The sequence below is a fragment of the Solanum pennellii genome, chromosome 1 (genome assembly GCF_001406875.1).
Source record: "Solanum pennellii chromosome 1, SPENNV200".
In the NCBI taxonomy this organism is placed as follows: Eukaryota; Viridiplantae; Streptophyta; class Magnoliopsida; order Solanales; family Solanaceae; genus Solanum; species Solanum pennellii.
Window position 1 is genome coordinate 105,636,574 of NC_028637.1, and position 71,018 is coordinate 105,707,591.

At 32.4% G+C, this 71,018-nt stretch overlaps 8 protein-coding genes and 1 pseudogene across 22 annotated transcripts in view; 5 read left to right on the forward strand and 4 right to left on the reverse strand.

Moving 5' to 3' along the window:
- Positions 1-1,044: 1,044 nt before the first annotated feature.
- LOC107008430 (zinc finger protein 4-like) lies at positions 1,045-2,886 on the reverse strand. The gene has a single exon (XM_015207465.2). The coding sequence runs from the start codon at positions 1,951-1,953 to the stop codon at positions 1,303-1,305; it is 651 nt and encodes a 216-aa protein (XP_015062951.1). The 5' UTR covers positions 1,954-2,886; the 3' UTR covers positions 1,045-1,302.
- A 4,533-nt stretch (positions 2,887-7,419) lies between these two features.
- LOC107007112 lies at positions 7,420-11,340 on the reverse strand. 4 transcript variants are annotated; one of them, XR_001455013.2, is made up of 4 exons: positions 11,081-11,340; positions 10,244-10,404; positions 9,943-10,010; positions 7,420-7,752 (listed from the first exon to the last, which is right to left on the reverse strand). XR_001455013.2 is itself a non-coding variant. In XM_015205744.2 (4 exons), the coding sequence occupies exons 1-3, from the start codon at positions 11,227-11,229 to the stop codon at positions 9,988-9,990; spliced, it is 291 nt and encodes a 96-aa protein (XP_015061230.1). In that variant the 5' UTR covers positions 11,230-11,339; the 3' UTR covers positions 7,420-7,752; positions 9,943-9,987. The 4 variants fall into 4 exon arrangements, 3 of the variants coding, with proteins under 3 accessions (XP_015061230.1, XP_015061152.1, XP_015061311.1); XM_015205744.2 differs by having other exon boundaries at positions 10,286-10,404; positions 11,081-11,339; XM_015205666.2 differs by lacking the exon at positions 9,943-10,010 and having other exon boundaries at positions 11,081-11,339.
- A 1,929-nt stretch (positions 11,341-13,269) lies between these two features.
- LOC107014867 lies at positions 13,270-15,154 on the reverse strand. Its single transcript, XM_015215013.2, has one exon. The coding sequence runs from the start codon at positions 15,071-15,073 to the stop codon at positions 13,463-13,465; it is 1,611 nt and encodes a 536-aa protein (XP_015070499.1). The 5' UTR covers positions 15,074-15,154; the 3' UTR covers positions 13,270-13,462.
- A 5,062-nt stretch (positions 15,155-20,216) lies between these two features.
- Positions 20,217-20,948, forward strand: LOC107027533 (LYR motif-containing protein At3g19508). The gene is made up of 2 exons (XM_015228680.2): positions 20,217-20,533; positions 20,647-20,948. Exons 1-2 carry the CDS (start codon positions 20,324-20,326, stop codon positions 20,698-20,700), a joined length of 264 nt encoding a protein of 87 aa, XP_015084166.1. The 5' UTR covers positions 20,217-20,323; the 3' UTR covers positions 20,701-20,948.
- A 5,434-nt stretch (positions 20,949-26,382) lies between these two features.
- On the forward strand, positions 26,383-27,768 carry LOC107030436 (transcription factor bHLH113). The gene is made up of 5 exons (XM_015231717.2): positions 26,383-26,732; positions 26,805-26,918; positions 27,005-27,070; positions 27,146-27,268; positions 27,461-27,768. Exons 1-5 carry the CDS (start codon positions 26,466-26,468, stop codon positions 27,626-27,628), a joined length of 738 nt encoding a protein of 245 aa, XP_015087203.1. The 5' UTR covers positions 26,383-26,465; the 3' UTR covers positions 27,629-27,768.
- Positions 27,769-37,142: 9,374 nt separating this feature from the next.
- Positions 37,143-54,907, forward strand: LOC107003420 (DNA repair protein REV1). 12 transcript variants are annotated; one of them, XR_003579866.1, is made up of 26 exons: positions 37,143-37,397; positions 37,578-37,722; positions 38,052-38,167; positions 38,267-38,343; positions 38,442-38,941; positions 40,072-40,215; positions 40,401-40,533; positions 40,619-40,707; positions 40,810-40,860; positions 40,937-41,140; positions 41,898-42,017; positions 42,793-42,885; positions 43,365-43,424; positions 43,504-43,590; positions 43,723-43,806; positions 43,895-43,967; positions 45,659-45,727; positions 45,831-45,929; positions 46,430-46,660; positions 46,782-46,843; positions 46,966-47,564; positions 48,993-49,053; positions 51,030-51,327; positions 54,028-54,149; positions 54,260-54,361; positions 54,446-54,907. XR_003579866.1 is itself a non-coding variant. In XM_015201757.2 (23 exons), the coding sequence occupies exons 1-23, from the start codon at positions 37,207-37,209 to the stop codon at positions 51,084-51,086; spliced, it is 3,345 nt and encodes a 1,114-aa protein (XP_015057243.1). In that variant the 5' UTR covers positions 37,143-37,206; the 3' UTR covers positions 51,087-52,334. The 12 variants fall into 12 exon arrangements, 1 of the variants encoding a protein (XP_015057243.1); XR_003579868.1 differs by having other exon boundaries at positions 54,450-54,907; XR_003579862.1 differs by having other exon boundaries at positions 54,464-54,907.
- Positions 54,908-58,904: 3,997 nt separating this feature from the next.
- LOC107031488 lies at positions 58,905-60,211 on the forward strand (annotated as a pseudogene).
- Positions 60,212-61,923: 1,712 nt separating this feature from the next.
- LOC107007919 lies at positions 61,924-69,640 on the forward strand. The gene is made up of 3 exons (XM_015206767.2): positions 61,924-62,106; positions 68,753-68,898; positions 68,979-69,640. The coding sequence occupies exons 1-3, from the start codon at positions 61,924-61,926 to the stop codon at positions 69,367-69,369; spliced, it is 720 nt and encodes a 239-aa protein (XP_015062253.1). The 3' UTR covers positions 69,370-69,640.
- A 9-nt stretch (positions 69,641-69,649) lies between these two features.
- The window catches only part of LOC107007918 (methylthioribose kinase), a 4,472-nt gene continuing 3,103 nt past the window's right edge, over positions 69,650-71,018 (reverse strand). Inside the window, exons 5-6 of the mRNA XM_015206765.2 lie at positions 70,564-70,778; positions 69,650-70,150 (exon numbers count right to left, since the gene is read on the reverse strand). Coding sequence (XP_015062251.1) covers positions 69,976-70,150; positions 70,564-70,778 — 390 coding nt within the window. The 3' untranslated portion in view covers positions 69,650-69,975. The remainder of the gene's footprint in view (positions 70,151-70,563; positions 70,779-71,018) is intronic.

Consider the following 71,018-nt stretch of genomic DNA (forward strand, 5'->3'; position numbering starts at 1 on the left):
CTTCCTCAAAGTTTTTGAGAAGCTCAAAACTTTAAAATTGCCAAATTGAGAAGTCAAAGTTCTCTTTGCTACTGACTGAAATATTATAACTTCAACTGGTCATGTGGGTTCCTAAGTGTGTAAGTGAAGTTACAATTGATTGAAAATTTGGTCTTACAATGAGATATTATCTTATGTTTCTATCTCTTATGCATTAGACAATCTGAAAGTTGAGAGTTGAGGACTTGTAGGTCAGCTATTTCTGTAGAATCTGATGGCAGTAGGGTACATCTCTGAACAGTTAGATTGATTGCCGACATGCTTTCATACCAACCTTATGAAGCACTTTGTAGAGAATGGTTTGCTGACTCTGGTGCTGAATAAAGTAGGCCTAGACTTTGTGATTTTGGAAGGGGAAGTATAAAATGTTAATTTAGACTTGTGTTTCATGTGTGTGCAGGAGAAGTTCAACAAAATTCTAGAGTGGTGCTATTGGTGGGTTTCTGTTTTGCTGTTTCGTGTAGCACTTTAAGTGTTATTGCTGACCATAAGTAGTTTTGAGTTCTGTTCTGTGGCATGTGATAGTGGAAAGAGGTCTAACTTACATTTGACATGTTGAAAGCAATAGAGGTGAAGGCCCATCCATTTCTTTTGCCAGTGTACTGTGTGACAACTTTTTCCTGAACACTATCCACCACCATCTAAAATAACAAGAAAGTAGAGAAGGGAAGGGGAGAGACTAGATATCCATTTCCTTCTCTTAGATGTTGCTAACCAGGAAATGGAATTACATCTGATCAAATATTTTACTCAGTATGAGGACTTCCATAGCTTCCATCTGCACTTCGTTCCACGCACTCGCTCCCTCCTCTCTCTCTTTGTTTTGCCAGTGAATCTCTTTAAATTCATCAATAGACCAAGATAGAAAATTGATGTTTCCTCTAAAGTTCTAATTGGAATTTGTCTAATTTCTTGAGCTTAAACATACTGCTCTAGTTTTCCGAGCTTAATACCAAAAAGTTATAAATGCATATTCATAACCTTCTGCCACTATTTGGGAGAGAGTAAGACGTTAAAAAGTTGTTCTTAGTGCAGTAGGAATAAAAAGAAACTGAAAAGTACATATTACATCTTAGGTAACATTCATCTGATAAGTTTAAGCTGGAAATCTTGAAATTTAGGAGCGCTACTTCTCTAGGATCTTTCACTCTAAACAGGTCTCGCAGATCATACAGTCAGTTCATGTACTGATGATGAACCAAGCTGAAGCTGTTACATGAGAGGATAGAAAACAGTTCAATTTGCAATAGATGAGTAGAATAATTACAGCTTGAGATTCAGATCAATCTTATTTGTATTTGAAGCCTGGTCTTCTGATTGTTGTGGATTTAGTCGAAAACTTCCTGGCCATCTCAAGTCAAATCCTTCATCCACCGGATTGGGATGAGATGTCATTTGAAAGCCTGTACTAGCATCGCTGAACCTTGCCACAGTTGTACTTACATCTCTACCTGTTCTATGCACAAGTGAGTGAGGAACCATGCCAAGAGATCTGAACATGGGATTGTTGATAGGCAAAGCCATCATTGTCATCATCCTCTGGGACTGGTACTGTCTCACTGCCCCTCTTTCTCTCTTGTGAGCATTCTGGTGGCCTCCCAGAGCCTGTGAACTGTAGAACTTCCTCATGCAGAAGTTACATGAAAAAACCTTGCCAGGAGTAGGTCTTGTCTGTGACTCAGATTCTTTAGATGTTGAAGGTGAGTTTCTTCCTAAGCTCAAACTCAACCACTCACCTTGATCAAATATTGAAGTTCCCCGGCTGCCATCCTCTGCACTTCTCATTCTGCTGGCTGTTGAAATTATGCAGAAGTCTTTTTTACTTCCCTCCCCCACAATTTTGCTGAAGATACTGACCAAATGGACTCTTAAAGTACTAGAGATCAGAGAGGCAAGGAATAAAATTGAGATCATGCAGGAGGTGAAGGTGAGATTAGGTATTGAAATTTATCATATCTCTTTTCACTGTCCCCACCTAGTGAGGCTTGGTGTTCCAGGGGACAATGCTTACGTCATGTTTCACTGCAGTCCCTGTCAAGCCCGCGATTCCCCCACTTCTTCTTTGTTTTCTCTTTTATCTAATCAAACAATTCTGCCTTTAACAATTTCTTGTTGGAGTTAATTGAGGTTGAGAATCATGTGATTCAATTTATGGTCTAATCATAATACTACAGTTTCTTTTGCCTGCCGTGCAGCTGCCTTTAATGTAGAATTTGTCATATAGAATGTATTATATTATGCTTGTATTCAGTATGATAAGAATTTAGAGATCACATGACTGAAGTTTATGGGTTTGAGATTAGTTTAATAGGCATAGATTTTGCATCTAGCAGCTTGTTATTGAAGCTTGTCCCACTTCAAAGAATTCATTGTTTGTTAGAGCTGGATATTTGTTCGATAGCTCCAAGAATCAATCTCCTGCTCTGATTCTCTCTGTCATTTTTCCTGTTGTTATTGCTAGTGATGGGTAAAAATTTTTTGTAGCTTGCGGAAACTTTTCATATTAAGTAGGTGTGGAAGTATTGTAAAGATGGAACCCACCAGCAGTGACTTGTTTCCTTTGTGAAAGAATGAGTGAATGAGAAGCTTTAGGAAGCAGAATGTAGATGTTGGAGTGAGTGGTGGTAGTGTCATACTAAATTGAGTGTGCCTTGTTTCAATGTCTGATGGAGTGGTAGGGTCCAAAGATTTGTCAATAATAGTGATTAAAATAGTAAAGAGATGAGATAGCATCTTTTCCAACTTTGTTTAGTATTTTCTTCTAAACATGAGGATCTATGTGGGTGTCTTCATGTTGGGGTTTCTTTTCTGACAGATAGTGGGCATTGTATATGAACAGCAGAAAAGTCCAGTTCACCATGAGATATAGATACCCCCCCCCCCCTCCTATTTCTCTCAATAATTAAAAAAATAATTGAGTAAAAAATATTTGTTCTGTTGAGAAACAAAAATCCTCTGCAACTAAATTTGTTGGGAGGTAATAAGTATCCAGTGGAATGGTCGACGTTAACACAAGGTTGACCTGGCTACTACTGTTATCTGAAAAAGAAGTTAGTGCAGCTGAAGCTAGAACGATCATTTAGTTACTGTCAATTGATGTTTTTTTCTTTTATGGAGCACCGAATGTTTGGTTGAGGTTCATTTAATGAAGTGTTATACTGTCACATATGTTGAAGGCAATAATCAGTCAACATACATGAACACTATCTGTTTTTAGACATTTTTAACAAGTGTTTTGGATTTTCATGCTGATTAGTTTTTGTTCCGTCATTAGTTCACTTCTAGAAAATGAAATACTACTTTTACATCACAAATGCCCCATGAAGTATAGTGGGTTGCACTATTACACTTGTTACATATCTCTCTTTCTTTATAGATATGTTATGTATTGGGGTTTGTCCACCCTTTTTTTATTTTTAGAATAATATGATATTCGTGTCGGGCACATAGATGAGAATAGATCACTTAGCATTTATTGTTGAACCTTTGTAATCCATATTTTTTTTTACTTATGATGTTGATTGTTAGGTCACACTATTGGATGTTGGTACTTCACCTTTCTTTCTCTGGATCAGAGCTTCTGAAAATTATCTGTACATCATTAGCAAAAAAGGTAGGTCATTGGTAACTGAGTGGTCCTTAGACCTAGTACTATGAAAAAACTTATTTGACCTAGTTTAATCTGTTACATGTACACCAAAGTGGTGCAATCCAACTTTACAAGCTTACATGTGGTCCAAAGTACCAGTTAGGTTTATTCCTTGATTTAGGTACAAAAGAAAGCAATAGGTCTGCTGCCCTAATTTGAAGAATCAATGAGACAAGGCATATTGAAGAGGATAACGATGATGATGAGACTAGTCAATCTATATGTCCTTTCCTATATCTCAAAGAACCTTTTCTCTGAACTATGGTTTCTCAAAAAGAACTAGATGAACCCTCCAACTAAAAAAAAAGTTCTTGGATTATGACACTTCTTTCTAGTGGAGGCCCTATTTAAAATGAGGAGAATTTTTAGTAATGGAGCTTGGCCAATTGGGAGCCAAAATGGTGCCTTTTTAAGTGGCAAAAGGATGTAGGCGGTGTTGTTGATTATTGGACGGACGGAGAGAATGAGATAATGAAAACGATAGATGTTCGTCTTGATTGGTTGAATGTACCTATGTAACTTGGAGATCTTTTATTATACTTTTCTTTTTTGATTTTTCACTTGATGTTCGGTATCTGTATTGGACCTCGATTAATCAGATTCATGCATTATAAGATCCATTTCTTGGGGTGACGGCTTCCAATATAATATTTTTCCGTATTCAAAGCTCGAATATTAGGGCTTTGAAACGATGGGGGAGTTAATCATTTCATCACAATCTATGTCGGAGAGAATCTTTTTGTTATTCATTAAAGTTGAGCAAGTGCAAGGTCAACTATGGTAAAGATCAATGAAGTACTTAATGACTTGCATGAGACTAGCTAGCATACTTTAGAGAAAGAGGGTATCATATCATGGGTAAGCTCATAGGGGCATCATGAGGACCACCTTTAGGGAAAATGCCAAAATACTTTTTTGTTCACTTAATTTTTTATTTTAGGAAGGACATCTTTTTCGACCATTCTTTGTCATGAGGGGTTACAAAAACACTAAAATAGATCTGAGGAAATAGTTTTTTTCCATTGAGCGCAAGTAATAATTAGCTTGTTGGGCACAAATTATATTTTAGTATTTGCAAATATGGGTAATTTATTTCTATTTGCTGGACTTTAGTAATGGACTGGTTTGAATACTTTAGTACTTGCGGCTTAACATTTTTTTGTTTGATTTAAATAATAATTAAAAAAAGCTAAGTCAAGTGTCTTTGAATGGTGAGTATTCACTCAGTCACATATGAGTTGATTGTTTTTGTTTTTATAGGCATATTAAGAAATTATAAATAAGAAGATAATATTTCTAATTCATTTCTTAAAAGTTTCTTCTGAATTTTAAAAATAAATGTGAACACTTTAAAAAAATTAATTACAAAAGTAATGTAGGAAAATTTTAATCAATGATTTTTTGATTTAGTTATACTCCCTTTGTCTCTATTAAGTTGTCCACATTAGAAAACACACACATATTAAGATAACAATAATTAACATAGTGAAATTACAATCTTACCCTTATTAAATATGATTTCAAAAAGAATGCATTAAAACTTAGAAATTTTGAAGAAGTTTAAATGACGGTATAAGAGGAAAAAAATTTATCCTTTTTTGATTTGTCAAAATGAACAAGTAAATAGGGACATCTAAAGAAGAAATATGGACAAGTAAATAGGGACATTTAAAAAATTTGTCCTTTTTTGATTTGTCAAAATGAACAAGTAAATAGGGACATCTAAAGAAGAAATATGGACAAGTAAATAAGGACAGAGGAATTATGTAATAACTATTTTGAGTAAAATATTTAACTAATATTGATTAAAAAGAGAGTCATGGGATTAATTTTTGTCCAGAAGATTGAAATTTGTGGAATTATGTATTTGGCGGAATTTTAGCGGTCACATCAGATTCGCTGAATAAAATATCAAGATGAATTTGAAGATGTCGGAAAGCCTTTTATTCCGTCTTTTCGAAAAAAGTAAAAGAAAGAACTGAAAGATTTGCCGTCCTTTGTTGGTCTATTTATGTTGCAACTTGCAAGTATTTATCAATATTATCCGCTTTCCTCGTTCATTATAATAAAAATAATTTTTTGTTTATATTTATTTGCTTTGGTAAAAAAAACACAGAATATTTTCATTATAGCGCAAGTGCAACGTTCATCATGGATAAGTTAAAACGGAAAAAGGTTTAAATATTCTTGAAGTATTGGAAATTGTACAAAATTATCCTCTATCTACTTATTGGCTCCAAAATGTTGTTATCATCTACCTATTGACTTCAAAGTACCCTTCTCATCCACCTTTGAGTTCAAAATTAACTGCTTATCTAATGGTTTTAAATTTAAACTGTTTAAATATTTTTTTTAAATATTTGACGCTCAACTATGGATTATAATTTAATTTATTAATATTATTCATAAACCAACCCACTATCCACTTATTAACAATTAAATCTCACCCAATTAATAAATCAATTATAATATTAAAATCGCCCTAAACACTATTAAAATATGACGAAATTATTCGAGTCCGAATTGAAGCCACAATTTAATTTAGGTTGAGCTGCATATTTAGGAGGACACTTTCAATAGGATTCTCTTTCAAGGTTGAATTTGAAATTTACGATTAAAGATAAAGAAGTCGTGCATCTCGAATTAATTCATGCCTTTTTTAAATATAATTGTATAAATATTTATGATTTGTTTTAAATATTTAAACTTTAATATATTATTTTTATAAAAAAAAATACCAAAACAAAATTAAGAAGAAGTGATAATTAAGATGAACATAGTCAGACTTTTATGTTTATCGGTAATTTTATTTAGACACTTGAGTTATAATATGTTTTGATTGAGGACTTGAATGTATGATAATGTACTTCAATAGATATTTTCGCTTCAAATTTTTAGAAACACTCACTGGCAATAATTTTACTATTGTTGCATTAACGGGGCGGGTTTATTAATTGGGCGGGATCTAATTAGTATTGAGTGGGTAGTGAATTTATTTATAAATTATATTAGTAAGTTAAATTATAATAAATATTTAAGTACCATGTATTTTAAAAAATATTTAAATAATTAGAAATTAAAATCGTTAAATAAGTGATCGATTTTGAACTCAAAGGTGGATGACAGGGGTATTTTGGAACCGGGTAAGAAGGATATTTTGGAGCCAGTAGATGAATGGAGGATAATTTTATACCATTTCCAATACATAAAATAGACCCTTTTCCAAAGTTAAAATGAACGAAAGAATATCTATATGTATTTTGTTTTTAAAATTTGGTCCTATCTGAAACGTTCCAAAATAGGTAGATGGGTAAGACATGTTTTTTCACTCCATAATTCGAACTTAATACCTTCAATCAAAGATTAAAAAAAATAAAAAAAATATTCAATCGTCTGTGGTATATATTCATTATTAGGGTTTACGTACTTTAAGGAGTAGTTCAGGAATAGACATGTTGGTATTAAACAAGTAAAATATAGTACTACTTCCACATTGTTCAGTATTAATTTTCACAAAGTTAAAGACGGTCCATAATTAATCAATAACAAAGTACCCAGAATCATAGACCACCTCTTTCATTTTACAGGTTACCACTTTTTACACTTAATAAACACTACTTACAGCTCAGAACAGTTTGACAAAATTAGACGCCTTCGTTTAGCAAGACCGCACTGACAATAAAAATGGCCACAGTAAGGCAGGCTTGCTACTTAAGTATGTGCACAATAGACAGCATAACACCTGTTCAATTTAAATCAACCATACTGGTAAAATTCGACTCTAACATCATACTAGATTGCGGAAGAAAGGAAGTTTAATAAGCATCTTAAATGGCTTACATAAGACGGGCCAAGCATATAAATGAACACTTAACTGAAATAAATTTAATCTCTATGATACTGTCGGAAACAGATTTTCTAGTTTATCTTTATAATGTGAAAAAACCAAGATTACAGTTATTATTTTCTGCATCCAAAACAGATTGTCAGAGATGCATCAACCCGCCAATACTACCATAAACCTCAAGCAACTTTGTGCTGTTCCATTAATTGTGTTCAAGTACCTGTTAGATACAAATCATGTGGTATCTGTGTTAGTCAATGCAAGTTATAGAACTATTAAAGCAACTTTAATAGTGCCAGACTGCCAGGTTTCAAAGGCAACTAACGCAATTTAGGTTCACCATCAAAAACACATGGAAACGTGCTGGTACTCTTTGACAAAGAAATCTTGTTGAATGAAGCACACCACATGGCACTCAAAACTATAAAGCGAGGTAACTATGTATCTGTAAATCTGGATCAGAAGTATATTACATTATACTGCTGCACTCTGAGTGTATTTGAGTGATTCTAGCACTAAATTAAACTAAATTTCTACCAGGCAAATGACCAGAAGGAGAAGGCTAATTAGAGAGAAGATGATTGAATTTGGTCTGCAGTCCACACAATGACAGGGAAAATGTGGACTGCGGGCTCAATAGATGATGATGTTTCAGAATTACATGGAGGTCTGCTTGTTTAGGTTTTCTACAACAGAGTTCCCACTTATCTAAAAACAGAGAATGAAGAGAATTTCTTAAGTCCTAAAATTTTAATTTAGGTCCCACAAATTAATTCCTTCTCCAGTTCCACCAAATAGAGTTTTATTATTTCTGTTTTTCTCTCGTCGAGTTGTTAATTCTATAAATATTATGAAGTCAAATGAATTCCTGTGATCCATGGTTTTCGCTTCTAAATTATAACTTGTTCTATTCAGGTTCATTGAAGTAATGTAAGTGTCTTTGTATTACACTCGAAGTGAACCGATATCCAATCCCAAGTTTACAAGTTTTAGGGCCATCCTTAGGATCTGCACGCTTAAGATTCTAACTGATTAAAAATATATTACATCTTTTGGCTTACCTTAAAATCCCTCTTAAACCAAATAAGATAATTTCACAGGATGGGATTAGGTAGGCTAACAAAGCTTCATCTTCATGTAATCATGTCTATGTACACACTTTTCACCACAACAACATCAATTGAGGAGAGACTTTTCACCATTTGTTGTACCTGTACATTGGTGCCTCCTGTTGTATATAAGTGTTTGGTAGCAATAAGCAAGAAACATCAGGAATTTCCAAATCTTACTATTTGGTGCTTTAAAGCTCATATAAGGTATCTATTAGAGATTATTAGTAAAATACAAGAGTCTTGACCATCTGTTTTTTTTTTAAACCCCTATTGTGAACCATCTCACAACCTGCCAACCAATACCCCGGCATCTCCCTCACCTAAATGTTCAGTTACATTTTATTGGCTAAACATATGGCTGATTTTACTTGTTTGTCTGTAACAAATAAATGGCTAGACCATAGTGTTGCACCCGATCTTCCTATATTGCATCTTGTCTTATTGAATTTGAACCCACACATCCCCGTGTGGCCGCTAAAGAAACTTCTCAAAGATAGGAAATTTATTACGTGATAAAGATCATCTTCCAACTTGTCAATCTATAAGAGAGTAGTCCCCCCAGCAGTGAATTATTGTCCCTCTCAACATATCTGAGTGTTGTTTTGAATCTTAATTCCCTTTAGACTGCTTCCATGATACTAATGTCTGTCAGATTGTTATGCCAATTGATTACGAATTAGATTAGCTCTTGATAAATCCACTACGCTATGTCACTGGTCCATGGAAAACATTTGCACTGAAGTTTCCCATTCACAGATCACCTCTTGAACAATACTACAGCAACATACAATTTGACTGAACTACTTACAGATCTATAGATTGTAAAAAGAAGAAAATGTCTTAAACTATGAGGTAGCTATCCAAAACTACAAAATGAATAGGAATATTCTGGAAAGAACTTCCAATTTACTCTGGTGTAGTAATACTAGAGCAGAAAGACAAAAATTGGCTAGAACCTATTAGTGCCTTAAACACGAATCATTACGCTAGGCTTAAATTGACGAAACAGCTTTGATCATACAGATTAAATTTTACCATGTAGAAAACAGGTATGAGAAGGTTTAGAATAAGAAGGAAGAGTAAAACAAAGAGAACTGCAAGACGAATAAACATATGAATAGTTCCCACAAATCAAATGACTGTCTATTTCATATAACACCACTCAAACTCTGAAGACCTATGATTTTTCCCACTCAATGCGCATTTATATTCATCAACAATGCAGGATTGCTAACTTAAGATGTATTATATTATCAATCAAATACCATAAAAAAGAAGGTGGAATATAAGAAACCTACAATGCTGCAAAATGTCCCACTGGAGGTTTGGAAGTGCTGCTGACATCACCCATCTTTTCCATTCCTCCCTATAAATCCCCAATTCCTTTTTATCAACCAACATCAACAAATAAAAACAATATTTAACTAGAACACCCCTCAAGTTCACCAATGAAAAAGCAAACAACATTCTCTCTATGCACAAAAAGCATGCTGAAAAGAGCAATTCCAGATGCAGAAGACAATCATGTAAACAAAGTCTAAAACTTCTTTCCGAACAAAATCATCTTATTCTTCTATCCTAAAACGGAACAAGACTCACAAAGAAACTACTAGCGATCCTGACAAGAACGTTGGAAGGTACCATGATACAGCTCGCAGCAAGCCCGCACGTTAACTGTCAAGTGAGAAGTCAATCGAGTTCCAGCCACCACATTATGCAGAGGCAAAAATGACTGAGTACACCCCAAAGCTCCCAATGTCCTAACAGATATAATAATAAAAAGTTGTGAGGAAACAAATGTGAGAAATTCTTTTTTTGATTGGGAAAAGCAATACTCAATATTGATTCTTAAAAAAACGCCTCAATCATAAACTAGCTGCAGTGGTCATCAGTGTGAACCTCCCACATCCATTCTGCTATATTTCAGCTATCTAATTCTAGTTTAACTTCACATTTAATAACAACAATAGATATGCCTCAATCACAAAGTAGCTGCAGGGGATCAGTACGGATCTTCCACATCCAGTATACTATATTTCGGCCATATAATTCTAGTTTAGTTTCATCGTTCAATAACAGTAATTAACAAGCCTCAATCACAAACTAGCTGTAGTGGATCAGTACGAATCTTCCACGCTCATTATACTGTAATTCACCCATCTAATTTTAGTTTTATCTCACAATTCAATGACAAAAATTAATACGCCTCAATCACAAACTAGCTGCAGTGGATAAGTACAAATATTCCACGTTCATTCCACTGTAATTCGCCCATCTAATTTTAGTTTTATCTCACCATTCAATAACAACAATCAATACGCCTCAGTCCCAAACTAGTTGGAGTCTGCTAGTTAAATTTTATACATTTAGTCCTCTCTATTGATATACATTCCGTTCCAATACGCAATCAGTTTGAAAAAAGGTTAGATAGAAGACCTGGGACTGGTGAATGAGAAGCGGCGCGCGTTGGAACGAGGGGCGGAGATCGGAGGAGAGCGAACGCGGTTAACGGTCGGAGATGAACGGGAAGTGGAGGCTCTAGCGACGGAAGTGAGTGATCTGGTGACGGAACCACGCCAAGCCATAGCTGCTGAATTCTGTTGATTTCTTCCAAACACAGCAAATTGTTGGGTTTAGATTAGGGTTTAGGGTTATGCTATGGTGCTGCGCTTGACCAGGAAAATGAACGTGTAGTCGCCCAAATGAAACCAGGGAGTACTATTAATTATTTAATTTGCATAACTAGTCCCCGTTTTTCCATATGGTGAATATTTGTTTTCCAAACTAAAATCATGTTTGGTACTTTTTACGTTTGGATTTTAAATCTACATCTTTAATTCTCTGTCTTGGAGTATTTTTGGTACGTCAAACGTCTCACTTCGAAACTTGTCTCAAAAGCACCTTTGAAAACATTTGATGCAATAATTCTATAAAAACATGAATTCAAATTTTGTTCTATTAGAGTTCAAAAATATATTAATATCACGTGTTGATAGCGAAAATCGATTCGCTTCAGTAAAGCTTTAGGAAAAATTACAAAATGTATGAACGTCATGTTGTAATGACCAAAACCAAACAGCTCTGGCTCAAGTTTTAATTTATGTATTTAAGAGAAAATGTTTGAAGTTGTAAACATAACTGGTAACACGAGTAAAACTTACCGCAACGGATATTTACATCAATTCAATATATGCATACCATGTGTTTAAATTTATAATTTATTTAACTTAATCTTAATTAATTAACATGTGTTTACTGCATTAAATCACATAATAATGAAAATTGCATTAATGAGGTGTAAACACCCGAAAGTTTTTTTTTGACTAAAATCATCCGTCAACTATGACCTAAATCAAAAGTACATCCTTGTAATATGAAAGTGAAAAAAAATAATTTACTTATTTAAAAAGTTGCAAGATTTATCCTTCTGTCTATTCTTTTTAAGAAACTCAAGTCATCAACAAAAAACGTGTCAAGTCGAATGAATATGACACACGATTAAGCTAGTCAAGTAAGGTGTTTTTTTTATTTTTAGAAATTGAGGATTTAAATATTCAGACAAAATAAATTCAAATGCTAAATATTCTTTGTAAAAAAATTGTTCAAATACAACTCCATTTTCAAAAAAAAATATAAAAAGAAGTAATTATTATTCAGTTTTCACAATAAAATGCCTACATAATTTCACTAAATTACCACTATTTTTATATATTGTATAAAATGTGAATTGCATTGTCTATATAGTATATACGTACTATATTTTTTTTATTAAAGAGAATCTCTAAATAGTTGCAGATAATATTTTTAAAATGATATTTTTTTTGCACAATCTTTCAAACCATTAGATCCTACTATATAAATATTTCAAATATGTTGCAAGTCAATCTACTTGATTTTGAAAAAAAAAGAACATATAAACTAACACCACACAAAATTTATATTATGAGAATAAAATATTCATTTTTTATCCATATCCTTATTCTTTTTAGGTAACATTGATCTTCTCGATGTAGCTAAGACATGAGCAAATTAAAAAATATGTATATTTTTTATTTGTTCAATTAGTTTCTCAACAAAAATAGACCGAAGGATGATTTTTGTTATTTTGTGGATAGTATAAGGACTTTTTTGCTCACTTAGAGAATCGAAGGATGTACATCATATTTGAGTCATAGTTGAAAGATAATTTTAGCCACGGAAAAGGCTCAAAAATACCCCTGAACTATTCGAAATAGCTCATATATACCCTTAAACTTTATTTTGACTCGAAACTACCCTTCCCGTCATACTATTGGGTCAAAAATATCCTTCTTATTAACGGAAGTTGTTAAATGCCACGTGGATACCACATTGCATGTCAATAGGATTCCACTGCCACGTAGACTAAATACAAAGGTAAAAAATACCCTTAAACTATTCAAAATAGCTCATATATACCCTTAAACTATATTTCGGCTCAAAACTACCATTCTCGTCAAACTATTGGATTAAAAGTACCCTTCTTATTAACAGAAGTTGTTAAATGTCATGTGGATGTCACTCATACTATGACTATTAATTGGACAAGCGTTATTTTCAATAAACACATACCCAAAAATAAAAAAATAGAAGTTGCACACCCTTCATCAAAATAGGATAGCTTTATTTCTCATAAACATACATAATATACACAAGCTTATACAACATATTAGTATTACAAGAAATAGAGTTTTAAGTCACTTACATATATTATTACTACTCCCAAAAATATACATAATATACAAAAGCTTAAACAATATATTAGTATTACATGGAGTAGGTACTTATATATTACTATTCCTAAAATATTTTCCCAGGAATCAAAGGCAAATCTATCTCATCACACCATTCCACGAGCCTAGTCTCATAATATGAACTTTTAACATTATTTGGCCAATAACTTAACCATACTTGACCCCCTACTCTCCATTTCAACACACTTCCTTCCATTTCTTTGCTCAATCTCCATCCTACTTCTTCACCACATTCATCCCCAGCAAATACCAAACCACCCTTCTTACTAAATGCCCTATTCCCTCCAAAATATCTTCCTCTAAAATTGTTCATAAGTTGATTATTCTTATCATCCCCATTAACCGGCTTCCACGTGGCGATTTCACACCCTGACACGTGATCGTATAATATTGATTCGTATACAGCTGCGTTCCCTTCCGCTTCTAGGTCCCACCTCCAATTTTTCATCTTTGATTTTGTCGCCATTTTTGCCCTTGTCTTCACTTGTGATTGTTTTGAGTTTCCGAAATTGCCCTTTAAGACTTTTTGCATTTCGAATTCGCGTTCGACGTTGTTAGTGGACCGGCCCAAACTTAACCCGCCAACATAATTAGCACCGATTTCTGGCCCAACCCAAACTCGAATCCTAGATGGAAAATGCTTCTCTAGCAAATAAGAATCTTCTTCATCCTCATTTTTGTTAAAGCCCAATCTTGCTACACCAAGACGTATGTTATCCAAACGGGCCCTCACTTGGATAAACCCATCGTAGAATCCAACTGTATATTCGAACTGTATCACAGCCTCAAGCTGTTGATGGGCCAGTGTATATTTAAGTGCAATCTCTTTCGATTCAATTACAGGAAATTGAAATTTGTCAATATTCATGCGCGTGGGTTTCATTGCCTTCACAGGCGCGTATCCTTTTAACATCCATAACCCGTGAGCCTCCGTGGCATATGAAAATCCTAAATAATGAGATGCTAACGGCGTTAACGACTTTAATCCTACGCCGCCAACTTCTCTTAAAATCAACCATTTTGCTAACATGTACCCAAACGTGCGCATGAAACAAAGCTCCACGTCAGTCCCTACTGTTATGAAGAAAGTTCGCAGGACAGGCGCGTGCTTGCACGAGAAGGCTTCGAGGTTCGGAGCTAGCAGCGAGTGGAAGTATAGAGACCCCACCGCCGGAGGCGCGTCGAAGGTAAACATCCAGAAAAGTCGCGTGAGGAAGATGAGATTGAAGAAGCTTGAGAATGATTCTGGTGAGTGGGAATCTAGGATCCATAAAACCGGGTCGGGTTGAAGCTTCTGGAAGTGGGAACGTGAGCAAGCGCTATCATGCGCAGTTGGTGAACGTGAAATGATTTCTTGAAGAAGTTGTAGAACAAGTGGCAAGAATGGCTTGTCCGAAGAAAGAGGACACGTGTCAGAAACCCAGATGGTCACCTCTTCTTGAGAGGTGTCATGAAAACCCAACAAACATATAGAGAAAACCAATGAAGAATTTGTCTCTGTGTTATTAGGGTTAAGTTTTTTCTCAGCTTTGAATTGAATTGATTGATTGGAATTGGTTATGGAAGTAGCAAGATTGTAAATGAGAAAGGAATCATCATTCTCAATACTCCATTTTTCTGTGTCAACAAGTTCACATATCCATGACCAAACATCCATAATTTGTGTTTGATTTTGTTATGTCTTAATTTTTTTTTTTGGAAGTATAAGATTATAGTGTGGGAGCTAAGTGAAAGTATTTATAAAGTGAATGAGTGAATAGAGAGTGGCCAACATGGAGGTAATTTTGTCTGAAAGAAATAGTGGCTATAATGTATTGCATTAAATGTTCCATATATGTTTAAAAGATTTTTTATGGTAAATATTTTTCTATTTTGATTTGTATTTGGAGAGAAGTGAATTATTGAGGAAACATACAAATATTGTTTTTTCTTAGGGTACTATTAGTTAATTGGGATAGAGACTTATGTGGTGTAAATAGGAGGGACGTCGAAGTCATGCATGCAAATATGCCAAATTTCTATGAGAATTTAGTGAGTGTGTGGAGAGTTAGCAACCTTTCATGTTTCAATGACAAAATGGAGACATGGGTTTCGACGAGGGCAACACAAATTTAATAACTACATCCTTTTAATATTGTATAAGACGATAATGATATATAAGTCAATATCATGAATTGGGGAGTTCATCGTGAGGCAGAAGAGTATTTATCTAAATCTTCTTCATAAAAAAAAAAAATTATACTGTATATACTTATAATATTATTTTTTTAAAAAAATTATGTACATTTATTGATTAGCTAGCGCTACATTAAAAATAATCTTTAATACAATTAATCAATGATAAACAATTTAATTGCTGTTAGAGGTGATTAACACAAAGTTTCATCATTATTTTTATTAATATGTATATATATTTGTTGTTGCTAAAAACTGTTTTTGTAATAGTGATTTTGAACCTTCTAAATATAAAAATATAAATTGATTTAGTCATTTAGGAATATCAATTATATATTTTTTTCAAGCACTTTAAATGAAAATTTGAAATCCTCCGCCTATCACAAATATACATGCAACTGGCTTTAACGGCATACAACATTCCACGCTCAATTCCTAAAAAAACGAAATTGAGACCCTGCTGATGGACTCTCGTGAATTAGACGTGTTAGTATTTAATTTTTAGGTATCAATGTCATTAATAAACGGTAGATTTTCACGGCTTAATTGTTTAGAACGATCTCTTTTTCTATTTTAATTAGTAAGAAAACGTGTCTTCCATTTTAATTAATAAGAAAATAAGAACTTTAAAAAATTAAAACGAAATAGAGGGAGCCATATCCTAATAGTAGGCGTAGCTAACCAAATTAGAGTGAGCTAGCTGCTAAGGATGGGCATGGTATGGTATAATATGGAAAGACTATATTATAGCAAATTTTGAATATCATGATTTTGACATTATGGTATTTGACGTGGTATATGATATATATTTTAATTTTTTTAGTATTTTGTACAATATTTGATATTTCGATATAACATATCAAAATATAAAATATCATACCGAAGTATATATATATATATATTAACAAAAAACAAATATGCAACTTAGTATTAGTATAAATTAAATGTTTAAAAATTAAAATTATGACTACTCTATTTTGATTAAAATGTATTTTAACTTATAATTGATTAACAAAAGGAGGTGTTTGTAATACTTTATTTTGCATATATATTACTACATGTATAATGTGTTGTTTTTTTTTAATGGGAAAAAGGACAATATATCATTTTGAGCTATCATAAATGGTATAGAAATATCCTCCATCGTACTTTTGGATATTGACGCTCCCGCTATCCAAAATCTAGTGCATATATGTCTTTCACTCTAAGTAGAGACTAATGAATATCGGATAGGTGGATAAGATTGCACGTGTATGTCCGTTAGTACAGAGGGTATAAATGCTTTACTTTTTACGGCAGGGGCACCAATGTCTCAAAAGTAAGATTGAGGATTGTCACGCCCCTTTTTTTCCTCTCAATATTTTTTTTTTTTGATTTTTTATTTGTTTGAAAGAAAAAGAGTTTTTCAAATTAAAGCGACGTTTTGAAAAGGGATAATTATTATTTAGAGTCGCCACTTGGAATTGAGTTTTGGTGTTCCAAGTCACCTTATTTAAATCCCTAATCAAAAGGAAATTTGACTCTATTTTTATTGGTCTGCGAACTAAAAATTCGGGCAAGGAATTCTGTTGACCGAGGGGAAGGTGTTAGGCACCCCTCGAGTCCCGTGGTTCTAGCACGGTCGCTTCATTAACTTTGATATGACTAGACTTAATTTTGAATATTATATTATTCAACTTAATAATAAAATGTTTTTTTTTACTTTATTCTCTCATTTATTTTAAACCTTTTAAAAATCGTTTTATTTATTTTAATATATTACAAATTATTTTATTACTTTTGGTGTGTGTCCATTAATTCAAAATTTGAAACACTCATATTTATTTATATATTTATTATTTATTTATTTATTTATTTATTTTGCTTTTACATTTTTTTAATATTTTTTCATGTTATTATGGGGATGAATTTATTTAGGCATCTTATAGTTAAAAAAATTTAGAGTTCAAGTTAATTTAGGATTTTTATTATTTTTTCAATTTAAAAATAGAAAGATGAAATTTTATGAGATTTGAAATTAGTTTTAAAATCACAAAAATTCTAAATAGATTAGGACTATATTTATTTTTTAAGAAAGGTTTTAACTTTTTTTTTTAATGCATGTAACAATTTTTAACATTTTGTCTCTTTTTTTTTAAAAATAAAAATTAATTATTATTTTTAGATCAATTTTTTTTGTTTACGTTTGTTATCTTTTTCTTTTATTTATATATAATTTTTTTTACGTTCCTTACTAAAAAAAATAAATTTTGTGCTACATCCTTTTTTTTTTATCCTTTATTTTTTTTTTACTTTTTCTTCTTTTTATGTTTTTAACTCTTTTTTTTTACGTTTTTTCTGTTTTTTTTTCTTCATTTTTCACGTTTTTTTTCTCTTTTTTTTGCACGCATATTTTTTTTGTATATTTTTAAATTTTATATATTTGTTCTTTTTTTGTTCTTTGAAAATCCGTTTCTCTCTTCTTTTTTTATTTTATTATTATTTTATTTTATCATTATTTTTATTATATTATTATTTTATAGTTTTTGTGTTTTTTTCCAAATTATTTTGTACTAATTTTGTTACTCTTTTATTCATTTCTTTAAAAATTGTGTTTTTTTTTACATTCTATTAATTTTATATTCGTTTTTTTTTCATTTTTAAATTTTCCTTTTTTTTTTAATTTTATATCTTTTTTTTACGTTCTTTCTTCCATCTTTTTTTTAATTTCCACTTTTGTTTTATATTTTTTTTCTTTCTGCTTCTCTCTTTTTTTTTTTCTTTCTTTTTTTATTTTTTCATTTTTCACGTTTTCTTTTTTTTTTTCTCTGTTTTTTTTTAAAAATCTGTTATTTTTTCTTTTTTTTGTTGTTGTTTTATGCTTTCTTGTTTTTTTTATTTTTTATTTTTTTATTCTTGTGTTCTCTTTATACAATTTCTCAAATTTTACTTCTTTTTTTTTATAATGATGTATAGTAATTATCACTATTTTATCATGAATCTCTATATGAAATTTACAATTCTACTTAGATAACAAAAAGAAATTACTAATTATTTATATATCCTAATCTAAAAAGATTATAAATTTATTTATTATTGAAAAACTAGGCTCAAGAAAAACATTAACTATTTAATTACAAAATCAATTAAATTGCATCTAAAAGTTTAGACAATAATAATAATAATACAAAAATGTATGATACATATTTTATTTCATATTATTTTTTAGCAAGAAACATTTTTGATTCCGTTTTCCTGAACATTCATAAATTCTAAAAAGATTATAAAAAAATTAAAAAAATCACAACATGCATCACATATTGATACTATTCAAAAAAAAAAAATTCATATTATTGTTATAAGCATCAAACTTTCATACAACATTCTATTTAATTAATTCGAGAATTTAGAATTACTTCGATGCGGAAATGGATACCACAAAAACAACTGCTACGATCTACTGATTTCCAAAGTTAATAATTGTTAATTAACTTTAAAGAGCCACCGGACCGAAACCGCGAACAAAACCTCAGATTATAAGATAAAACTCACTTTTTCACCCTTTTTGTTTGCTCTCTATCTTTGTCTGTATTTCTCTCTTTTCCTCTCTATTTTTTTTCAACTGAACGTGTTCTTTATAATATTTTTGGCTGAGAGTAAGGTGCTAATTAAAAGGAACGTAATAGAGTGAGATTAGGATTTAATTAAAATATTGTTGAGGGAATTATGGTTGAGAAATAATTAAATAATTATCCTACTAAATAACAATAATAGGAAAAATAGTTTTTGGGAGTTTGAGGTTAATTAAGATAAAGGGAAGGAAATTTGAATATTTAGGATTCTTTTTTTTTACCATTATTTTTTAAACTAATTAAAAGTTGAAGATTTAAAACAAATATCATAAATTCATAATTTTTTATTATTAAAGTAATTTACACAATTTATTTATTTTAAATATAATTTTTTTAAAAATTGGTGTTAAATCTTTATATTTTGATAAAAAATTAGGTGTTTTTTAATCGTCAAAATCATAATAATCTATCACACAAATATATATTAGTCAAAATTAAACAAATTATAATTTAATTATACCGTAAAAAACAAAAATCAAATTTTAATATTCAAATTAATTTGATATAATAATAATATGATATTATAAAAATCTAATACCATGATATCAAAAATTTCCAATAGCATACCATGCCCACCGAAAAATACATTAGGCTCAGTACCCTGTTGGGTTTTTGGCTCTCGTTCATGAGACTCTGCACAGTATAAGTTGTCACTGCTTAAATATCGTCAATATTAAAATATTATAACCATAATAATGTAATGACTAAATGCTACGTATTCATACGAACGAAAAATTCCAGTTTCACAACATATGTCTGTCGGGACAAAATTTTAATATAAATATTATTCTATTTTTACCTATTTTGGTAAATTCTTAGGAGTTCAACTAGATTGATAGATTTTACTTTATTCTCACAAATTATGTCAGAGGGATACAATTTTTTGTATTTATTTTATCAATGTTTCACAAGTTAATTATCAACTAAACATGACTTTAAATACAACATTACACTCTAAATATTTGGTTAAATAAATATTCATAAGTTTTACCCTTTTTATTTTAGTGTAGCATTACGTCAAAGTATAAATCTGGACCCGATCCATAAGTAATCAGGACTCGGAAAAGTATATGACTGCGCATTAGATCGCTTGCAGAACAGGGGAAGACGATCGGTGCTAAATGATTCTTCAAGAAATGCAGAAAGCTATAGGTGCTTACAGGGAAGTGCTAAGGCTGGTGAGGCGACTACCGAAGGACTCAAGGCCTTACTACGCAAAATACGCCCGAGAAAACTTCGTCAACTACAGAGAAATCGACTCAAATGATCCAAATGCTCTCCAAGAACTCCTTCAACGAACTTACAATCATTCCCTCTGGGTCCTCAAAAAGGTATCTATAGAGGAACTTGTGTTCTAATTATTGTACAATTCAGTAGCATCTTTTTTTTTTTAACGTTTAGTTTGAATTGGATTGAGTAATTGCGATTTCTTGTTGTTTTTCAGTATTCAGTAGACCAATCTGCGGCGGATCGCTTGAGAAATATATGCTCTGACTGATGGTTCGTCTTGTCTACCAACTGTTTGTTATTAGTTCACAAAGAGATTTGTTTGTTTGTTGCTCTTTATTTTCTTGCTTCTACTTTGAATTGTGATATTCTGCAATAGACACTTGGTATAAAGTTTCTGATACTTCATAATTTTGGGTGTCTGTTATTAGGATACCATAAGTTTACTATCGGATACCAGAAAGTAAATTGTGGAGGTTGAACAACATTTTAATATAAAGACCTAAACATTTCCTTTTAGATTGTAGCTTTTGAGAAAAGTTATGTACCGCTAATAACCGTTCAAAACACAATTCACGAATCATGAAAAATTAACTACTTAGGTAAGTTGTCTTTTTTATTTCAGAAAGCTCTAAGTCCAAGATCCAACTATGGTATAAATAAGTTCAAGTCAAACTTTCAGATGTGATGGACAAGAATTTTGATAGGAAATGGTGGACAAATGCTTGAAAACTCATTTCTTCTTTTGCACATATATGAAACCCACCACGATTACTGATTTACAAAACTTATTGAAGCCAATCGTCTTACTTAATAGCGAGGGCATTCACGATGATAGTCTGGTTGGTAGGATCTCCATTTTCTATGAGGTGTCAGCGTCTCTTAGAGTCTTGGAGTAGTGAACTACACTGTTGTATTAATATGGTGATGTACCCATGTTGGAGAGACTTCAGTTGTATAGTCAGTTTAGTCCTGAAGAGTTACTGTTCCTGAAAAGGTAGCTTAGTAAGACTTTAAGAGGTTAAGCAATTAAAATGTGAAGCCAACTCTTGACATAATTAATCACCTTACGTTATTGCATCTCTAAGTATTGTTAGGGCGTTGCTGAATGCTTTGTGTTTTGAGATAGTTTTCACATATGGTTTGCACATGAATCTTGCTAGGGGAGTGTTACCATCTGGTTCCAATTTAAGAATCATTGGTTTATGCATGAAGTGTGCATACACTAAAGAACATAATAGCAGACATGTTCTTTGCTCTGCCCAGGTTTCTCTTCGGTCTTTTGTGGGTCGTATTTTTGTATCTAACAATAAAGTTGAAGCTTCCTTCAGTATGGAGAGAAGTTCTATGTTGGACAATGAAACGACAAAATTATTTTGCTTTAATTAGGGCTTAAGTGTGTGAATTCTAGTTTATTGGAAATCTTTGGTAATATAACTTCAAACTGCTGATTTTCCACATATCTATCATTCCTAGATCTGATTGTGTTTAGCCCTACAGAGATGTAAACTGCCAGATCAATATCACATTAAATTCTACTTTGTTAGAGCTATTCAGCAGCTGTTAGAATTAACTTCATAGATTGTAGTTTCTTCTGTATGATATATCAAACAAAGCACTCTAATTTTCTTCAGGTTCATGAATCAGTGGAAGTTGAAATGTTTACCATATTAGGCACATTCCATTACAGGCCAATGTGATTTTATAGGAAGTGTCCTCATTTCTTTCTTTTCTCACTTCTTGATCGATAGATGCTTTTTTTGAAAACCAAACAAGAGTTTAAGTTGTTCTGGTCCTGTTCCTACAGAAATTTAGCAGTGTTTCCCTTGATGAGTTAAGTCGGGGATGATAGCAGAAAACTGAGGAACGAACAAACTTTATTTGCTAGTTCTTCGTAAGTCACTTGTCAATTGTGCTGATCAAAATAGTGCATAGAGCTTACAATGAAAGTTCACTTGTCAAGATGCAAATATGCATTGGTTTATTAGGCTCAATCCATGTTCTTGTCAATCCTAGGCACCTTGATTTCTACTTCATAGGTGATGCCATTTGTCTTCTACTCATTAGTTATTGTCCTGTTTAGAATTTAGATCTATGAGACTTAGATTAGTCTCAACCCTCCCCCCTCCCCCTTCCCCTCATCTTGTACATGAACAACATTCTCTTACATCCCCTCCCTCCTCTCTCTCTCTCTCTGTCTCTCTTCAGGAAGAACAGGTGGCTTTATTTCCGTCACTTCGATGTAATTTATTTTATTAAAGATGGTATGTTCGAAAATGAAGAAATATAGAGGAGGTGTGAATGGCATGGGAAATGGAAAACCACTTGTAGCCTACTTCTTAGTTCCCTGATTAGAAAAGTGTGATTTTACATCTCTATCATTATTGTTTTTTCTTTCTTTTCAATGTATGCATATGTAGTGTCGGTTGAGCAGTCATTTCTACAAGTCAGATGAAGAGGTTTTGGGTGATTTGTAGAAGTGAAGTTTGTGCCTGTATTAGTTAGTTCCTGCTCTAGCACCTTGCTTCCATGGTCAACTGAAGGCAACTTGGAGGTGGTAAGTGGTGACAATGGGTGAGAAATTTACAACTCTGTCAAGGTTTGAGTTGAGTGTATTTAATCGCGCCTGCTTTTAATTGTGATTTCTTGATCGCATAATGTAGTGATCTGTTCCAAAAATCAAATAGCTGCGACAGGGATGACTAAAGTAAGGTAAAAAAAGAGTAATGATATCTTTTTGGATCCTTAATTAGCTGCCTCTAGTTGTATTCGAATCTACTGCAGCCTTTAGAGCATGAGTATCGATCAAATATATATTTTTAGTACTATAATCTTGCTCATTTACATGCACTAAACACTAGGTCAAGTGTTTGGGTTTTGGGCCAGCAGAGGGTAGAAGTTTAATCGAACTTAGAGATTGACCAATTTTGCATCGTCCAAAGAAGCTAAAATGTCTGGCTCTGGTTTCCTCGTGTAGTTGGTACATAGTCCTATGTGTTATGGCAGCAATCTGCGTAATTCTAACGTTTTCTCACTATCTATTTTAGGGGCGGTAAATGAGTAAAATTTATGGTTATCCCTGTTAGCGGTTTGAACCAATCCATTTTAAATTGATGAGTTATTCCTTTATTTAAATGTGGGTCAAATATGGACTAACCATATTATCCATCATAAAATATAGGAAAAATACATAAAAATTTCCTGAATTTGTCTGCTAAACTTACTTTAGTATTTCAATTTTACAAATAATTATTTATCCCCTGATCTCATTCTACCCAAAAAGTTGATGTGATAAATAAAAAATGAGTGAAAATGTAAAAATCAAAAAAATAAAATAAATAGACCCCTTTTTTCTTTCCAACCAATAAGGTTTCATCCTTCTCACACCCCTCTACCTTTATCCACCAACAACCCCACCTTTTCGCTCTTCGAAGCACCCACCCGTATTCTTTTTTCTCCTATTTCGAACCCTGCCGCCACCCATATTTGCTTCGCCCCTTTCTTCTTCTTCGACGAGCTTCCCTTCCTGCCACCTTCTTTCTTCTTCTTCGAGACACTTCCACCTATTTTTTCATTTCTAATTATTCTTACTTGTTCTTAGAAGTAATGAATAAGACAAAATAAAAACCCAACAACTTGTTGTTGCTTCATGATTTTACATATGAAAGGTTTGTTGATTATGATGAACTTAAAATTCTTTTTAATAAAAAATTTATAATTTCTTCATTTCAAATTAGTTATTTAATTTGTAGTATTATTTATTTATTTATTTATTTTAATAATGTGTTTTAAAAATTGAATGTTTTCTACTATTGCATATGTTAGAGTTTGATTTTATTTTTATAAAATTGGATTAGTTCTCAATGTTTTTTCTATTTTTACCTTTCTAAAATTGTATACATAAAAATAAATAAAAAAAGAATTAAAAAACTCAAAATTTTTAATTTTTAATGTGCCACTACGTGGCAATGAAATGACGCATGTGTAATATACATGTCACTGTGAGACTGATATTGTAGTATTAAGGTTGAAAAAAAATCAATTCAAAAATATTAAGGGGGTAAATTAAATGATTATATAGTTTAAGTGCTAAAGTAAATTTTGCTATCAAGTTTAAGAAAATTTTTATGTACTTTCTCTAAAATATAAACAATTTATGGATCGTTGTTCACAAGTTGCACTTTCCTTAAAATATACGGTATAATTCATCCCTTTTTCGCACTTGTTAAACATTGTTTTAGATTTGACTCGACTTCTATAATCTTGTCCACGTGCAAAAATCACCGTTCTGAACGTAATTAAAGTAATGTTTATTTACTTAAAAATCTTAATTACCAGATTGTAGACTCAATTGAATAATGTTCTTTCCATTCTTGGGGTCCGAGTATCAAACAGTAAAGAGTATGTTATTTGAAGGTTTTCCTTCCGATTACTTTTCCAAGAAATGGACTAGATTTAGACATTGTGATTTAGAGCCTGTTTGGCTCAGCTTAAAAGCTGGTAAAACTGACTTAAAAGCTGATTTTTGATTTATTTAGCTGTTTGGCAATACTCAAAATGACTTATTTTAAGTTAAAAAAAAATTATTTTAAGCCAAAAGTTAAAAGTTGGGTAGGCTTATAAGCTGTTTTAAGTTGACCACATTTTTACCCTTTTGCCCTTAATATTTTTATACAACCTCCAAATTACCCACATAACCATAACATCTCTTTCTTCCATTTTTTTCTTTTCACGTTTGGCATAGCTGCTGAACTTCTTCCTGTTCTTCCAATTTGAAGTGAAATAAAAATTTATATTCCTCTTATAAATAATTTGTGATGAGAAAGAAATATGTGAATGATAGCTAAATATAATTATTTATGGCTGTAAAATATAAATTAATTAATTTTTATTATGTTAACAGCTTTTAAGGATATTTCAGACATTGTTATTTAAAAATCTGTTTATCCGCACTTATTTGTCAAACACATCAACAATTTTTTTTTAACTTCAGCACTTTTATCCAAACGCATAACTGCTTATTTTAAAAATAAGTTTCAGCACTTTCAAAAGTACTTTTTTAAAGCAGCTTATCTTGGTGGGGTAGGGAGATCTCAGTAGACCTTTGATTACAAAAACAAATGTAATCAATGCAAGAAACTGTAAGAAAGAAAAAGAGACAATAAAATAGCAAATGTACAAATTAAGTGTAGCAAGTGATATTAATTTTTAATTTAGAGAAAAAAAAAACTAGGTGATACCTAAATCATATTATTAGTAATATGATAATAATCTACTATCTATTAACTTTTTATTCTAATTTTTAACCTTCATGTCTTTTTATCTTAGTAGATTGTTTGATCATAATTTTAAATTCTACTTATATTGCAAGTATTTTTTGAAAAAAAAATATTGTTCTTTTTTATTATCAAAAATAACAAATAAAAAAATAATCAAAAAGTTAATATTAAACAAGTAAAACGGAACTTAGGGAATAGTGATAAGGACTATTGATGACTATTCACATTGTTTATGATCAAATAAAAACCAGCAAAAGTTTTGTTTTGTTGCATTCCCAAAACAAAAACTTTGGGAGTGTGGACGAGAGAAGGTTAGCACGGTTTCTCGGGTGAATTGCTTGACTGAGACAATACAGTACAGTAGCGACGATACTACCGAAGCCAAAGTCCCCATTCATTTTTGCAACGCCCGTAACGCTTCTACTAAATTTTACACGACAGACACGTCCTTGTTCAAAACTCATTATTCTTATTACGTGGAACTCTATCTTTATTTCACTTTTTATTTGATTATGCTCAAAAAAAAAATTACATCTTAAAATTTATATATTTCCTACATTTTAATTTATTTAAATAAAATATTTTTAAATATTAATATTTAAAAAATATAGCAAAATCGAAACGGTCCAGGGTGCATATATCTATGTTTGTCCCCGTAAAAAAAAACTTTAAAAGAAGCTTCCGTCGTTTACTCCCAAAACCAAATCCCCCTTTTTCTCCATTAGGAAATACAGCAGAGCTAGTGTCAGACAGAGCAATGGCGGGTGAAGAAGAGAGTTCACTGGACGGAGGAACCTATTCAGAACTACTATTTGCCGACGACGACGATGGCCTAGCAGGATGTTTCAATTTCACTAATTCATCTTCCCCGAAAATGCTCTGTTTTGGTACTGATGCTCCTATACTTGAAACTTGTTCTGTACAAACATCAGAACAAAAAACCCCAAAATCTGAACTCACATGCAGTGGAGATTCACCATCTGCTTGTTCAAGTAGCAACATCAGCCAGCCTAACAACTCCAATGTATGTAAGCATTTTAATTTAGTAGTAGCAAATTTTTTTTGTTGGTTTTTTGATTGTTTGTCCTTTGTGCAGAAAAAGCGAAATGGTGCAGAGAAAGAATCGGTTGAAAAAACAAAAGGTGGAAATCAGAGAAATTGCAAGAGGACAAAGATGGTAGAAAATTCAAATGTGACAACTCATGCAAAGGTCAGAAAATAGATCGAGTCACAATTTTCGCATCTCAATTTCTTCTTTTATAATTTTAAACAATAATAATAATGATGTAATTGCAGGTTAAGAAAGAAAAGCTTGGTGAAAGAATCACAGCATTACAACAACTTGTATCTCCCTTTGGCAAGGTTCATTTGTATTTCGTGTGTAATTAATTGTAGTGAATGGTGGTAATATATATTAAAATGGATGTGAAAATGCAGACCGATACAGCATCAGTGCTACATGAAGCGATGGGATATATCAGGTTTTTGCACGATCAGGTTCACGTCTTGTGTTCTCCTTACTTGCAGCGCCAGACCCAGAGACAGTCTCCCTCTTTACGTGTAAGTACTTTCGTTTTGACCAATTCACTTTTCACGAAAAAGTCCTCTTTTTTACTACTCGACTAGTTACTAGTACAACAACGTCCCTTTCCTTTCGGCCCTCATTTCTTTTTTAATAATAATAATAATATACATTAACTTAGGGTATGAATTGTGACCATGACTTGTTATGTTAAAATGAATGTGACACAGGAGGGCGGGGAAACGGAAGCATCGAGAAATGAGGTGTTGCTGAGGAGCAAAGGACTTTGTCTAGTGCCAGTAGAGGTGAGTGTCCATGTAGCTGATACTAGTCTCAACGGCGCTGATTTTTGGTCACCTGCCGCCATGATGAACAATAATAATAGTATTACCCAATGAACAATCCCTTGGCTCTTCTTTTTCATGTTTTGGTGGGTTGATGTATATTGTAGCCCCCATTTTTGGATGATCAAAACCACTGTTTGTTGGAAATTGTATAACTTCTAGGGAAATGGAATAGCGTTACTCTTTTTTCAGTTCTAAAAGGATTCGTCTTGTCTTTAATTAATTCTTGTTTCCCTACTTACAATGTTATAATTACTCCTATATAACATCATCGATGAATGATTTTCTAGGCATCACTTTTTCTATAAACACAAGGGGTAAGATAAATCCTTCATATCATTGTACTCTTTAGTTTCATGAAATCACTAATTAAATGATGAATTAATGGGAAAAACATAATTCGAAGGTTAGAATTTCAGCTGAAAATAGTTCAAAATCGAGTTTTAGAATAATAAATGATAAATCACAATTAGGGAAATATCAGCACCTGATACCAGGCAAACAAACTCATGTAGGCAACGTGGAAGGGAAGTGAAAGTAGAGTTTTTGTTTTTATATTTATTTTTAGTCATAAGGTTATTAATCATATAATAATGTTATTATTTATAGTCATAATGATTTTAATAAAATGTTATGGTGTATTACCAATTACTTTGAATATTATTGTAAAAAATAATTACTTTAATTATATCAAGATTTGAGTATTTTAACTCAAAATTCTAATACTTCTGTAGAAAGAAGTTATGTAATTTTTGTTATATAAAAAATTGTGCTCCCCCAACCCCCCACATAATCTTCAATATTGTCTGCTTGAAAATAGTCTTATAAATTTGGTATTAAAAATATTTTTGGCCTAAAAAGTTACAGGATCTAGAACAAAGATTGTGTCATTTTTTAAATCGGTAATGCTAAATGATCAGAAAATTTAGTCGAGAACTTTTTTAAATTTACAATTTTTTTTATTTTAAAATAAATTGATTCTTTTTCTTTTTTTTGTTAAAAGATATTAAAGTTAAAAAGATAAAAATATTCAAAAAGTAAAATAACATAAATAAAATACCAATCTTATTAAGTTTTTGCCAAATTTTCTGGCCAAAAAGATTTTTCCTTCTGAACTAATGTGCATACATGTATATGGGATTCGGCTCCCTCCATTATCCCTTTCCTTCATTTCGTCAAGTGCACATCTAAATTAGAGACATGTATCATATTTAAAGTTTAAATATTAAGATTATATATATTATATTAATAAATATCATAACCATAATTAATCAACTAATTTTAGAAATTTACTCTTCAAATTTAGTGATGATTACAATATATTCTATACAAAATTTAATATTTATTAATATCATTAATTTTTATTATATTTTTGTATTTAAATATTAAATTGTAAATTTTTAAATTTTAGTTTTAAATCAATTATTTTTAAATGATAAAAGATTGTTATCCTTTGTTCTTTTAATTACTTCTGAATTCTGATCAATTTCAATATTTTCCTTTTTTTTGAATCATTTTTTTAGCTTATTTAATTCTACTAAACAATTGCTAGAACGAAAAATGATTTTTCTTTCTGTCTATTGCTACAGTACGTTTTTCATTATGGCTCAATACATCATAAATGTGCTTGTACCACCTCCACTTGTTACATTTCGACTTTTACATACTAAAATTGTCTTTTTTACATGTTTAAAGTTTTTGATACACTTTAATTTTTTTTTTTATATGTTAAAAATAAATAAGCAAAAGTGAAGGGATAAATTTTAATTTAAAAATGAATTAACCTAAGAAGTACTGAAATGCAAGGCAATTTAGAGTTTTTGTATTGCATATTTTCACATAAACATAGGAATTTCATGAGTTGTAAAATATTAAAATAGCTCCAATTATTTATTTAATCTTTTCAAATGAACAAAAATTTATAAATTGCATAATAAATTATTACAAAATCATTGTGGTTAGTCTTGTTCAGTCAATATAGATGAAAAACTATATTTTTTTGGGAAAAATGCACAAGTATCCCCTATACAATGACCGAAATTCCGGAGACATACCTTAACTATTCTAAGGTCCAATTACCTCCCTGAACTTATTTATTTTGAATTTTTGTGTATTTTTTTGGATTAGGTGGCATTCAAATATCTCCAACGCGCCTCAATTGTATGGAGTCACGGATTGTGTCACGTAAGACAAAATGTGTATAAAAATTACAAAAAAAAAAAAGATCAGGGGTATTAGGACCTTAGTTTAGTTAATGTGTGTCTCTGGGATTTTGGTCATAGTCTAGTGCATTTTCCCTATTATATTTAGGGAAAATCCTTACCTATATTATTTTATCTTTTAAAAATATATTTTACCATTTTAATTTTAATACCTTTTAATAAAAAATTTATTTATTTTAAATAAAAAATATATTATAGATTTTTGAAATTTTTGCCCAAATTTTTTGGCCATTTAGCATTACCCTTTTTTTAAATAGTAGTAAAAAATTTGGTTGATAAAATGAAAATAATGAATTTGAGAATATAAATAATAAGGTAGTGATTGATTTAAAGTAATAATTAATTTTATGTTGGTGATCATAATAATAAAATTTAAATAGTAATGATATGATTATAAATTTTAGTAAGATATGAAATAAATGAAAAATAGTATAACTTACCTGAATCCCATAGTGTAAGATTTAAATTACATTCTATCTCTACTCTTTTTAAATTTACGAAAATTCCTTAAAATTAATGTTATTTGGATACATAGCAAATAAGCTTGATACATTAAATATGATACATTAAAACAAATTCAGTTACACTTTTAAAAGAAAGAGAATATGAAATTGATTGTTAGTTTCTCAAATCACGCTAATTTAATTGATTTCAATCTCTTCAAAATCTTATCATATTCAATCAAATCAAAATTTAAATTTTCTTCTCCCAATTCTCTTCCAAATTTGTCCGCCTTCAATTCAAAATTTAATTTTTTTTCTCTCAATTCTATTCCAAATTTGTATGCTTTCAAACAATTCAAATTTTCATCTTTCAATTCTTTCCCCAATCATAACAAATTTTAGAAGTTGAAAACAATAGCCGATACATGATTATGAATACATTCAAGAATCTGAAAAATCAAGGTGAGTTATGAACGATATATAAGTTGGATTTCAAATTTCTTCTCCCAATTCGTCGAAGATCATTTCAATTTTGATTCAAAATCACAAAAACAATGAGAAGGTACATCATGAATATTTTAATTTTGCTAAGACAATGAAGAATCTGAAAAAAAAAATCTGACATTCAAAAATCTGGAACAAATATGAGTCTCGATTTGCAATGTACAAAATAGATCAGAATTTTAATTGCATGGTAAAATAGATCTGACAATCAGATGTATGAAACTACATATATTATGTTGTTAATTCGATTTTTATTTGTATTTTTGAGATGACCATACAATCGTGATACATTAGTATTTGTGTTTCTTGTATAAATTGATAAGTACTACGCTCCTATCAATTAGATACATTAAATAAGTAATCTTGGAATTAAAGATCAACAAGTTACTGTGTGATACATGTAATATTAATTTAAATTATTGTATCATTACCAAAATATCTAACATGAACATTACTATTTGTATATTTTGTTGTTTGTGAAATACTATACTTTATAGATGATACATTATGCATATATTTTGTTGTAAAAGCATCAAAATGTTCAAGAATGAGGTATGTATCAGATTAAAGTTATATTTTGTACCTGATATTAAGTATATAAGTTTAGTTGTTTGATTGTTTGTGATTGATGCATAGAAATAACTGTTTTACGGAATGTATCACTAATTTCTTTAATGCTAACAGGTTTTTGAATCATCAGAGTATCTTTATTCAGTTTATGATTCTGGAAGAAGATATATTGTTTGCCTTGAAAGATAAATATGCAATTGTGGAAGATTTCAAGTTGATCAGATACTTTTTTTATATACTTTTTTTTGTTGATAATAATGTATCTGATACAATAAGGTTGTGAATAAATAGTGTGTAAGTTGAAATAAAGTTTATCTATAAAGGTATCATTTAGTAGTTGATTATGTATTTGATACAATAAGATTATCAATGTTTATGTATTTATGTATCAAGATATTAAATTTGATACATAATATTTTTATCAAAATAAACGAGATACATTGAAAATTAAGTATCAGATGCGTGGAACAAATAACGATTGTAGCAGTGATGTTATCGAATCAATAATAACACTAACAAAAACTAATTTAAGAATCAAAATAAATGAGATACATTGTGTCTTTGGCAGTGATAATCGTGTAATGACTGATCCAACTGTTTCTTTCTCTTTTTTTGAACTTGTTTTTCAATGTAGATTTAGAACTCGAACATGTATAAACATTGCAAATCAAATTCGACTTTCTAGTTTTTGATTTATAACAAAAGATTTCTAACAATATGTATGACATAAGAAAAATATTATTTAATAATAAAATAATCAAATATGAAAAGAAATCCTAATATAATTAAATAACAAACATTCTTCCATAATATAGTAATTTGTGATCGATAAGGTATATCAATCAATTGACTTTCTTTCTATTAGTTGATTTTTATTTTTGTTGTTATTATTTTTCCTATTTCTTTCTCCACATTATTCTCAAATCTCAATCATTTCTTATTTTTTTAAAAAGAATTCGTTACCAAAAAGTAAAAAAAGAGTTTTTTTTAATCTTGATTCAACATATAATTTTATTATGATTCAATCAATTTTAATTTTTTTGCTTTTTTATAAGTTTTTTGCTTTGATCTTATTTTTTCATTTTCTTAATCTGATTTTTTTTTTTAGAAATAACAATTGATTTTAATCAACTTTGATGTTATTTTTACTTTTTATTATTATAATTTGAAATTCTATCTTTGAGAAATAAAAAATTATTTTTCTGAAATTTTGATTCCATTTTTGGTGTGGTATAGGGAGTAACTTGTGGATTGAAATAAGAAAGGAATAAATATTAATTTTGGGAGTTAGGATTTATGTATCAAATATTTGGAGTTTGGCAGTAAAATAAGGGATTTTAGAAAATTTTAAAACTGTTAGGGAATAATGGAAATTATAAAAAAAAAATGTGTATATAGGTAATTTATCCTAAATATAAGGTTATTTTAACAAAACATATATTTGTGGATCAATTTCGTATTTGAAAAATCCCAAATTGTTAACAAATTTTCAATCCATAATTTTTAAAAAATTATGAAATTTCACCTCATGATATAAAATTACATTTCCAAACATTAATTTTATCTCGTAATTTCATATCCTGATAATATTATATGAACAAATCCCTACTAAACTCTGGCTACATCAAAGGATATTGACAATTGAATAATGCCATGAATAGGTAGAGTTAAATAAAAAAAAATTAAAAAAACTTTAAAATTAGGGGTCTTGCACCTGATCAACCTAGTCGATCAGAATGTAATATATTTTATAATTTAGAAATATAATTTTTGTTATCACATTAACTTTTGAAATGAAATGAGTTCACATATTATGGAACGAATATATAATAGTTTTATGAAGAGTTCAACGAGTAAGCCTTAAATATGCCTCTTTTCAAAAAGAAGAAAGAAAAATAATGATTTGAGTTAAACGATTTAATTTTTCTATGATCTTTATATTAATTTCTAGCCTAGCATTTTTAAAGATATGCATTTATCTTTATATAGTAATGATATTATTTATAATCATAAGAATTTAACAAAAATGTTAGCCATATATTTGAGATATATTACCTTAGATATTATTGTAAAAAAATAATTTAATGGTAAGGATATATGAGCATTATAACTCGAAATTCTAAACTTCTGTTAAAATGTAGATAACTTTCCAATATAATTGTTTTTACTTCTTTGCCCTCATAAACTTCAATATTATCCGTGTGAAAAAGAATTGTTCTTAATTTCTTTTTAGGCTTCAAATGTATGAGGATCTAAAATAAGGTTGTACTAAGTTCAATTTTTAGAATGGATATATATATATATATGTAATTTCTTATTTTATTATTATATAGAGAGAAAATACATAATTATTTCAAGAAATCTATACTTTTATTCAATGTAGACACTTTAAGTTTGTGGGGTTCTATCACATCACGAAACAATTTAAATCTATAATAAATACATTATTTTGGTCTATTTTCACGGTATCCGTGTTATCACGAAATATGAGCGCATTAAGGGGTATTTATATACCTTCAAACCAATTTAAAAATGTCATGTGACACTCTAAATTTGAATAGTATATTTTTTACTTTTTTTTTTAACTCTCTTTCTCTTTCCTCTTTTATTCTTCTTCACCAATTTCATCCCTTTAAATTGTTCCTCACCTACCGAGAAACCCCTTTCATTTTGCTTGCCGCCGCAAATCAATATCCATTGAAGTTATTACTATTTATCATTTACTAAACTCAAACCTCACCATTTCTAAAATCACATCATCATTTTATTTAAAATTACTATACTAATGATGGGATTGAAACTCCATTAAAATGGAGCTTTATAGTTCTTCTTAACAAAAAAAAGATAGATAATAATTTCAATTTTTCTAAAGAAAAATTTACATATCAAGAAGGGGCGTTGCTTGACTATTTGCAATGTGAAATTGTGTGTCGATTACAGAACAATGAAAAGAAAACAAAAAACATAAAGAGCATAATCTTTTAAAAAAATATAAAGAAAAGGAAAAGGCAATCATAGTTGAGAGAAGCACACATAGGTCAATATCGATTTGATGGTCTTATGTTCAATCAATTAAAAATTCATCGTCAGTGAAAATAACTATCAACTCCGGCCGAGCAACGTAGTCAACATTGTTAGATTTACGGTCCAATCTATGGGGGTAATAAAAAGGTAAACTAAGATGAATAAAATAAAAAATAAGAAGTAAGTTAATGTATAAGGGATTGAAAAACTAATTAATAAAGATTAAATTGGGGAGTGGGAGACACGCGCATGTCCTGAGAACACAGGTAACATAAAAATGATATATTTATTATGACTTTAAATTATTTCATGGGGTGATAGGACCCCGCAAACTTAAGGTGCCTACTTGAAAAAAAAGGTATAGTTGATAATTACAATTTGTAGCTACGTGTTATAGGAAGGAGAAAGGCGAGCGGACTAGAGAGAGAACAGAGGCGAGCGAGAGAGGGCAAAGAGTAGGAGATCGGTGGATTGTATATGTAAATGGGTTAGCTAATTGTATATTATACATATATATTTATATATAGCAAGAGATTGGGAGATGGAGGTTAGAGGCGAGTGAGATTGGGAGAGGGAGGAGAGAGGCGAGCGAGAGAGGACAGAGAGTTGGAAACAGGTGAATTATATTTGTATGTCGGTTAGATATTGTATATTATAAATTTGCATTTATATATGTGGCGAGCGAGGTTGGGAGAAGGAGGGGAGACGCGAGCGAGAGAGGGCAGAGAGTGGGAGAGATGTGAATTGTATATGTATATGGGTTGATACTTGTATATTATACATATATATTTGTATATTCTGGCAAATTATACATATACAAACGTGACTAATTATATAAACTTGAAGTCAGACCACATAATTAATGTATAATGTTAGTCAGGACTAGTAGTTATAGCAAACTATATCTATGATGAGTAATTAAGCAGTATAAGTTTGTTTGATCGCGTAATTGTCCCTAATTAATATGATAATATATTCATCAAATGATTATAGTATACTAGTTTTCGATTTCTATGTAAGAAGATATTCATATAGTATCAAATATGTAAACTATTTAACAAAAAAATTGAAGAAAAAAAGTATAATATTCAAATTATAAAGAATATTAAAATTCAAACTGAATAAAAATGAGCAGTCAAAAAACGAGGGCTACAGTGAAAAATATAAAGGAAGAAAAAAACTTTTAAAAAAAATAAATAAAGGGAGAAAATTTTGAAAAATAAACAATACACTAGTTATTTTATGGGATAAGATTCAAAGTTTTGGGTCATTTTGATTTAGTTTATTATTATCGTTTATAGGTTCTTAGACATGCTAAATTGTTGTAGAATAATTAATAGATTAATTTATCGGGTGTTGATTTATCAATTATTGATCGTTATTGCTTTAACTGTTGAGATTTAAGTTTGACACATTTAGAAACTCATTGATAATTACTTAAAAATAAAATGACAAACTAAATGAACCATGCACATAAGTTGACAAATTGTATTTTGCTTAAAACAAACACATACATATTATAAAATAATCGAGAGTTTGCGACAATCATAAATTAAAAAACGAAACAAAATCCTACGTCAAAAGCTTTATATACCAAATGATATTAATATCATTATTAATTTACTATTGAATTATCAGTTAACCAATTAAGAAAACTCGATAACTTGATAAATCGATGATAAAAAATAAAATTATTACTGAAATCGATAAATCAATAATTCATTACCGATATATTAATATATATATTTTTCATTTGAATTATTGGTTACGATTTAATTTTGAACAACCCTAACGACATGATGTCTAGAGTTCAACATCAAAATCTTTTATTAATGTAATTTAGAATTTAATATTAAGATAATTGTTATTATATTTAGAATAAAGTTGCCTTCATGATTGCTTTTATTGTTGTAAAATTAGAAATCAATTTATTTCAATAAATACTTTCAATATCAAACTCAAAATAAATAAAGTTTTTTCTACTTATTGAAGACAATAATAAGTGTATCATAAAATTCATCGACAAATCAAACACAATTAAATTATACTTGAGCTAAAATAACATAAATATGAAAGACTTTGAAACGAGCTTTACGAATTGATTGATCAAGAGTTTGTATACTATCATATGCAAAGCTTACGATGCAACTGTTATATATATAATTTTTTTTTTAACTATATTGAAAAATAAATATCACTTGTGAAAATTTATTGAAATCAATGATTTTTTTCAAAGATATCAATAATTTATATATTTATCAAATATGAAATGTGTTAACTCACCATGATCTAACACTTTCTATATTCTTATTATATAGAATTCCTTGAAATTCAGCTTTTTCAATTTAAATTATAAATAACACATAATATTGTATAAATATTTGAAACAAATTATCAAGTAATATATTCAAGTTATTTATTAAAAGAAAAGAAAACGTCTAATTTAGAAATGAATTAGCCTGAAAAGTAAAATATAACATAAGTAACAAGTTTTATGTGATTATGATATCACATTCATCAGCTTTAATGATTACTTGTGCACAGTTTATCAATTGGAAATAATTTTCCCATATAGTGTAATTATAATACAATTTTTAATAATATTTAATCAATTGGAATTTTTTTTTATATATATTATTGTAATTATAATATAATTTCAAAAAAAGAAGAAGATATATATAAATTTTTCTGCATATTATTATGGAGATTAACTTATATCCACACCTTTTATTAAATTAGATAAGCGTAAAATAAAGCTTGAGCCAAACGCGTTTTAATGCGCAATATCTCCTCTTTAGTATAAAACAGTATAGTTAACTCATAATATTATCAGCGTTTCAATTTCAATTCTCAGAACTGGGAGACGAGCATGGAGGAACCCTCACGCATTGCGAACTCCGGTTCCAATTCAAAACGATCCTCAAATTCAAATCGGAGTAACAATAGCAACAACAAGAAGAGGAAGACGAGTCAAAATACCCTAGGCATGGCCTGGGGTGCCAATTCTCGCTCTGCTTCTCGTCCCGCCTTCAGTACTTCACCTTTCTCCAATTTTGGCAGGCAAAATATTACTTAGTTCTTTACTTGCACTAATTTTCCAAAGTTTTCTTACATTATCTTGAATTTTTGTATACTATCTTGAATCTTTGGTAAACTCTGTTGAAAATTAATTAGTTTTCATTTGACTTTTATCAATCAAGAAAGTTCGTTTTGATCTTTCTTTTAAAAACTTTGATGTAGTTACATGGCCGTCAAGAATCAGAAGCTTCACGACCAGTTTGAGGCGGAGGCATCAAGCACTTCTATCAGTGGTCCAAATTCTTCAAAACCTATATTTCAGGGCGTATCCATTTTTGTTGATGGATACACGGTTCCTTCCAGTCAGGTTTAGTACATTATGGTTTCTTTCTGGTCTATTTCATGTGATTTTCTTGCCGGGAATTAATATGATATGGTTACTTTAAAGACTTAAAAGATCCTGAATTGAACTATGAATGATGTCGAATATTGTTTCATCAATTAAAAACTTCTCTAACTTTTGAATTGGGAGACTAAAGATTACTTGTATTCTTGTATTCAAACATCCATCTTCATTGTAATCAATACCTTGACTATATAGCTATCATATTCTTTTCTGTACCTCACTGGATTTTCTCATATGGATGATTAGGTTGCTTCTCTTGTAGTTTATTGATGTCAACAATATCTTTCCAGGAGCTTCGAGGATACATGTTGAAGCATGGAGGCCATTTTGAAAATTATTTTTCTAGACGTCGTGTTACTCATATAATCTGTAGTAATCTTCCTGACAGTAAGGTTAAGAATTTAAGGTCAGCTGTAAAACAAACTTCAATCAGTTTCTTATTTTGCATCTCTGCTGAGAATAGTAGTTGTAATTTTTTTCTAAGATTTGTTTGAATTTGATATAGGTCCTTCAGCAGGGGACTTCCAGTAGTCAAACCAACATGGGTGTTGGACTCTGTCGCTGCAAATAAGCTTCTGAATTGTAAGTTTATATTACTATGACTTGATTTTTAATGCAAACCAGCAAGTTGTCCACTTCTTTACTTATTAGCTCTTCTATCGTTGTTTTGTTGTTTTCAGGGGTTCCTTATCAGCTTGATCAGCTTGCAAGTGAAGTTAATAACCAGCCTAAGCTATCTGCTTTCTTCACAAAAAACATTGCTATTTATGATGATACGACAACATGTTCAACTGTCCAAGCCATATCTAGAGTTGGGAGCCCATTCTCATATTCGGGACCATTTGAAGATCCCATGTCAATTGAAGAGTGGCAATCTGCAGAAGATTTGGAGCTTTGTGCTGTACAATCTAAAGATCTAGTGCAAACAGACTACAATGAAGATAGAGTTGAAGAGTCAAGTTGCAGCATAGAAAGGCCAGAACTGAGTGATGCTGCAAGTGGAGATGGAAGCCAAGCTCCATTTTCAGAACCTTCCAGTCCTCATAACAATGCATCAGTTTGTAGCGAATGGATGAGTGATCCTGTTAACGTGGGCTCATCAAATTTAAAGATTCCTAGGTCTCCTAATCAGCAACATTCAACTCTAAATGATGCTAATTTTGTGGAAAATTACTTTAAGGTACATATGTTGCTATCTTGATATTGGCTTTGCTCTTGCTAGGACATCTTGTATTTATCTCCCCAAAAAAACAAAAAGAAAAGAAAAAATAACAAAAAAACGAATTGTAATGAACAATATCTACTCTCAAGTTCATTTTTCTTTTTCCCTTATTGCTAGAGGCGTTAAAAAGTTAGTTTATATTGTTATCATTGTTAAGTTAATTATGATCACATATTACATCATCTCTCTGTAAATATAGCCTGGATTTTGGAGCTCACATGTAAATTTCAATGCGGACTAATAAGTCTGAAAATGGCTTACGAAGTCGATTTTGAAAGATTTGTTAGACCAAACATCCAACCTGGACTTTGAGGCAATGGGTCAAGTAACTTAGGATGAACTCCCCAGGATGCCCTTTACACAAATGACGTTGGATGTGGTACACACAATATATATATGGGATATTATGTATCTGCAACACCTTTGATAGGTGAAATGCCAGCGTGTGTAATGTTTATCATAATAGGGCACCAAAGAGGGGCCTTTCATGTGCAAAAAGCTTTTGCTCTAAGGATAGACAAGGCTGAGCTCATAAAAATAAAACAGGTTTAAGGGTTATATGACATTGGTATTCTTTTTCACAATAATTGCCAAAACGGTATCCACATGCACAAAGCAACCGTCTCTTTTTGGGTGCACATAGTAACCGTCTCTTTTTGGGTTAAAATTTCCTTTAACAACTGACCATTTTATCAACTATTTTATGCTTTTGCTTCTGCTGTTGCTGGATATGGGATGACATAATAATGGACCTTTCAAGGTTGTGGAAGATCTAATCTCAATTCTTTCTTTTCAGTTGAGAAAAAACAGAATACTAAGAATCAACAGCCAACTCATCATACCTCGATTGTGTTGCTTATATTACTACTATTAAATTCTTGGCATCCAGATTTTCTTGGGCCTTCTGATGCAATTAGATTACTTGCTTTTGCTTGTGGATCTGTTATTTTGAATTTGTTTTTTTATTGCATTGTATAACTAATATATACATAAATCTATGTGCACATTGATAAGTAATTGCATATCAAATACTTTAAGCACCTTCTGACAAAGTGGTTGACGTATTCCTCGTGTGCTTTTGCCTTCAGCATTCGAGGTTGCATTTCATTGGCACCTGGAGAAACCGGTATCGTAAACGATTTCCTAGTTCCCCTGGTGGGTTTAGATGCACAAGTTCAGGCCCTAGTTCTTCAGCAACAGCAAATAAGACAATGATTATTCATGTGGATATGGTAATTTCTGCTTCGATGGTCTAGAAACTTGACTTGTCTTAATGTTGTTATGACTGCGTCTATGGTCTGTTTCCTCTACCTTCTCACTCTCTTTGATCTAAAGGAACCTGCTATATATGTTATACTACACGTCTCTGTAGATTATTCTCTGTACTAAAACAATCAGTTCAACTTTACTTGTTCAGGATTGCTTTTTTGTGTCTGTGGTCATTAGGAATCGCCCCGAGTTGAAGGATAAACCTGTTGCCATTTGCCATTCAGATAATCCACGGGGAACAGCTGAAATATCTTCAGCGAATTATCCTGCTCGGGGTTATGGTCAGTCTTTCAGTCAGTAATTCAACCTTTTCTTAAATATTATCCCATGTTCGAAATTTGCGTCATTCAAGCTTTTTTCTTGTAGGAGTTAAGGCCGGAATGTTTGTCAGAGATGCCAAGTCATGTTGCCCTCACCTAGTCATTCTTTCTTATGACTTCGAGGCTTATGAGGAGGTGGTCATGATATTTCAGTTTATTCATCTTGTTCTTTTTCCCTTTTAATTGAATTCTTTTGTATTTGGAATTGAGTCCTATAAAATCTGGTTTCCTTTGCAGGTTGCTGATCGCTTTTATAACATATTGCACAAGTACTGCAACAAAGTGCAGGCATGGCTTCAAAATTGCTTGTTGAACAACTTCGTGATGTTCTTTTCTCTTGATTGATAATTGCTACTGAATGCAGGCCGTAAGTTGTGACGAAGCATTTCTAGATGCCACTGATTCCGGAGTAGAGGACATTCAAATTTTTGTCTCAGTGATCAGAGAGGAGATTCTTGATGCGACAGGCTGTACTGCTAGTGCTGGTATTGCTGGGAATATGCTTATGGCGCGTCTTGCTACTAGGATTGCAAAACCAGATGGGCAGTGTTACATCCCTGCTGAGAAGGTAGCTTATTTCGAGCTGTCTATTTGATGTATGAAGAGGGGGGAGATCTTATGTCTTGATCTTTGTCATCTAAATATGTTAATCTTCTACTGTATCACAAAATATATTTTGCTGCTACATCTTTATTGATTACATCTCATTGCTTTCGCTTAACTATTTGTAGTTAATCTCTTCTTACCCGATTGTCCACTAGGCATTGTAAATTTGCATGTACTTCTAGAAAGGACATATCTGCAAGTCAAATCAGATTTTATAGGCTCCACTGTCATAAAGCGAAGTTTCTGCCAGGGCTTCTCCATGCCCTTGCAACGTGAGCTGTTTCTCCATTGCCACATGAGGCTTTTTTTGGTTCACTTTGTTTATGTCCATCCTTTTCAAGCATGATTACCTTTTCCGCTGCAAGAATCTGGAGTTAGATGGAAATCAACATGAATCCTTGAATATTTTACTAATTTTTAAAAATACATTACAACTTTCTCATTTCCTTATAAAAAAGAAAAACAATCTACAAGTATTTTATTAAGGATTAGTCCCAGAACAGGGCTATTTTGATCACTTAGCTTTGTCCCGTCACAAATATTGTTCTATATCAAACACATTTCTCTTGTTTAAATCTTTGTTGATTTACTCCATTTTTGATCATCTTATATTTTAGTGTCTACTGCATGTAGTGGCATAAGAGGAAAACAAAGACTTGACGATCATTATAGAGAAGTGAAATAATTATTGTGCTGATTTAGCTTGTTGACTATATTAGGTGGAGGAGCACCTGCGTGAACTTCCAGTAAAAGCACTTCCTGGAATCGGTCACGTGTTGGAAGAGAAGTTGAACAGGAGACAAATCACAACTTGTGGGCAGCTGCGTATGATTTCCAAGGTTCTCATTGTTTAGTATTTGTTTCCTTCTGTAATGTATTGGTAATTGCTCTTGCAGTTTTGATTTTCTATCTAATTATAGTTTCTTTACAACTAGCCCTGCTTTGCATCTCTTTTGATCTGGTTTCCCTAGGATATGTTTCACACTTGAAGAACCACTACAAGGGCACTTCATGAATCATTGGATCTCTTGCAACAGAGATCTTCTTGTTCATTGTATATTTGCTGGTATATTTGTTTATAAAAATAATAAGATAATGGTATTTATTAAAACTAGTAACAGGAAGGTACTGCAAATTGTATCAAAGCATATGTTTGTAAGAGTTAGTAAGCAGAATTTCTCCCAAGCCGGGTGGCCTAGCATTTAGGGGAAGGAGTGACAACTTGGGAACTAAGGATTACAGTCTAGCATGGACGACATTAGTTGAATTATTTCGACCTTCCTACGCTATGGAAGGAGGAGGAGGGGGTTTTGATGGTGTACTGTTGTTTGATACCTAGGCCAGTGGGAGTTGCAGGTATTCAGTGGATTAATCTTCTTGTTTAGATGCCTTATTCATCCAAAGTTCTCCATGAAACTATATTCTCCATTTCTTGTGAAAAAAGGTTTCAAGTTTAAGAGGTTATCTCAACTGGATAGCTATCAATGAAAAATGAGGTTTGTTATTCATGCTGTCTGCTTGAGTCAGAGTCCTCTTTGCCATCTTTTGGGGATGACATGCATTATACTCAATGTTGGACTATATATATCTCCCACTCATTTGTTGTGTTTTCAGGAAACTCTCCAGAAGGACTTTGGTTCTAAAATTGGCAGTATGCTATGGAACTATAGTAGAGGGATAGATGACCGGTTGGTTGGCATGATACAGGTTAGGATTTACAAAAATTGTCTTACTTTATTGCTTTTATTTGAAGGCTTTCTTTTGGATTTTTGTCATAATCACATAACTGACTCACGAACTCTCATTGACTCCTTTATTTCACTGTTTCTTATTGTTTTGAATATTGGTGACTTGCTTAATGATTGATGAGTATATGTTTTGCCTCCTGTACTGCTTGTTGCTTCTAACCTGCGTCATTGGGTTCTGGTGCCCATATAAGTAGTCTCTCAAGTGGTATTGTGTGTGGGTGTGTTTATATATTTATTATATTTTCAGAGCAAGTTTTGGTTCCGTTTCAAATGTATTAAGTAGTACATATACACTTGCATCGTATTTCTGTAGTGGTCTTAAAGCTGTTCTAGTACCTGTCAAAACGAAGCAAATACCGGTTACATGCTTCGCGAATCTGCATCAATCAGTCATGCGGGTTCAAGTGAAATATATTAACTTCTCAATAACGTTTGCAGGAAAGCAAATCCATAGGTGCAGATGTTAACTGGGGCGTGAGGTTCAAGGATCAGAAAGATGTTAGATCTCCATTAAATATCATATTGTTTTGTCCCTTTGTGCTAATGCTTATTGACAGTAAACGCCTTCTCAATTCAGGTACAACGTTTTCTGTTAAACCTTTGCAAGGAGGTTTCATTACGTTTGCAGGGGTGTGGAGTGATAGGGAGGAAGTTTACCTTAAAGGTCTCTCTGTTTTTTGCCTTATGAAGCCATTATTTTTTATTCAGATTATTGTTCATTATTGAGTTTTTTTAGTATAAACTAGTTGTATAGTTGGTTCTTATGCTGCTTTTGCATTTATATTTATCAACACAGATAAAGAAAAGAAAGGGCGATGCAGGGGAGCCAGTAAAGTATTTGGGCTGTGGTGTTTGTGATAACTTGAGCCATTCTGTCACGGTATAATATTTTCTGTGATCACCTTGTGCTCTATGTTTTCTAACTGAAGAAATTTTTGTTTCCTTTAATTGCATTATGCCACTTGTAGGTGCCACTGGCTACAGATAGTGTTGATGTGCTTGAGAGAATCGTTTCACAGCTTTTTACGACTTCACACGTGGGTAATTTGCTTTCCCTATGTGAATGATACACTTTAAAATAAGGGTTCAAATCCTCACCCAAAAGTGTGGCCTAGTGGTTCAATGAACTGGGTGCAAACCTTGGAGATCATCTAGTAAAAACAAAAACACTTGGTGATTTATTTCTAGGGTGAATGTCAAAATGGAAATAGATTATCTTACGAAATTTTCACTAATCTCAATGTCATTTCAATGTAAATGGTGTGTGGATTATCCTTCTTACTTCCATTTTTTTTAATCGTGCTACATCTGTGCCAAAATGATTATCTGATCTGCTTTGAGAGTTGAACAAATAATTTCTTACTGTAATTCTTAAATATTTTTTGTCATATGAAATGGGAAAATATAGAATTGTATTGTTTTTCATATATTTCTAGTACTAGATTTAACTCTCAGCAGATGAATTAGTCAAATTAAAAATAAACAAAGTAGGTCATATCAATTTGGGATGGAGTATCAGCTTTTTTTGTGCGACATTGCGTATCCGAGCAACTTTCAGTAAGCTAATTCATTTGATACATGATGTTATTAAGGAAAAGACTGAGCTAATCCTTTGAGCATCCTGTGTTTCTTGTTTCTTATCCTTCTTCCACTTCTGTGCGCCGTTTGATTTTTGGATGAGTCAGAATAATAATCGTAAGTCCGCAACCTTCTTTAGGGCTGAGGTAATGTCACTGTATTTTCACTCTTTCATATAGTTTTTGTGTATTGACACAGACAAGCTTTTCTCTACTGATATTTCTGTGCTGATAAGCTCAATAGAGGGAGAAATGGTGAAGAGCAAAGATGCACGTTTCGTCACATGCAGAAGCTCGACCACTTGTTTTCATGATTTTAGCCAAGCAAGAAATAAGATTTTTCTTTGAGAGTTATATTAACCAAAATTTCTTGAGATTTGCCCCCAAGGCCTAGCTCGAGTGGCAAAAGGTGGAGGATTTGTAGCTTAGGTCGCAGGTTCAAGCCCCACACCATGCAAAGCGAAGCCCGGTATTTAAGTGGAGAAGGGTAGAGGGGCGGGCCCATTATCCACCGAGTTTAGAAGGCTGTGATTGGTCCAAAGGGAGGGTCACAGACGGATTTCTCGGTTATCAAAAAAAGATAATCTTGAGATTCGTCTTTTAACTATTTCATATTAGAGTCCGAAGTGTTAGGATGGTGAATAGAGCTCAGAGACCTTTTTTTTTGTTTCCCTTCTATAGGGAGTTTCTGTTTTATTACCCAAGAATGTAGCAGTATATTTTTTTCTTGAGTTGGGGTTGAGATCTGGCAGAGAATGCTATTTGCATGTAACTTCAAAAAACCTTATGTATAGCCTGAAGGGAACTAAACATATACTGGTGCAGCTCTGATGCTGATGAAACTTTTAAGTGCAATTTTGGTGTTCTTTGGTTTCTGCATTAGCGGTTTTTCTTTTTTCACTTAATTTTTAAACGTATCAGAATCAATGAAGTCATGGTGAATTTTGAACATTGCAGACCAAAAATTTTCTTTAAAGATGTTAGAATTCCCTTTGGACCAAGTGAATTTAGAGTAAGAAACTTAGATTTTTCTTCCACATCAACCATTTCTTTATTCAGCGACAACAAAACATGTACAGTGTGATCTCAGTATGACTTGTAGTCTACACTGTTTCTTCTTCTAATGTAAATGCTGTTTTGACTATTGCTGTGCAGATGTGGAGGACATACGAGGCATGGGATTGCAGGTCTCAAAGCTTGAAACTGCAGATAGTTCCAAGCAAGGTCTTTTCTTTGCTTTTCATATCTCTCTCTATGCCAGTTATGACGATGACAGTATGTCATCTATGAACTGGCTTTTCTTCTAATTAATTTGACATAAATCCAGGCAAAGAGAGATGCTCCATCAGATCTTGGCTCACTGCTCCCTCTGCTAAGACCAATAACCAAAACAGAAGAAGTAGTCATGAGAAAGGTGCTGATGCAGGTTTAACTTTTTCACTAATTTTCATTGGCTTGTCCAAATATTTATTGTCTATAGTCATGCCTATTGCTTGATAGAAGTATTTCTAACACACTTAAACTGGTAGTGAAACTCTATTGTGGTTCTTTGCACTGGCTGTGTTCTAGCTCATGAAAAGTGGTAGACCTTTATAGGGATCTCTTTAATTTATGTGTCTTAAAAATACTTGAGGACATCATAATTGTTTATCTTAGATTGTTTCCTTTCTCTGTACAACATGAGAAACTCTATGGGATTTTTATTGCAGCAGCATTGATGGATATGAAATCTGTTTCTTAATGCTTCTGTTAAGAAGTTAGTATGATGCTTATGTTGTTTCTTCATGTCACTTTATTCCAACATCAATTCTCGCGATTTCAACAAGTTCTTAACTAAAAAGTGTCGTCTGAACTTGTATTGAGTTCATTTTCCACTGAAGACATGTTGGATGAGTCTGAATTCGATATGCTTCTCTGATATTGCAGCTAACAGTAAAGACAGTGTTGATGAACGCCAGGCTCAGTTGCAGGGTGATTCTAGTACACCTTTCATTGAAATGACTGCAGCGTCGCCCTCTGGTACTGCTGGAACTCTGCCTCCTATGAACGAGCTTGATATAGGAGTTATAGAGTCTCTTCCTCCTGAGGTCTATTCAGAAATTAACGACATGTATAATGGAAAATTGGCTCATTTTATTAATGAAAAGAGACGCAAAGGTGAGGATGCATTCTTTTAATTTACAGAAGGCAGTTGGCTAACCCAATTAGCTTATAATATATACTATTTTGTTACAAGATTTTGCCTCACTTCTCATATCTTTTAAATTTGGCATATCAGGAAAAGAAAACATATCTTCTGTTTGCCCTGCTGCACCTGATGAAGCTTTTGCTGCTCATGAGGTATCTTCAATTTCTCTCCTCTTCTTGGGCCAGCTTAGTATTTGTCCTGGTTTAATATTGGTGATGATGTTTATCTTGTTTCTACAACCTCATGGTGTTGATTCTGGTGGATATATTTGAAGCATCAGTATAATGAAGAGGAAATCCAAGTGGTCTCTCATCCTAATAAGCTTTTTGCTGATATGAAAAGTGAGACACTGTCTGATGCTACTGTACCAAATATGGACGTGGTTATTGATGCTCCTGTCTCGGGAGGCATCAGTCTAATGCCCTCTTCTCTAAGTCAAGTAGACACCTCGGTTTTTCAAGAATTGCCTGAGGAGTTAAGGACAGATATACTTGAACTCCTCCCTGCACACAGGAACACTGAATCTTCACTGGATGCTTCCTTGGTCTGTGCTAATAATCAGAACTGTAGTCCTTCTATTTCAAGCATTGACTTGTGGGTTGGAAATCCACCTGAATGGATTGACATATTCAAAGCCACCAATTGTCAGATTTTGTGCGATTTGGCAGAGATGTATCAAAGAGCAGGGGCAAAGAAACAGTTATCTTCTGTATTGCAGAGGACTATGTCTAAGATTTACATTCTACCTGATGTCGGCACTGATGGATGGGATGAGGCTGTTAGTTGCTTATGCGAGCTTATCAAGCAGTATCTAAGATTAAAAATTTCAACTGATATTGAAGAGGTTTACATATGTTCTTGTCTTTTAAGAAGGTATGTACCAGAGAGTAGACATATCTGCAGTATGTGTTCATTTTCTTCAGCACATCTATTTTCTTGGCACTTGCTTCTGTATTTCTATTCCTCTTTGCGATCTTAAATTTCTTTCTTCATACTATTGTATTCCGTTTTAACATCCTCACTCATCATAATTGCACATCTACGTACTAGTGCATCTATAGGTCGATGCATGACATCATCTCGAGCAACCTTCTCTCTTTTTATCTTCATTGCATGCTATTTGCACCTTTTGGCAAGTGACCATTTTAATCTTAGCAAATCTTGTATGACGGCACATTCATTTTAAGAATCCGCATCTGTGTGACATTCATCCTATGGATATGTTGGACTTAAGCAACATAACACTCACTATCATATAACATTATCGGTCTTATAGTTGCTCTGTAAAACTTACCTTCACTTAGGCAGCCATCCTTTACAGCATAACACCTTGGTAACACATTTCCATTTCAACCATCCAGTTTTATTTTTATGAGTAACATCTTCATTTATTATTCCATTCTCTTGAAACAACAAGCCTTGGTGTCTAAATTGTTTGTATTTGGGCACCACAATTTTGTCAAGTCTCTCCTCAACTTCTCTCTTTTGACTAAACATGGTGCATATATTCACTTTTACTTCTATTTTACCTAAGATCCTTACTCTCTAAAAGGCTTCTCCATAGTTCATTCCTTTGGTTGGTTTGTTGATTCACACTATCATCAGCAAATAGCATCCACCATGGGACCTCATCTTTATTGTGTTGGTTAGCTCAACCATAACTAGGATAAAGAAGTCGGGGCTCAATGTTGATACCTAGTGTAGACCCACTGTTCTGAGGAACTTTTTTGTATTTGTATCTCCTACTGTTACTCTCATGTAAGTGACAACTCCTTAGTAAATGTCCTTTATGACATTGAATATTTAATGTGAATTCCTTCTGTCCCCTCACCCACGAAGGACCTTTTGTGGTGCTTGCTCTTTCCACAATAAATATATAAATAAAAAGTAGTATGTTGTTATTATCAGAAATGTAAGTATTAACACAGGAAATAGGGCCTCTCCGGTCGTTTACCTTCAAACGGTGTGACATTCCCCACAACAGCTGGTGAGGAAGATTAACTGGAGGGACTCTTGAAAACTGTCTTTTCAACTTTTTCCTCCTTTTTGTCATTTTTTCTGGTGCTTTTGGTAGATACCTTGTCTAGCACAATGATAACTTCTCATCAATATTTTTGTTGTTTGGATATTTTGGATTCCTTTTTGCATTGTTTTTTTTAATTTTTTTTTTAAATAATACTATTTACCTCTTTTACTGCAAGCAGTAGCACAAGTAAACATGGGAAGTGTAACAGGGAAAATGCATTTGTGATTTGTTATGAATGACGACCAGGTCTGACATTATTGAAATTGTGATATCAGGTTAACTGCAAGGTCAAAAGTTTTCATAGAAGTTTACAACAACTTGCTTCCACATTTTCAGGTAACAATAAGTAGTTTCATTTATTTTCTTGTTGAGATGTGTATCCATATATAGTGTTTTTATAAAGAAAAATATGGTTCGGATGATCTTCTTCCCAAACTTGTCTTTCTGACTCTCAGTGGATATCATGAAATTTAGCTATGTTTGCTGGCTGTCAGCCTTGCAAGATTAAGTACATGATACTAATTTAGGCTCCTTTATGGTTTTTGCTTATACTTACAGTCTGAAATTGTATCACATTGTAAAATGTTTCCCCTTGTTTATGGCATGTTACCAAAAGAATGAAATGACTTCTATGCATTGTTGAAGAATTTCTACTAGATATTTTGATTAATCATTTTTGCTGAAAACTGGGCAGGCTGTCGTGCTGTTCTCATTAACCCATTACTTGATATGGTTTCTTCTAGATTCTTTCTATTGTTCTAGGGTTAGTTTTACTTCTTAACAGTTGTTTAAGATTCTACTATGTGGAGAACCACTTCCAACGTTTTGTTCGGGGCCTGTGGAACATGACTTGAATGAATTACTACGTGCTCATTTATTCAGCTAACATTCTTTTGGTTCTCATGTAAACAATTCAAACATGTTTTTTTTACATAATAAGTAACAATACATGCGGGTGATGATATTTCGTAAGAATGCTGTGTGCGGGATTACAATTTTGCAGTCTATGTTGCTTGGACTCTTCAAAATGTTGACGGGTGTGTGTCGGATCCTCCAAAAGCAGTGCGTTTTTGGGGATCCGACTCAGGTGCGGCAACAATTGTGGAGAGTACGAGCAACTTAGCTTGCAGTAGTTACAATACATTGTGATACTTCATTTACGAATATTGGAAAATGTAATTGAAGTCTACCCATCTAGATTGTTATATGGGTGGCCAATTCCCCACCATATCTGGTACTAGTGTTGGATGTTGACTATTTTCTTTGATGCCAAACCCATCAAAACTCCTTCAAGTCTGCAAATAGGGAGTCTGCTGACATATGTTGCATGGAGAAGTGTTCCTATCTTTCAGTTAACAAGCGTGTTGAAGTCCACAGTGGCTGTAGGAGGGAAATTTCGTCTCTTTATATGGTCTGGGGCAATCCTCACCTCATGAGCTAACTTTTTAAGTTGAGGTTGGTCAAGGTATCGGAGCAGAAAGAATTAAGTAAATAAAAATGTGCTTTCTGCAACAACTTAGCTTTAGAATAGCTGATAACATACTTCATCATGGTAGTAGAGCCACACCCAACCTAATTTTTGGTTTACCCGATGTTAGGCCCCCAACTTGAATTGTCCACGCTCAAAATGTTCAATCCTAGGCATGCGAGGGGGTGTGGAAGTCCCATATCGGTTGTGTGAGGAAAAAATCTCGTTATATGGTTTTAGGCAATCCTCACCTCACAAGCTTGATTTTGGGGTAGAGCTAGGCCCAAAGTCCACTATTAAAGCGGTTCCACAGGTGTTTCTGTTCTTCTTAAGTATGTAATGGTCTCACTGTGTATGTTAATTAGTTTGTTCCTTTTCCCTTTGTAATATAAGGGTGTCAAGTTAAGTAGTTACATACTGCATCAATAGGATTCAGGGCTGTTCTGGTTGGAGTTGTCTTTGCAGCTAAGTAGCTTTCTTTGGTCCTCCTTTTTAATTAGTAACTGCAGGCTTTTAGCTGCAAAACAAGTTAAACTTTAGGTGATACTTAAAATTTTAATTGTAGTTAAAATCTATTTTTTAATAGTGGTTACAGAAGACTTGCTTAAAAAGGTTAAAGTATAAAGTTAGGGCATCTTCTGATATATTGTTATTATATCTGGATGAGAGAAAATGTGAAATAGCTATACAATAATATGAGTGTGACATCTTAGAATGTCTTTGAATTTAAAACCATTGGTTTAGATGAATAACAATCTTTTTTACAACAACAAATTCATGTTTAGAATCTACTTTAAGATGAATTTGTGACCTAACCTGATCAACTTTTTATCTCAATTTGTAGGCATCGGTTAGTGAGAACTATGGTGGCAGCTTTTACATTGCTTCTGTGACGGAATGATGCGTGGCATGCCTTCTTTGCCAAGAAAAGTGTCAGGTGCTCTATGCCTACAAGTCCGCATTCTGCCTGCTCACTTGTTCTACTTGTAAATTGTGTATCGATGCAAAGGACCTCTTGTACAAGAACTCACACCTGGTTTAACAGAAGATCTTATGAACTTCTGATAGTACCACATGATGTTAGAAGAGTCCTTGTTATCTCTGACTTCCAGTCTCCCATGATAGTGCCTTTGGTTATGCATGTGAGTGCTTCTTTATTCTACACTAGCAATCTTCTTTGAATTTCCTGGAACTAGTTTCTTAAAGAGCATTTACTAAAAATGTGAAAAAACTATATTATCAATCTTGCTTTTGATTCCTTGGCAAATTTATTGAATATGTAAGTTCTCCTTATTCTTGATTTCTCTTCTTCCTCTCTGCTCATGTGTCTTATAAGTACCTAGATCTGTTCTTCATTTTAGGATATACTTCCTGATCTGAAGCTGTTAAGTACTGCTTTTGTTTTGTTGAAGATTTTGTAACCTTCAAGTGGTCATTGTAAACCAAGTAGGTGATAGAGGGTATTTTTAATCCACATTCCATTTGTGATTTTTTGCATCTTCTTTTTATTTTCATATGTTACTTGTAGTTCTCACATCTTTCACTTATTTCCTCTTTAAGTTGAAATCATAATCATATAGTGTGGGGGATCAGGTTAAAGTGATAGAGCTTGAGACATCATGTTATTCATGGTGGCTACTTATGTGTTCTGGGAGTGTTATTTCCAATTTGTTTTCCCTTTTGCTTGAAGTCAAGTGGGGCTTCATCTTTGGATGAATAATGTTAGGTGATATGAAGTCATGAACTGCTTGAATCAGTTTAAACAATCTATTCATTTTTTTCTTAGGCTTACGTTCTGGAGGTCCTGCTGATAATATCTTAGATGATCATTCAACTATGGACTCAGCCACTCAACTTTGATTTCTAATTCAAAAGCCACTAAACTATGAGTTTTTACTTACAAAGTTACTCAACCTATTTAATTGAGTTTTAAATTAAAATTTGCTGACATGAAATACTTATTTCCAATCAAAATTTTAAAAAATAAAAAAATGTCCATCTAAACCATTTAATGACCCACCCACTTAACCCGACCCACTAAAAAGGTGATCGGGATCATTGAAATTATCATCCTCTACCACTGTAAACATACTGTAGAAATAAAATCATAAAAGAAACAACATTCAAGGGTTTTAGTAAATTCTAACTAGAGGGAAAGGGTAAAATAACAGGGTCACTATTGGTATCTAGGGAGCTCCTGTCCTACAAAAAATGCTTTCACCAGTTTGATTACATCTGTTTTCACAAAAGCTTGGTTGTTGATACGCTCAAACTATACTTTCCTAAAGAAGTATAAGCGGTCGTATCAAGTAAAGAATCCAAATGTTAGGTTGGGGTCGATCCCATGAGGAAAATGGTTTTAGACTTAACTTTAATCTACGATTACTTTTATTTAGTCAAGTCCTTTCCGGAAACAAACAATTAAAGGGGGGATTTTGTGACAAAAGTAATTAATTCAGTCTAAGTAAACAAGTAGCTAGTTCAAATATTTGATGTTTATCAAGTGATGAGAGAAACTAGGGTGTGAGTGTTCCCCATAGGTTCATAACGCAGTAACCCTAGCTATAACAACTCTTTCCTAGTATCTTGCATGCAAAGTGATAAGTTATATATCCCTAATTCCTTGGTCCGGCAACTAGTGAATTTCACTCCGCACCTTGGTCCGGCTACGTGTGTGTACTTTACTAAATCTTACCTTTTACCTCATATTGAGCATCATAATTGATGTATGATTTAGTTATTACTTTGCACCAATCGACACTAGCCTATTAGATAGTGTATACTAAATATAGGTTGATAATTCTTTTCTTATTATCTACCTCCTTGGTCCGGCAAGTAGCAACAAGACAAGTTCTAACGTTGGCCACCGTTAAAAAGACTTCTAAACGAAAGAATTATCAATACATGCAAGACACTATTCTAGAATTGTTATTTTAGCTAGTTCTACTTTGTTAGTTACCCATGGTTCTCACAACCCTAGTTGTGGATTTAGTTACACATGTTAAGAATTACACAATTCATATTGATTAGACAAGAATTCATGTACTTACTTTAACAAGTTTGAAAAAAATCCAGAAAATCACTTGAATTAATCAAATTGTAAGAATCGATTCTGGAAAGTGAAGTATTTTCCAAAATCCAAAGTTCAAGAACCGACAATACAACTCTGAAAATTAACAAAGAGTCTAACCCCCAAAACGAGGTTTTTAGTCCTATTTATAATAAGACTCCTAAAAATAAAGGGAAACCTAAATAAAGAGAACTTCTGTCCAAAACGCGTCTCGAGTCGACGACCTCACCAACGGACCCGTCGACTCCTCCGTCAGTCCATACTTCAACTCTTTTCCAGCTGCTATTTTCTCCATCATTCTGTTACCATCGACGGACCCAAACGACGGTCCGTCGATGGCCTTCGTTGCTCCATACTTAGAATCCTTTCAAAATCATGTACTGGGGCTACATTCTGTTAACACCAACGGTTTGCCAGGACGGTCCGTCGATGAGACGACGGACCGTCATCCCTTCCGTAGCCCCACACTTGGTCAGAATTCCCCGATCTTTCCGTAGCAACATAAATCTTCAAACGACGGTTGCCACCTACGGACCGTCGATGGCTCCGTAGGTCATCACTTCTGCAAATTTCAGCACGGTTGCCACCTACGGTACATCAGTTGTAAAAACTTCTATTTTGGTACGCTGTCGAGAAAACTGGTTGATGGAAAGCAGTGCCTGTATGTTCTCGACTCGCTTGGTTCTTCTGTTTGAGAATATATTTATCTGCCTTTATGTATGCTATGCTCTTCCCACTTCTCTCTCCAACTGCTGATTGGAGTGAGGAACAGTTTCCATGGTTGTGGTTGCTAAGATGCAGTGTTGAGGCAGATTTATGATTGGTGCTAAGTTCATGTTGACCTAAAGTAAGCGCTAGAAGAAACACTTTAGAGTTCATCGGACTTCTTGAACGGTAATATCTTATGATCTGATATGACTATACCATACTTTGGTATAGTAAGTCATTTTTATTGTGTTTGCATGTCATAAGATATTAGAAAATGACTCTTTTTTCGACTGAAGTTATTCATCTTCGCAGGTACGCAACTTTTTGACCTCATATCACTGCTCCAGACAACACTAAACATTATTATCCATCTTTACTGTTCGAGAAACTTTCAGAAGGTATGTCGTTTTTCTGAATATATCTTTTATACTGAAAACTGTTTGTTTTGTGCCGAGTCAGGTAGATAATTTTCTGAATTTCAGGTAGATATTTTTGTGCAGACAGGTGAAAATTTGTTTACATGAAAAAGGGTGGCCTGTCACGGTCATAATTGAAGCATATATGCAAGGGTAATCCATCACCTGGTTTGACCATGAAAATTAAAGAATATTACTCTCCACGTTTCGCCATTGCATTTTTCAAACAACGTGCAGCATATGTTTAACAACAGCTGAAACCGTACTATTGCGTTTCAAAATTTTTGAATTAATTACATATGTCAAGAAGTTATTCAGTTCAAATGAATCATATCTGCCGCTCCATAGCTATAATTTCGTTTGCTGTGGAGGTTGCGGTTTGTATATTTCTGTCCATTTGTATAGTTCACAAGGGAATATACACATAGGTACGTATTATACACAAATTTTGTATTTATACATTTGGGAATTTTCTAAAACTTCGTTTGTATATTTTGCTTGCCAATATATAAACATGATAATATTTTATTATGAGTTTTTCATAAATTGTATACAAATAGCTAGAATAAACATATATAAAATTATGTATTTATGCAATCAGGAATTAAATTATATAAATTAGGTGAATAGCAAGAATTGTAGTTGTGAATTCAATTTTCTTAAATTATAGCTATGGTATTCAATGTAAGGTAAATGTTCGTTATTCTGGATAATTTTTCCTTCTTATTAGATGCTGATATCTTAGTCCCATGGATTTGGTAGTCGTGTTGATTGAGTTTTGAATTGTGTCCTAGCATGCTGTCGAAGAAATTCTGTTGTAATTTTCACACTTCATTAACTATTATGTGTTTAAAAATTCCTGGAGAGAAATTTCTAGACAGAAAGAATGTGGGAAGACTAACGAGTTAATATTCGTGCTGTCAAACTGAAAAAAAAGAACAGTAATTAATAACTTCGTAAACTGCTGGTAGTAAATGGATGTATATACACAGTTCGATAAATATGCGTAGGTACAAGGATTATGAACTCTATAGCAAAAAATTAACATTTGCAATGTAGTCGGTATATCTAATTTTTAGTCCAATTTTTATTCAACACTTGTGCAACTTGGGTGAAAGGTAGGTGGTCAAAATTTTCGTATCAAACCAGCTCATACAACATGGACTTTGTACAACAAGAGAGAAACTTTGTTTACAAAATGACTAGTCTATCTATTAATGTAAAAAATGTAAAACCTTTTAAATAATTGAGTTTATTCAGGTTGTTGCCGTGACAAAAATAATTATTAAATTTTGCATGACTAATATCTGAAAAGAATAATATGAAAATTTGAGTGTTATTATTATTATGTACGTGATTAATGATTTTTTTTTTTAAAAATCCTTTAAATTAATTAGTTCTCACATAAAATGTTGTTGTATAAACTGTATATCCGTAATCACATAACAATCTTTTTTATTAATATGCTTCACCATTAATACAGTAGCGTAAGTGCGTGACTTTTGCTTATCATTGTTTTATATGGTTACAATTTTGAAATATTCCTTTTTCTAAGAAAAAGAAAAAGAGATATAGATGGGCGGTGTTGCACAAAAAAGAGTTTAATATATAATTATATATTTGTTTGACTTTTGTAAAATTGTTTCATAACATGCGCCACATTTATATACCTGTATGATTTAACGTTTTCAAACCAAAAATTATTCCAATCTTTGAAAAATAGAATTTCAATTCTTCTTAAATATTAGTCAAAAGTCAAAGAAACATACCTTTGTTGCACTTGTGCGTAACCAAAACACCAAACCTCCATGCTACTTTTTGTCACCTTTATATATTTGACAAATCCTCCTTTCTGAAACACACAAATCAAACAACAACAAGTAGAATTTTAGCATTTTCTGGTCGATCTCTCTCTTGCAAGTGTTAGGTCTACCACGAAAAGTCGTAAAATGAATAAGAGTATTTTCAAGTCTTTTCTAAATGCCTTTGCAATGATACTCCTTTTTGTGTGGCTTTCAAATTGCATAAAAGTGGAAGGGTTAAGAAACCTTAATGAGGAACACTCTTTGATTATTTCATTGGTAGAGAGTTTAGTTAAACAGAAAGCATATTCTGGGCCAAGTCATAGGGGTAGAGGTCACTAGCTAGTTAGCTAGCAAGCTTCAAGTTTTTTTTCATTCATTTTAATCTTCTTTTATATCATAATTTTAGTATTTATGTCATTCTTTTTTGTAATTTATGTAAAAAAACACATACATTAGAAGAATTACTTTTCTTTATCTCATTTCTTACTCGCTCTAAAACTGTCGTAATATGATATGTATAAAAGCATCTTATAAAAAAATACTATATATATATATATATATATATATATATGTTAAGTATCCAGAAAAAACTTAGTTGGGCATAAAAGAAGGAGAAGTCGCTTAAAATATCATTGCAGTAAACTTATGGCCATTTGATTCCATTCACTTTTAATATTCTGGTTTTACATATTTCTTAAAAAGAACTAATGATCGACATGAAATATTTTACTACAAATCTTTGTATTAATTGATATATAGTCTTAAATTTTAAAAGATGACTTCGTGAGTAAACAATTAATGTTGAGAGTAAAATAGAGAAAATAAATATAATCGGACTAAAAGAGATCTCACTTTCGACGATTGAACTAGACTTCTATATCCAGATTGGAATTGGACTTAAACATCTTTGGATCTTGCTTAGAGCCGGGTTTCACTTTCATATCAGAAACGTAGTCTTGCGCTTTCTCTTAATATTCTAGGGTTTCACTTTCATGTCAGAAACATAATCTTGCGCTTTCTCTTAATATTCTAAAAGTGACAAGTAAAAATAAGAATATATATTTTTAATATAATAGATAAATAAAAATGAAAAAGGTTGTCAATATTTTTACATGACGCTGAAGCTGTTTTGTACAATATTGGTGAAAAGATGGTCATGTATTCCTTTAGAAGCAAAGCTTGGGGTTTGGGCCTCAGATATTTGTTTCTTGGACTTGGGCCTAACAAAACATTTTTAGTTTTGTAGTTGGGAAAATGGTCTGATATACCCCTCAACTTTGTCATTTAGAGCTTATATACCCTCGTTATAAAAGTGGCTCATATATGCCCTTACCGTTATACAAACGGCTCACATATACCCCTGCCGTTACAAAATGGCTCACATATACCCTTCATTTAACGGAAGTTAAAAGATTAGTTTTAAATTTATATTTATTACTTGTAATTTTAACAAAAAAAATTATTTAGGGTATATTAATTCTTCTATCAAAGTTTAAGGTATATTTAATTTTTTTCATATATAAATTATTTTTTGACTTCTTTTATTATAATTATTTGAGTTTCTTATTTTTATTTTGTTTTTTTCTTTCATTCCTTAGTTTAAAGAAACAAAATTTTGAACTATTTTTTTTGTATGTATTGTAATTTAATTTCGTATTCGAAGAAAAAATTTGGTCATCTACAATAAGTTTTACAAGAATATTAGTGAAACATAAATAAATTTATCAAAATAATAATTATAAATTAGTCATTGAAACAAAAAAAAGTCAAAAAAAATATGTTTGACAAGGATTAAATTTACTCATATGGGATTATATTTTTTAGAAAAAAATAATAAAAAATTAGATTAAAATTATTATTTTTTCATTTCCGTTAGAGGAAAAGGGTATATATGAGCCACTTTCATAAAAAGAGGTATATCAGCTCTAAATGACAAAGTTGAGGGATATATCAGACCCTTTTTCCTTAGTAGTTTATACATGCAAGAAAAGTTTGATTAATGGGAAAAAGCTTCTTGTGGCTAGAGTTTGGAGTTTAAACTATTTTCACTTGTCAACAAAAAAATTGTCGTATTTAACTAACGATATTTTTATCTAAACTTATTTCAGCTTTTAAAAGATGACTACTTCTTAATTATATTTTTGTCTGATTTGAAGTTGGACCATTAATTAATCCACTTGTAAAGTTAGCCCTACTACTTTGTGTTAGATTAAGGACCAAAATATAAGGTCAAGTAACTTTGAGGGACCAAACCAATCACCTAAGAATAGCCCAGCATTAAATTGTGGAACAGATAATTACGACACATCTCATTTTGACTATTCTCCTTTTTTTTTTTTTAAATAACTGTTTAAAATATTAAACATTATAAACATAATTTAATTATTAAGAAAAAATGGTAGAATCGACTTTTTAATGCATTAGAAACTTTTACTTAACCGGCCATACACAACTAGTACATTGGACCATCAAATTAATTATGTTAGGCTCACAAAGACAAAACAAAAGGTTAGATTTGTCCCGCTGTGGTAAGTATTCTTTTATCTGTTTTACGTTCGAGTCTCCTAGGTAAGTTAAGGAGCGCTTTATCTTAATGTGAGACTTTTTAGCGCAAATTTAAATTTAGTCAGGTTTCAATATAGATATCAAATACGGGTGAAAAAAAGGGTATAGTTATCGTATGTAATATACTAATTTTCTTGCTAACCCTATGATTTTGAAATGTTTTGTAATTATTTTGTCCAAACATCAACTTAACAAATCTTTATTTAGGACGTAGTTCTCTACTATAAATACATAGTCCAATGATCGATTTACACAAGCACCAAAACAACAACATCGATATATACGAATAATTAAATGGCTAAGTTTTTATTCATTGTAATTTCTTGCTTATTTTTCCTAGCATTTCAAAAAGGAAGCCAAGCACTTACCGTAACGTACACAGTAACAAATAGGTTTTTGTAAACTCGTTGTGTCTAGATTGGACTATATGTATGTAATGTATATTTTATATTGCTATTATAAAATAACAGAATTCACTAATTCGAAATTTAAATTTGTGAGTGCTTGCAGGGGGATTAATAGAAGGGATTGCGGATTATGTGAGACTAAAGGCGGGTTATGTGGTTAGTAATGTTGGGATTTAGCAAGTGTGAATGAGAAAAGAAAAGAAAGAATATGAAAAGTCAGGTAACCGTAACATTCCGAAAAGTTGTTACACTTTCCGAAAAGTCGTTACTCTCTGAAAAGTCGTTACTTTCCGAAAAGTCGTTATTTTCCTAACAGACACAATTTTCCGAAAAGTTGTTATTTTTTCAAAAGACACAACTTTCTGGATAAAATGGGTCTGAACAGATTTCACTGAACAGACATGTTCCTTGCTGAAAATGGCTATAAAAGGAAGTCAATTTTTGATTTTTTAAACACTGAAAATTTTTCCTTCTTTGCATTTATTTTTCGCTCAAATAAAATCAAAGTGTCGATCGACTGAGTCTTTGTGACTTGTTGCTGTTCTAAGTTCGTTGAAGTTAAAGAAGTTTGAGGTACCGCTATTTCTTTAACAGGTTTAATCCGTTTTATCTTGGGAGAAATTAATCCATAACCTTGGATACAGTGAGGGGATTAAATTTCTTAAGGACACACAGTAATTTCTGTGGACTCGGATTAAATCTTGTATTTTATAATTTTTTTTCTGCTTCATTTTATTTCTGTTTCTGTTTATTAACCTTATAAATACAGGTTATTGTAAGAATAACAAGTAACTGGGCGAAGAACGGTCAAGGCACGCGATGGGATGAAGGTTATTCAGTCACAGCACGTTTTTTGGATTATTGTAATGGTTTGAGAAATGGATTTGTGGCAGAACTGAATAAGAAAATGAGGAGTGGTTTATAGTAACAATTTTTTTGTTGAATTGCTTGGCAAGACACCAGATCAGCTTTTTGTTGATTACAAGGCTAAGTATAATAATACTGCTTAAGCCTTTTATGTATGTATTACATGATCGTATAAATTTTAATGAACAAAATAAGGTGATCAGTTTTGGATTACCTAGAGATTTATGTTATATTATTGTTGTCTTTAGTATACATATGAGAAAAAATCAGATTACATGAAGATATAAAGCATGACATTTCCTTATCATTAGTAAATTTTTTATGAGATAGGATCACATTTTAATTTGGCTCATATAAAGATTCTGAGATCGAGTCTCACAACAAATATCGAAGAAAAAATATTTGAAAAAAAATTAAATCCCACATTTTAATTTGGCTCATATAAAGATTCTGAGATCGAGTCTCACAACAAATATCAAAAAAAGAATATTTGGAAAAAAATTAAATCCGAACTTAATAATACATATTAAGATTTTTGTCTATGGTCTATATTCCCCATCTTCTATTCACAATTACTATTGTACATGTCAATTATAAATTGCTATAATTAGTGGATGGTTTTTTCTTTTTTTGCCTGCATCATGAGTATCTATTAAAATATTCAAAATAATTTCGATTTAAAAAAATGTCATCAATTTTATATAGGATTTAGACCTAATGTCAATCGAGGATTGTACTTTCTTAATCTTGTTTAAATATTCTTTTTAGTAACTCTTCCTTCCGTCTGTTTTTACTTGTCTATAATAGTAAAAATAGATGTTCACTTTTACTTGTTCAGTTTGAATGATCAAGAAATAATTTAGCATTTTATACCTTTTATTCTTATTATTAAATAACATTTATTTTTCAACATTTAGATGACTTATTGTAATCAATAAAGTTTATATGGTAAATTTATTATTTTATTTTTACTTTTTAATAAGTGTATCAAATCAAACATTAACAACTAAAGATAAATAAAAGGATTACTAATTTGTATTTTGAATGCGTTAATGACTTAGATTCAATAAATGATTCCGCAACTCCAAACGCCAAGGCAAAATGAAATTAATTTGAGAAGTCATACAATATAATACACAATTGAATAACTGAAGGGTCAAGCAAGCTGTATAATGAGTATATTTTTTAAAAAGCAGTTTGAAATTTTCATTTCTCTTACTCGACGGCTTTTAACGACAACTTTTTATTTGATGTTTTCTTTAAAAAAAAAAAAAAGAGAGAGACAAATTCCATTGGTTCAATGGTCAAATTCTGTACGTATGTTCACCGGCACCTGAGGCAAGCCTTTTATATATTTTCATATTTTACACCTTTAGCCAAGCAAAAAATGATAACAAATGTTAATTTTGGAAAATAAAAAAGATATTAATTGGTTCTTTTTAATTATTTTTTCCAATAAATGATTTATAGTACTATTCTTGAAGAAAGATATTAGATAATTTAGTAATAATCCGTATGATTATTCATGTTATTATATAATTTCTTGATTGAATATACTCAAAACTCAAAAACATATTCGTACAGGATCCGACGAAGAATAATTAATTAAAATTTATAAATTATATTTTCCCCAATTTTCTTCTTTTTCATAGTATATCTATTGAGAACTTTTAGTATCTGATCGATAAATAAAATAAAACAAGTTGCTAAAACAGGAAAGAAACTGTAATATATAAAAGGGATTATGGAATGAGAAACCTCATATCACACTCAAATTATGTGTTTCTTAAAGAAAAAAAAAATTGTGAATACTCTATTGACTTAGTCCCAGTATAAATATTTTATGTTTAAAGAAAAACTTATATATGAGTGATTGTTTTTGCCAACTTTGAGCAAAAATATGGCTAAAATGACTTCTTTTCTTGCTTCTTTGATAATCATCTTTGCAATATTTACCCAAAAAATCAATGCTGTCGATTACACGGTGACCAACAGGGCCGCAAACACCCCTGGTGGTGCCCGTTTTAACAGAGAAATTGGTGCACAATATAGCAAACAGACATTGGCAGCTGCCACTTGTTGGGTATGTAGCAAGAATTGATGGGAAATAGAGGGAAGGAGAGGAATTTGAAAAGTTTAGAACTTGAAAGGTTGGGAACTTGAAAAGTCCTCTAATGCTTTATTGAAAAAGGCAATAGTCCCTCATCGGTAATGAAAATGAAAATAGGAGAGTTTAAATAAATAAACACTCCTATTAATTGTTAAAAGGGTTGGAAAGAGGGACCCCCCTCGCGCCGTCGTCGTCGTCCGCTTCGGCTTTGGCTTTGGCAAATCGAGAGATAATTTTTTGGACAAAATTTATTTTAATTATTTATTAATTAATTTAAATGGCCAAAAATTATTTTCAATAATTGATAACAGAATTTAACCGAAATGTTTTCAATTTTTTTTTAGTTAACCCGACCCGACTCGGATCCGCGTGAGTGACCCGTTTTAAATTCCGTTATATTCAAAATTTCCCGCCATGACTGTTCTGAAAGGTTGCAACTTTCAGGAACAGTCAATACCATTTGAAAGTTTGCAACCTTTCATTAATGGTCGTGTCAATTCTGAAAGGGTAGCAACCTTTCAGAATATATTATTCTTGCCTATAAATACCATTCAGTCTTCAGAATTTTTCCTAACGAATTTTCTGATCTTCCTTCTTCTTAAAAAACACATATATTTCTTCGTGTACTTTCCTGCTGTGGATTGATTCGCTGACAGTAGAGTTTTTGGTATCTATACTCTACTGATTAAGATCATTTTACCCTGGGAGGTTATATTCCAAATCAAACCTCGGATACTAGAGGGGAATAATTTCCTTAAGGGGACACTGTGAATTCAGTGGACTTGATTTTCTTCCTAAATTATCAAAAAGAGTATTCCAGATTCTGGTAAGTTTTACAGATTCAATTATTTTTTACAAATAAATTTCTGTTCATCTTATTTACTGGTTCTAAAAATCTCAGTTACTTCGTGTTTCTGAATGATTTATTACAACCAGTAATTTCTGATTTTCATAACACAGATTGGCAACAATCTTAAGGAAATTATTTAAATCTGTGTTTCTGGTGGAGACAAAAATCTTTGTGATTTTATACTCCTTTAAGTCTGCAATTATAATTTATTGCTTACTTATATTGTATCAATTTTGTTTATCAGAAATGGAAAACACTGGTGTTACAGTGGCTGTTGCTGCACCAACCCGAACTCTTGTATCACAAGCAGAGAAACCGGGTAAATTCACAGGTGTGAATTTCAAAGGATGGCAGCAACGAGTATTTTTCTGGCTTACCACTCTTGGTCTGCAGAAATTTACAAGTGAAGATACTCCAGTTCCTGCTGATGATATGCCAGACAGGGAAAAATTTATGATTGTTGAAGCATGGAAACAGTCAGACTTCCTATGTAAAGGTTACATTTTGAGTGCTTTAGAGGATGACTTATATAATGTCTATAGTGCAATAACAAGTTCAAAAGAGTTGTGGAATGCACTTGAGAAGAAATATAAGACAGAAGATGCATGCTTGAAAAAGTTTGTGGTCGCAAAGTTTTTAGACTATAAAATGGTAGATAGTAAAACTGTTGGATCACAAGTGCAGGAACTTCAACTTATTCTCCATGATCTGATTGCTGAAGATATGGTAGTAAATGAAGCTTTTCAAGTGGCTGCAATGATCGAGAAGTTGCCTCCTTCGTGGAATGATTTCAAGAATTATCTAAAGCACAAGCGTAAAGAAATGAAGCTTGAAGATCTTGTGATTCGGCTCAAGATTGAGGAAGATAACAGAAATGCCGAAAAGAAGTCGCGTAAGAGTTCAACAATCATTGGAGTTAATATTGTTGAAGAAGCTCCTACCAAAGACAAAAAGAGAAAGAAGTCCAACGGGCAGAAGTCAGAACAGGCCAAGAAGAAATTCAAAGGCAACTGTTATAATTGTGGCAAGGCTGGTCATAGATCTTCTGATTGTCATGCTCCAAGAAAGGACAAAAACAAAGGCAAAGGCAAAAGTCAAGCAAACATCGTGGAAAAGATGGAAGATGCAAATGACTTGTGTGCAATGATATCAGAATGTAACTTAGTTGGAAATCCCAAGGAGTGGTTTCTCGACTCAGGTGCTACTAGACATATTTGCTCTGCAAAAGAAGCCTTTGCAACGTACACTCCTGCTGAGTACGATGAAGATTTATTCATGGGAAACACAGCAACAGCAAGGATTGCAGGAACTGGCAAAGTAATGTTAAAAATGACATCCGGCAAAGTGTTGACTTTAAACAATGTTCTGCATGTCCCTACTATTAGGAAGAATTTAGTTTCTGCTGCACTACTCGTTAAGAACGGGTTTAAGTGTGTCCTAGTTAGTGATAAAGCTGTAATAAGTAAGAATGAAATGTTCATAGGAAAGGGCTACCTCAATGAGGGTCTTTTCAAACTAAATGTAATGGTTATTGACAGTATTAATAAAAATTCTGCTTCTGTTTACTTATTGGAGTTAAGTGATTTATGGCATGCCCGTTTGGGACATGTAAATTACAAAGCCTTGCGAAAATTGGTTAATCTAGAAGTATTGCCTGATTTTAAATGCGATAAGTCGAAATGTGAAATTTGTGTGGAAAGTAAGTTTGTTAAACATCCTTACAAGTCTGTTGAAAGAAATTCTAAAACTTTAGACTTAATTCACACAGATATATGCGATATGAAGTCAACACCATCTCGTGGTGGAAAAAAGTATTTTATAACTTTTATTGATGACTGCACTCGATTTTGTTATGTATATTTGCTTAATAGTAAGGATGAAGCAATTGATGCATTTAAGCAATACAAAAATGAAGTGGAAAACCAATTGAATCTAAAGATAAAAATGATTCGGAGTGATAGGGGTGGAGAATATGAATCTCCTTTTGCAGAGATATGTTTGGAATATGGTATTATTCATCAAACTACTGCACCTTATACACCACAGTCAAATGGTTTGGCAGAACGGAAGAACAGAACATTAAAGGAAATGATGAATGCCTTAATGATCAATTCTGGTTCACCGCGAAATCTTTGGGGGGAAGCCATCCTTACAGCTAATAAAATACTCAATAGAGTACCCCATCGAAAAACACAATTAATTCCATATGAGTTGTGGAAAGGAAGAAAACCCAACTTGAAATATTTCAAAGTGTGGGGGTGTTTAGCCAAGGTAGAGGTTCCTTTACCGAAGAGGGTTAAAATTGGACCCAAAACAATAGATTGTGTCTTTATTGGGTATGCTGTGAATAGTAAAGCCTGTCGATTTTTGGTTCACAAATCTGATAATCCTGAGATTCATGTTAATACGATAATTGAATCAGATAATGCAGAGTTTTTTGAAAACATTTATCCGTATAAAACTGAAAGTGAGTCAACAAGTGAAAGACCTAAACGACCACGAGAAGAATCAATGGAAAATATTCTAACTAGTGAGGAACCTAGGCGAAGTACTCGACAACGAAAATCTGTTTCTTTCGGACCAGATTTTGTAGCACTATTGCTTGAAAATGAGCCTCAAACATTTAAAGCAGCTATGTCTTCGTCAGAGTCAACTTATTGGAAAGAAGCAGTCAATAGTGAGATTGAATCAATTTTAAGCAATCACACTTGGGAATTGACTGATCTTCCTCCAGGAAATAAACCTTTAGGATCAAAGTGGATCTTTAAAAGGAAAATGAAACCTGATGGGACTATTGACAAATATAAGGCTAGACTGGTAGTCAAAGGGTACAGACAAAAGGAAGGTCTGGACTACTTTGACACATACTCTCCAGTAACAAGGATAACATCAATTAGGATGTTAATAGCACTAGCAGCAGTGCATGATCTTAAAATCCACCAAATGGATGTAAAGACAGCCTTCTTAAATGGAGAGTTAGAGGAAGAAATTTACATGGAACAACCTGAAGGGTTTATAGTTCCTGGTAAAGAAAAGAAAGTGTGCAGACTTGTGAAGTCACTTTATGGACTCAAGCAAGCACCCAAACAATGGCATGCTAAATTTGATCAAATAATGTTGGCAAATGGATTCAAGATTAACGAATGTGATAAATGTGTTTACATTAAAAACGTTATGAATCATGAAGTCATTGTTTGTTTGTATGTTGATGACATGTTAATAATGAGTAAAGAAATTGACGATATAAATGCTACTAAGCGCATGTTGTCCAGCAAGTTCGATATGAAAGACTTAGGAGTTGCTGATTTGATCTTAGGGGTCAGGATTATCAAAACTCCCCAGGGACTAGCATTATCTCAATCTCATTATATTGAAAAAGTATTGGATAAGTTCAATTACTTGAATTTCAATGTAGTCAAAACTCCAATTGATTTAAGTTGTACATTTAAAAAGAATGAAGGTCAAAGTGACTCTCAATTGGAATATGCCAGAGTGTTGGGAAGTTTGATGTATATTATGAATTGCACGCGACCAGATATAGCATGTGCTATTAGTAAACTGAGTCGGTACACTAGTAATCCGAATCAAACTCACTGGATGGCTATGAAACGTGTGTTGGGTTATCTAAAATGGACACAACATTATGCTTTGCATTATAATAAATATCCTGCTGTGATTGAAGGATATAGTGATGCAAATTGGATCACCGGGTCAAATGATGTAAAATCCACGAGTGGTTATGTATTCATACTTGGTGGAGGAGCTGTCTCTTGGAAATCTTCCAAACAGACATGTATTGCTCGCTCCACAATGGAATCTGAATTCATTGCTTTGGATAAGGCTGGTGAAGAAGCGGAATGGCTCCGGAATTTCCTAGAGGATATTCCATTCTGGCCCAAACCTGTTGGACCAATTTGCATACATTGCGATAGTCAAGCAGCAATAGGTAGGGCAGGGAGCGTTATGTACAACGGGAAGTCTCGTCATATACGACGTAGACATAACACCGTAAGACAAATGCTCTCTAGTGGAATTATCACAATTGACTATGTAAAGTCAAGCGATAATGTGTCAGATCCACTAACGAAAGGCCTAGTGAGAGAGGCAGTTGAAAGATCATCTAAGGGAATGGGTTTACGGCTTAGGACAAGTCAGCATGACGGTAACTCTATCTAGCAGACTGGAGATCCCAAGAGCTAGATTCAAGGAGAAAAACAAAGTTGTGGCTGACGGTTCGACATTGTCAATTAACTCAATCCATTCTCATGATGAAGACAATGTTCAGGAAAAGGTTAAGACTTTAAGGCTTGTTAATGAGGTAATAAAGCTTAAAGTTTTTAATGATTTGCTAAGTTTGGTAGATTTGACCAAATAGTGTATCTACGAGATGACACGGTTAGAAATCACCTATGTGAGTGTGAAGTGGAAGCCGCTTCAAAGAGAATTTTATGTCAAAAGCCTATTCTCTATACACTCATGAAACCAGGAGGTGTTCATGGCTGAAACGAACACAACCGTAAGAATCATAAACAGTAAAGGGTTAATTGTGTGACATATGGTTGTCTAGGTATACACCAAAGTTCGACGGTTCAAAGATATCACATCTACCGATTGACCGAGTATATCCGACATATGTTCACTACGGAAAGTCCAAGGGGAAACCTACTTATCCAGATGCAATTAATCCTTGCTTGTAAAGTACACAATTGTCCGTGCATTCCTATGTTATAACTATTCCCCATCAATGTGGGGGATTGTTGGGTATGTAGCAAGAATTGATGGGAAATAGAGGGAAGGAGAGGAATTTGAAAAGTTTAGAACTTGAAAGGTTGGGAACTTGAAAAGTCCTCTAATGCTTTATTGAAAAAGGCAATAGTCCCTCATCGGTAATGGAAATGAAAATAGGAGAGTTTAAATAAATAAACACTCCTATTAATTGTTAAAAGGGTTGGAAAGAGGGACCCCCCTCGCACCGTCGTCGTCGTCGCTCGCTTTGGCTTTGGCTTTGGCTTTGGCTTTGGCAAATGAATGATCGAGAGATAATTTTTTGGACAAAATTTATTTTAATTATTTATTAATTAATTTAAATGGCCAAAAATTATTTTCAATAAATTAGTTGATAACAGAATTTAACCGAAATGTTTTCAATTTTTTTAGTTAACCCGACCCGACTCGGATCCGCGTGAGTGACCCGTTTTAAATTCCGTTATATTCAAAATTTCCCGCCATGACTGTTCTGAAAGGTTGCAACTTTCAGGAACAGTCAATACCATTTGAAAGTTTGCAACCTTTCATTAATGGTCGTGTCAATTCTGAAAGGGTAGCAACCTTTCAGAATATATTATTCTTGCCTATAAATACCATTCGGTCTTCAGAATTTTTCCTAACGAATTTTTCTGATCTTCTTCTTCTTAAACAAATATTTCTTCGTGTACTTTCCTGCTGTGGATTGATTCGCTGACAGTAGAGTTTTTGGTATCTATACTCTACTGATTAAGATCATTTTACCCTGGGAGGTTATATTCCAAATCAAACCTCGGATACTAGAGGGGAATAATTTCCTTAAGGGGACACTGTGAATTCAGTGGACTTGATTTTCTTCCTAAATTATCAAAAAAGAGTATTCCAGATTCTGGTAAGTTTTACAGATTCAATTATTTTTTACAAATAAATTTCTGTTCATCTTATTTACTGGTTCTACAAATCTCAGTTACTTCGTGTTTCTGAATGATTTATTACAACCAGTAATTTCTGATTTTCATAACACAGATTGGCAACACCACTTCCTTCATATGGAACATTTTACAGCAGAACTCTCCTGCTGACCGCAAAAACGTGCAGAAAATTAGTATGTATGTAGATGACATGGGTGGAGTAGCTTACGCTGTGGGCAACGAAATTCATGTTAGCGCCAGGTATATACGCGTAAAAATTGTTTAGTACCAATGCATATGACAGAAATTTGAACTGTGACATGTAAATTCATGTTTTCTAGGTATATTCAGAGTTACTCTGGTAACGTTAAGAGAGAGATTACTGGAGTGTTATACCATGAGAATACTCACATTTGGCAGTGGAACGGGAATGGACGGGCTCCAGGTGGATTAATTGAAGGGATTGCTGATTATGTGAGGCTTAAAGCTGGTTATGCACCTAGCCACTGGGTGAAACCAGGGCAGGGTGATCGATGGGACCAAGGATACGACGTGACTGCTCGATTTCTTGATTACTGCAACAGCTTGAAAAGTGGGTTCGTAGCACAGCTGAACAAGAAGATGAGAAGTGGATATAGTAATCACTACTTTGTTGACTTGATGGGGAAAACGGTTGATCAACTTTGGAGGGATTACAAAGCTAAATTCCCAACAATGAATGAACTTGTCTAACAAGACCAAAAATAAAAAATATTACTCTAATGCCTTTGTACAAATTCAAGGCTATATGTGTCATTGTCTTGTTCAACAATAATAGTGAAAAAAATATAATAAGAATAAGCACAAGGGATTAATTACAAGTTGTCTCACTCGTATGTTTATTTATCCAACTATCGTTTCGTCATTTATATGATTAATTTAAATGTCCATAAAATAATATTGCCTGGTACTTACTTTCCCATGCTTCAAAAGACCATAGGATATTTCCATGCCTTCAGATATCCATAGCAAATAAGTAGAAGCATGTCACTATAAAAGCAAAGTCATTCTAGCTGGAGTGAGTTACCAAGATAGACTGAATAGAACAGAGTGCGAAAATATATTTAGTTGGTGCTGAAATAAACTGGAAATGATAATGTTCCTCCACCAATAGAATGACTATTGAGCAAAGAAAACTCACCATTTTAAGCATAATGTATACCTAAAAGGAGATTATTTGTTATCAATAGGCATTCAATATATCTAAATAGACTCCAGAATGCTTAGTCAAAAAGCAAACATATCAACGCTTGGTCATAAGGCCAACATGTTACATGATCATCCATTTTAACTTGGACATTACTGCAACTGAACTTGCTCAATTGTGGAAATAACTTCCTCAATACTCTTGATGTTTCGCCTTTCTTTCAGAAGCTTCTTTGCACAGCTGAGCGCTTGTCGTTCACAATCAGCTCGTTTGGCAACATCCTTGATTGATTCAAAATCTTCTACATGAGCCACCCCAACTATTCTCCTGTGTATTATTAAGAAAATAAGAAATTCAATCACATGCACCAAGACTTCAGAACTTTCTTGGGATTAAGAAGAACATTGGTCTTGAATTGCGGAACAATACTTATTGCTTGACATGAATGTGTGTTATTCCTAAAAGAAATCATTTGGCATTAGAAAGCATTTTCTTGTCCACCTTCATAAATAAACACACACATACATTTGTGTACATACGCGCACACACGTGATACGTATATAATAGTTCATTGGGCACCTTTGTGCTGTCTGAGTTATCAAAATTGTCGTGGGAATCAAGCTACTTGCTTTTTTCCCTGTGCAAGGGTTGTTAAATTTAATTATTATTTTTAATTCTAAATAAGGCACAGAGAGAAAATGCATAGAAGCAAGTTTAGAAAACAAGAATTCATCAATCACCTTATCATTTTAGCAGCACCAAATCCAAGGGTGTCCTCGAAGAGTTCTTTCATGTATTTCTGCTTTACCAGTTGTCGAAGCTCGGTATTATTGTATATTTCAGGAAGATATGCCTCACCAGGACCATCCTTGTGCTCATCCCAGAGTGCAAGAAACTTTTGGTGAAAGAGGTTCCAAGTCTCCGTTATTGTCTTCAAAATCCAAACTTTATATGACTGATAACAAATAAGTTCACAAGTGCCAAAAACTTTATATGTCAGTGTATTCTTGACGTCTCAAATATTAAAGAAAGAAACAAATGTCAAATCTCCAATCCATAATCACATAAACATGTCCTCACCGGATAAAAAATCTAATACAAAAACCAATAAGATGAGGAACGCATCACTAAACTTTAAGCAAGAAGCAATGGACAACAGACGTGAAAGGAAAATAAAGGTGGTCTAAATCTCATT

Coding starts and splice junctions, on each gene's coding strand:
- LOC107014867 (XM_015215013.2), bottom strand. CDS start 15,073: ATGGATGTTTGGTCATGGATATGTGAACTTGTTGACACAGAAAAATGG.
- LOC107003420 (XM_015201757.2), top strand. CDS start 37,207: ATGGAGGAACCCTCACGCATTGCGAACTCCGGTTCCAATTCAAAACGA. Junction 45,728..45,830: donor TGCAGATAGTTCCAAGCAAG/GTCTTTTCTTTG, acceptor ACATAAATCCAG/GCAAAGAGAGATGCTCCATC. Junction 47,565..48,992: donor TGTTCTTGTCTTTTAAGAAG/GTATGTACCAGA, acceptor TTGTGATATCAG/GTTAACTGCAAGGTCAAAAG.
- LOC107008430 (XM_015207465.2), bottom strand. CDS start 1,953: ATGATCTCAATTTTATTCCTTGCCTCTCTGATCTCTAGTACTTTAAGA.
- LOC107030436 (XM_015231717.2), top strand. CDS start 26,466: ATGGCGGGTGAAGAAGAGAGTTCACTGGACGGAGGAACCTATTCAGAA. Junction 26,919..27,004: donor ATGTGACAACTCATGCAAAG/GTCAGAAAATAG, acceptor ATGTAATTGCAG/GTTAAGAAAGAAAAGCTTGG. Junction 27,269..27,460: donor GACAGTCTCCCTCTTTACGT/GTAAGTACTTTC, acceptor AATGTGACACAG/GAGGGCGGGGAAACGGAAGC.
- LOC107007112 (XM_015205666.2), bottom strand. CDS start 11,229: ATGGCTTGGCGTGGTTCCGTCACCAGATCACTCACTTCCGTCGCTAGA. Junction 10,405..11,080: donor TTCTCATTCACCAGTCCCAG/GTCTTCTATCTA, acceptor TATATCTGTTAG/GACATTGGGAGCTTTGGGGT.
- LOC107027533 (XM_015228680.2), top strand. CDS start 20,324: ATGATTCTTCAAGAAATGCAGAAAGCTATAGGTGCTTACAGGGAAGTG. Junction 20,534..20,646: donor CCCTCTGGGTCCTCAAAAAG/GTATCTATAGAG, acceptor GTTGTTTTTCAG/TATTCAGTAGACCAATCTGC.
- LOC107007919 (XM_015206767.2), top strand. CDS start 61,924: ATGGCTAAAATGACTTCTTTTCTTGCTTCTTTGATAATCATCTTTGCA. Junction 62,107..68,752: donor TGGCAGCTGCCACTTGTTGG/GTATGTAGCAAG, acceptor TTCATAACACAG/ATTGGCAACACCACTTCCTT. Junction 68,899..68,978: donor GAAATTCATGTTAGCGCCAG/GTATATACGCGT, acceptor CATGTTTTCTAG/GTATATTCAGAGTTACTCTG.